We start from the raw sequence: 70,294 nt of genomic DNA on the forward strand, positions 1-70,294 counted from the left end.
GGAGCTGGGAGGCCTCCATCCGCCATCCTCCTGGGCTTTCCAGGATTCACCGATGTGCCTGCCTATGTATTTCTTTCTGGGGTGGGGGGAGGGGGGAGCTGGAAGGCCTCCATCCCCCATCCTCCTGGGCTTTCCAGGATTCACCCATGTGCCTGCCTATGTATTTCTGTCTGGCGTGGGGGGAGCGGGGAGCTGGAAGGCCTCCATCCGCCATCCTCCTGGGGTTTCCAGGATTCACCCATGTACCTGCCTATGTATTTCTTTCTGGGGCGGGGGGAGGGGGGAGCTGGAAGTCCTCCATCCTCCATCCTACAGGGCTTTCCAGGATTCACCCATGTGCCTGCCTATGTATTTCTTTCTGGGGTGGGGGGGGGGGAGCTGGAACGCCTCCATCCCCTATCCTCCTGGGCTTTCCAGGATTGACCCATGTGCATGCCTATGTATTTCTTTCTGGGGTGGGGTGGGGGGATCGGGAAGGCCTCCATCCGCCATCCTCCTGGGCTTTCCAGGAGTCACCCATGTGCCTGCCTATGTATTTCTTGCTGGGGAGTGGGGGGGGAGCGGGAAGGCCTCCATCCCCCATCGTCCATGGCTTTCCAGGATTCACCCATGTGCCTGCCTATGTATTTCTTTCTGGGGTGGGGGAGGGAACGGGAAGGCCTCCATCCGCCATCCTCCTGGGCTTTCCAGGATTCACCCATGTGCCTGCCTATGTATTTCTTTCTGGGGCGGGGGGAGGGGGGAGCTGGAAGGCCTCCATCCCCCATCCTCCTGGGCTTTCCATGATTCACCCATATGCCTGGCTATGTATTTCTTTCTGGGGCGGGGGGAGCGGGGAGCTGGAAGGCCTCCATCCGCCATCCTCCTGGGCTTTCCAGGATTCACCCATGTACCTGCCTATGTATTTCTTTCTGGGGTGGGGGGAGGGGGGAGCTGGAAGGCCTCCATCCCCCATCCTCCTGGGCTTTCCAGGATTGACCGATGTGCATGCCTATGTATTTTTTTCTGGGGCTGGGGGGGGGGTTGCGGGAAGGCCTCCGTCCCCCATCCTCCTGGGCTTTCCAGGATTCACCCATGTGCCTGCCTATGTATTTCTTTCTGGGGCGGGGGGGGGGGGAGCGGGAAGACCTCCATCCCCCATCCTCCTGGGCTTTCCAGGATTCACCCATGTGCCTGCCTATGTATTTCTTTCTGGGGCGGGGGGAGGGGGGAGCTGGAAGGCCTCCATCCCCCATCCTCCTGGGCTTTCCAGGATTCACCCATGTGCCTGCCTATGTATTTCTTTCTGGGGCGGGGGGGGGGAGCCTGAAGGCCTCCATCCGCCATCCTCCTGGGCTTTCCACGATTCACCCATGTGCCTGCCTATGTATTTCTTTCTAGGGCGGGGGGAGCGGGGAGCTGGAAGGCCTCCATCTGCCATCCTCCTGGGCTTTCCAGGATTCACCAATGTTCCTGCCTATGTATTTCTTTCTGGGGCGGGGGGGGGGGAGCGGGAAGGCCTCCATCCCCCAGCCTCCTGGGCTTTCCAGGATTCACCGATGTGCCTGCCTATGTATTTGTTTTTGGGGCGGGGGTGGGAGGGGGATATCCTCCATCCCCCATCCTCCTGGGCTTTCCAGGATTGACCTATGCGCCTGCCTATGTATTTATTTCTGGGGTGGGGGGGGGGAGCGGGAAGGCCTCCATCCCCTATCCTCGTCGGCTTTCCAGGATTCACCCATGTGCAAGCCTATGCATTTCTTTCTGGCGCGGGGGGGGGGGGAGCGGGAAGTCCTCCATCCCCCATCCTCCTGGGCTTTCCAGGATTCACCCATGTGCCTGCCTATGTATTTCTTTCTGGGGTGGGGGGAGCGGGGAGCTAGAAGGCCTCCATCCGCCATCCTCCTGGGCTTTCCAGGATTCACCCATGTACCTGCCTATGTATTTCTTTCTGGGGCCGGGGGAGGGGGGAGCTGGAAGGCCTCCATCCTCCATCCTACAGGGCTTTCCAGGATTCACCCATGTGCCTGCCTATGCATTTCTTTCTGGGGCAGGGGGCGGAGCTGGAACGCCTCCATCCCCCATCCTCCTGGGCTTTCCAGGATTGACCCATGTGTATGCCTATGTATTTCTTTCTGGGGCGGGGGGGGGGGGGGATCGGGAAGGCCTCCATCCGCCATCCTCCTGGGCTTTCCAGGATTCACCCATGTGCCTGCCTATGTATTTCTTTCTGGGGAGGGGGGGGGAGCGGGAAGGCCTCCATCCCCCATCGTCCAGGGCTTTTCAGGATTCACCCATGTGCCTGCCTATGTATTTCTTAATGGGGCGGGGGGATGGGGGAGCTGGAAGGCCTCCATCCGCCATCCTCCTGGGCTTTCCACGATTCACCCATGTGCCTGCCTATGTATTTCTTTCTGGGGCGGCGGGAGCGGGGAGCTGGAAGGCGTCCATCAGCCATCCTCCTGGGCTTTCCAGGATTCACCAATGTGCCTGCCTATGTATTTCTTTCTGGGGCGGGGGGGGGGGGAGCGGGAAGGCCTCCATCCCCCAGCCTCCTGGGCTTTCCAAGATTCACCCATGTGCCTGACTATGTATTTGTTTTTGTGGCGGGGGGGGGGGAGCGGGAAGGCCTCTATCCCCCATCCTCCTGGGCTTTCCAGGATTCACCCACGTGCCTGCCTATGTATTTCTTTCTGGGGTGGGGGGGGGGGAGCGGGAAGGCCTCCATCCCCTATCCTCGTCGGGTTTCCAGGATTCACCCATTTGCATGCCTATGTATTTCTTTGTGGGGCGGGGGGGGGGGAGCGGGAAGTCCTCCATCCCCCATCCTCCTGGCCTTTCGAGGATGCACCCATGTGCCTGCCTATGTATTTCTTTCTGGGGCGGGGGGAGGGGGGGAGCTGGAAGGCCTCCATCCCCCATCCTCCTGGGCTTTCCAGGATTCACCCATGTGCCTGCCTATGTATTTCTTTCTGGGGTGGGGGGAGCGGGGAGCTAGAAGGCCTCCATCCGCCATCCTCCTGGGCTTTCCAGGATTCACCCATGTACCTGCCTATGTATTTCTTTCTGGGGCGGGGGGAGGGGGGAGCTGGAAGGCCTCCATCCTCCATCCTACAGGGCTTTCCAGGATTCACCCATGTGCCTGCCTATGTATTTCTTTCTGGGGCGGGGGGGGGGAGCTGGAACGCCTCCATCCCCCATCCTCCTGGGCTTTCCAGGATTGACCCATGTGCATGCCTATGTATTTTTTTCTGGGGCGGGGGGGGGGGATCGGGAAGGCCTCCATCCGCCATCCTCCTGGGCTTTCCAGGATTCACCCATGTGCCTGCCTATGTATTTCTTTCTGGGGAGGGGGGGGGGAGCGGGAAGGCCTCCGTCCCCCATCGTCCAGGGCTTTCCAGGATTCACCCATGTGCCTGCCTAAGTATTTCTTTCTGGGGTGGGGGGGGGAGCGGGAAGGCCTCCATCCCCCATCCTCCTGGGCTTTCCAGGATTCACCCATGTGCCTGCCTATGTATTTCTTTCTGGGGCGGGGGGAGGGGGGGAGCTGGAAGGCCTCCATCCCCCATCCTCCTGGGCTTTCCAGAATTCAGCCATATGCCTGCCTATGTATTTCTTTCTGGGGCGGGGGGAGCGGGGAGCTGGAAGGCCTCCATCCGGCATCCTCCTGGGCTTTCCACGATTCACCCATGTGCCTGCCTATGTATTTCTTTCTGGGGCGGCGGGAGCGGGGAGTTGGAAGGCGTCCATCAGCCATCCTCCTGGGCTTTCCAGGATTCACCAATGTGCCTGCCTATGTATTTCTTTCTGGGGCGGGGGGGGGGGGAGCGGGAAGGCCTCCATCCCCCAGCCTCCTGGGCTTTCCAAGATTCACCCATGTGCCTGACTATGTATTTGTTTTTGTGGCGGGGGGGGGGGGAGCGGGAAGGCCTCTATCCCCTATCCTCCTGGGCTTTCCAGGATTGACCCACGTGCCTGCCTATGTATTTCTTTCTGGGGTGGGGGGGGGGAGCGGGAAGGCCTCCATCCCCTATCCTCGTCGGGTTTCCAGGATTCACCCATTTGCATGCCTATGTATTTCTTTGTGGGGCGGGGGGGGGGGAGCGGGAAGTCCTCCATCCACCATCCTCCTGGCCTTTCGAGGATGCACCCATGTGCCTGCCTATGTATTTCTTTCTGGGGCGGGGGGAGGGGGGGAGCTGGAAGGCCTCCATCCCCCATCCTCCTGGGCTTTCCAGGATTCACCCATGTGCCTGCCTATGTATTTCTTTCTGGGGTGGGGGGAGCGGGGAGCTAGAAGGCCTCCATCCGCCATCCTCCTGGGCTTTCCAGGATTCACCCATGTACCTGCCTATGTATTTCTTTCTGGGGCGGGGGGAGGGGGGAGCGGGAAGGCCTCCATCCCCCATCCTCCTGGGCTTTCCAGGATTGACCCATGTGCATGCCTATGTATTTTTTTCTGGGGCGGGGGGGGGGGATCGGGAAGGCCTCCATCCGCCATCCTCCTGGGCTTTCCAGGATTCACCCATGTGCCTGCCTATGTATTTCTTTCTGGGGAGGGGGGGGGGAGCGGGAAGGCCTCCGTCCCCCATCGTCCAGGGCTTTCCAGGATTCACCCATGTGCCTGCCTAAGTATTTCTTTCTGGGGTGGGGGGGGGAGCGGGAAGGCCTCCATCCCCCATCCTCCTGGGCTTTCCAGGATTCACCCATGTGCCTGCCTATGTATTTCTTTCTGGGGGGGGGAGGGGGGGAGCTGGAAGGCCTCCATCCCCCATCCTCCTGGGCTTTCCAGAATTCAGCCATATGCCTGCCTATGTATTTCTTTCTGGGGCGGGGGGAGCGGGGAGCTGGAAGGCCTCCATCCGGCATCCTCCTGGGCTTTCCAGGATTCACCCATGTACCTGCCTATGTATTTCTTTCTGGGGCGGGGGGAGGGGGGGAGCTGGAAGGCCTCCATCCCCCATCCTCCTGGGCTTTCCAGAATTCAGCCATATGCTTGCCTATGTATTTCTTTCTGGGGCGGGGGGAGCGGGGAGCTGGAAGGCCTCCATCCGGCATCCTCCTGGGCTTTCCAGGATTCACCCATGTACCTGCCTATGTATTTCTTTCTGGGGCGGGGGGAGGGGGGAGCTGGAAGGCCTCCATCCCCCATCCTTCTGGGCTTTCCAGGATTGACCGATGTGCATGCCTATGTATTTCTTTCTGGGGCGGGGGGGGGGAGCGGGAAGGCCTCCATCCCCCATCCTCCTGGGCTTTCCAGGATTCACCCATGTGCCTGCCTATGTATTTCTTTCTGGGGCGGGGGGGGGGAGCGGGAAGACCTCCATCCCCCATCCTCCTGGGCTTTCCAGGATTCACCCATGTGCCTGCCTATGTATTTCTTTCTTGGGCGGGGGGAGGGGGTAGCTGGAAGGCCTCCATCCCCCATCCTCCTGGGCTTTCCAGGATTCACCCATGTGCCTGCCTATGTATTTCTTTCTGGGGCGGGGGGGGGGGAGCGGGAAGGCCTCCATCCCCCATCCTCCTGGGCTTTCCAGGATTCACCCATGTGCCTGTCTATGTATTTCTTCCTGGGGCGGGGGGGGGGGGAGCGGGAAGGCCTCCATCCCCCATCCCCCTGGGCTTTCCAGGATTGACCCATGTGCCTGCCTATGTATTTCTTTCTGGGGCGGGGGGGGGGGGGAGCGGGAAGGCCTCCATCCCCCATCCTCCTGGGCTTTCCAGGATTCACCCATGTGCCTGCCTATGTATTTCTCTCTGGGGCGGGGGGAGGGGGGAGCTGGAAGGCTTCCATCCGCCATCCTCCTGGGCTTTCCAGGATTCACCCATGTGCCTGCCTATGTATTTCTTTCTGGGGCAGGGGGAGCGGGGAGCTGGAAGGCCTCCATCCGCCATCCTCCTGGGCTTTCCACGATTCACCCATGTGCATGCCCATGTATTTCTTTCTGGGGCGGGGGGGGGGGAGCGGGAAGGCCTCCATCCCCTATCCTCCTGGGCTTTCCACGATTCACCCATCTGCATGCCTATGTATTTCTTTCTGGGGCGGGGGGGGGGGGGAGCGGGAAGGCCTCCATGTACCATCTTCCTCGGCTTTCCAGGATACACCCATGTGCCTGCCTATGTATTTCTTTTTGGGGCGGGGGGGGGGAGCGGGAAGGCCTCCATCCCCCATCCTCCTGGGCTTTCCAGGATTCACCCATGTGCCTGCCTATGTATATCCTTCTGGGGCGGGGGGAGCGGGGAGCTGGAAGGCCTCCATCCCCCATCCTCCTGGGCTTTCCAGGATTGACCCATGTGCCTGCGTATGTATTTCTTTCTGGGGCGGGGGGGGGAGCGGGAAGGCCTCCATCCCCCATCGTCCAGGGCTTTCCAGGATTCACCCATGTGCCTGCCTATGTATTTCTTTCTGGGGCGGGGGGATGGGGGAGCTGGAAGGCCTCCATCCCCCATCCTCCTGGGCTTTCCAAGATCCTGCCTATGTATTTCTTTCTGGGGCGGGGGGGGGGGAGCGGGAAGGCCTCCATCCCCCAGCCTCCTGGGCTTTCCAGGATTCACCCATGTGCCTGCCTATGTATTTGTTTTTGGGGCGGGGGGGGGGAGCGGGAAGGCCTCTATCCCCCATCCTCCTGGGCTTTCCAGGATTGACCCACGTGCCAGCCTATGTATTTCTTTCTGGGGCGGGGGGGGGGGGGAGCAGGAAGGCCTCCATCCCCCATCCTCCTGGGCTTTCCAGGATTCACCAATTTTCCTGCCTATGTATTTCTTTCTGGGGCGGGGGGGGGGGGGGAGCGGGAAGACCTCCATCCCCCATCCTCCTGGGCTTTCCAGGATTCACCTATGTGCCTCCCTATGTATTTCTTTCTGGTGCGGGGGGAGGGAGGAGCTGGAAGGCCTCCATCCCCCATCCTCCTGGGCTTTCCAGGATTCACCCATGTGCCTGCCTATGTATTTCTTTCTGGGGCGGGGGGGGGGGGAGCGGGAAGACCTCCATCCCCGATCCTCCTGGGTCTTCCAGGATTCACCCATGTGCCTGCCTATGTATTTCTTTCTGGGGCGGGGGGAGCAGGGAGCTGGAAGGCCTCCATCCGCCATCCTCCTGGGCTTTCCAGGATTCACCGATGTGCCTGCCTATGTATTTCTTTCTGGGGCGGGGGGAGGGGGGAGCTGGAAGGCCTCCATCCCCCATCCTCCTGGGCTTTCCAGGATTCACCCATGTGCCTGCCTATGTATTTCTGTCTGGCGTGGGGGGAGCGGGGAGCTAGAAGGCCTCCATCCGCCATCCTCCTGGGCTTTCCAGGATTCACCCATGTACCTGCCTATGTATTTCTTTCTGGGGCGGGGGGAGGGGGGAGCTGGAAGTCCTCCATCCTCCATCCTACAGGGCTTTCCAGGATTCACCCATGTGCCTGCCTATGTATTTCTTTCTGGGGCGGGGGGGGGGGAGCTGGAACGCCTCCATCCCCTATCCTCCTGGGCTTTCCAGGATTGACCCATGTGCATGCCTATGTATTTCTTTCTGGGGTGGGGTGGGGGGATCGGGAAGGCCTCCATCCGCCATCCTCCTGGGCTTTCCAGGAGTCACCCATGTGCCTGCCTATGTATTTCTTGCTGGGGAGTGGGGGGGGAGCGGGAAGGCCTCCATCCCCCATCGTCCATGGCTTTCCAGGATTCACCCATGTGCCTGCCTATGTATTTCTTTCTGGGGTGGGGGAGGGAGCGGGAAGGCCTCCATCCCCCATCCTCCTGGGCTTTCCAGGATTCACCCATGTGCCTGCCTAAGTATTTCTTTCTGGGGCGGGGGGAGGGGGGGAGCTGGAAGGCCTCCATCCCCCATCCTCCTGGGCTTTCCATGATTCACCCATATGCCTGCCTATGTATTTCTTTCTGGGGCGGGGGGAGCGGGGAGCTGGAAGGCCTCCATCCGCCATCCTCCTGGGCTTTCCAGGATTCACCCATGTACCTGCCTATGTATTTCTTTCTGGGGTGGGGGGAGGGGGGAGCTGGAAGGCCTCCATCCCCCATCCTCCTGGGCTTTCCAGGATTGACCGATGTGCATGCCTATGTCTTTCTTTCTGGGGCGGGGGGGGGGGAGCGGGAAGGCCTCCGTCCCCCATCCTCCTGGGCTTTCCAGGATTCACCTATGTGCCTGCCTATGTATTTCTTTCTGGGGCGGGGGGGGGAGCGGGAAGACCTCCATCCCCCATCCTCCTGGGCTTTCCAGGATTCACCCATGTGCCTGACTATGTATTTCTTTCTGGGGCGGGGGGAGGGGGGAGCTGGAAGGCCTCCATCCCCCATCCTCCTGGGCTTTCCAGGATTCACCGATGTGCCTGCCTATGTATTTCTTTCTGGGGCGGGGGGGGGGGGAGCGGGAAGGCCTCCATCCCCCAGCCTCCTGGGCTTTCCAGGATTCACCCATGTGCCTGCCTATGTATTTGTTTTTGGGGCGGGGGGGGGGAGCGGGAAGGCCTCTATCCCCCATCCTCCTGGGCTTTCCAGGATTGACCCACGTGCCTGCCTATGTATTTCTTTCTGGGGTGGGGGGGGGGAGAGGGAAGGCCTCCATCCCCTATCCTCCTCGGGTTTCCAGGATTCACCCATTTGCATGCCTATGTATTTCTTTCTGGGGCGGGGGGGGGGGGAGCGGGAAGTCCTCCATCCCCCATCCTCCTGGCCTTTCGAGGATGCACCCATGTGCCTGCCTATGTATTTCTTTCTGGGGCGGGGGGAGGGGGGGAGCTGGAAGGCCTCCATCCCCCATCCTCCTGGGCTTTCCAGGATTCACCCATGTACCTGCCTATGTATTTCTTTCTGGGGCGGGGGGAGGGGGGAGCTGGAAGGCCTCCATCCCCCATTCTCCTGGGCTTTCCAGGATTGACCGATGTGCATGCCTATGTATTTCTTTCTGGGGTGGGGGGGGGAGCAGGAAGGCCTCCATCCCCCATCCTCCTGGGCTTTCCAGGATTCACCCATTTTCCTACCTATGTATTTCTTTCTGGGGCGGGGGGGGGGGAGCGGGAAGACCTCCATCCCCCATCCTCCTGGGCTTTCCAGGATTTACCCATGTGCCTCCCTATGTATTTCTTTCTGGGGCGGGGGGAGGGAGGAGCTGGAAGGCCTCCATCCTCCATCCTCCTGGGCTTTCCAGGATTCACCCATGTGCCTGCCTATGTATTTCTTTCTGGGGCGGGGGGGGGAGCGGGAAGACCTCCATCCCCGATCCTCCTGGGCTTTCCAGGATTCACCCATGTGCCTGCCTATGTATTTCTTTCTGGGGCGGGGGGAGCAGGGAGCTGGGAGGCCTCCATCCGCCATCCTCCTGGGCTTTCCAGGATTCACCGATGTGCCTGCCTATGTATTTCTTTCTGGGGCGGGGGGAGGGGGGAGCTGGAAGGCCTCCATCCCCCATCCTCCTGGGCTTTCCAGGATTCACCCATGTGCCTGCCTATGTATTTCTGTCTGGCGTGGGGGGAGCGGGGAGCTGGAAGGCCTCCATCCGCCATCCTCCTGGGGTTTCCAGGATTCACCCATGTACCTGCCTATGTATTTCTTTCTGGGGCGGGGGGAGGGGGGAGCTGGAAGTCCTCCATCCTCCATCCTACAGGGCTTTCCAGGATTCACCCATGTGCCTGCCTATGTATTTCTTTCTGGGGCGGGGGGGGGGGAGCTGGAACGCCTCCATCCCCTATCCTCCTGGGCCTTCCAGGATTGACCCATGTGCATGCCTATGTATTTCTTTCTGGGGTGGGGTGGGGGGATCGGGAAGGCCTCCATCCGCCATCCTCCTGGGCTTTCCAGGAGTCACCCATGTGCCTGCCTATGTATTTCTTGCTGGGGAGTGGGGGGGGAGCGGGAAGGCCTCCATCCCCCATCGTCCATGGCTTTCCAGGATTCACCCATGTGCCTGCCTATGTATTTCTTTCTGGGGTGGGGGAGGGAACGGGAAGGCCTCCATCCGCCATCCTCCTGGGCTTTCCAGGATTCACCCATGTGCCTGCCTATGTATTTCTTTCTGGGGCGGGGGGAGGGGGGGAGCTGGAAGGCCTCCATCCCCCATCCTCCTGGGCTTTCCATGATTCACCCATATGCCTGGCTATGTATTTCTTTCTGGGGCGGGGGGAGCGGGGAGCTGGAAGGCCTTCATCCGCCATCCTCCTGGGCTTTCCAGGATTCACCCATGTACCTGCCTATGTATTTCTTTCTGGGGTGGGGGGAGGGGGGAGCTGGAAGGCCTCCATCCCCCATCCTCCTGGGCTTTCCAGGATTGACCGATGTGCATGCCTATGTATTTTTTTCTGGGGCTGGGGGGGGGGTTGCGGGAAGGCCTCCGTCCCCCATCCTCCTGGGCTTTCCAGGATTCACCCATGTGCCTGCCTATGTATTTCTTTCTGGGGCGGGGGGGGGGGAGCGGGAAGACCTCCATCCCCCATCCTCCTGGGCTTTCCAGGATTCACCCATGTGCCTGCCTATGTATTTCTTTCTGGGGCGGGGGGAGGGGGGAGCTGGAAGGCCTCCATCCCCCTGGGCTTTCCAGGATTCACCCATGTGTCTGCCTATGTATTTCTTTCTGGGGCGGGGGGGGGGGGAGCCTGAAGGCCTCCATCCGCCATCCTCCTGGGCTTTCCACGATTCACCCATGTTCCTGCCTATGTATTTCTTTCTGGGGCGGGGGGGGGGGAGCGGGAAGGCCTCCATCCCCCAGCCTCCTGGGCTTTCCAGGATTCACCGATGTGCCTGCCTATGTATTTGTTTTTGGGGCGGGGGGGGGAGGGGGATATCCTCTATCCCCCATCCTCCTGGGCTTTCCAGGATTGACCTATGCGCCTGCCTATGTATTTATTTCTGGGGTGGGGGGGGGGAGCGGGAAGGCCTCCATCCCCTATCCTCGTCGGCTTTCCAGGATTCACCCATGTGCAAGCCTATGCATTTCTTTCTGGCGCGGGGAGGGGGGAGCGGGAAGTCCTCCATCCCCCATCCTCCTGGGCTTTCCAGGATTCACCCATGTGCCTGCCTATGTATTTCTTTCTGGGGTGGGGGGAGCGGGGAGCTAGAAGGCCTCCATCCGCCATCCTCCTGGGCTTTCCAGGATTCACCCATGTACCTGCCTATGTATTTCTTTCTGGGGCCGGGGGAGGGGGGAGCTGGAAGGCCTCCATCCTCCATCCTACAGGGCTTTCCAGGATTCACCCATGTGCCTGCCTATGCATTTCTTTCTGGGGCAGGGGGCGGAGCTGGAACGCCTCCATCCCCCATCCTCCTGGGCTTTCCAGGATTGACCCATGTGCATGCCTATGTATTTCTTTCTGGGGCGGGGGGGGGGGGATCGGGAAGGCCTCCATCCGCCATCCTCCTGGGCTTTCCAGGATTCACCCATGTGCCTGCCTATGTATTTCTTTCTGGGGAGGGGGGGGGAGCGGGAAGGCCTCCATCCCCCATCGTCCAGGGCTTTTCAGGATTCACCCATGTGCCTGCCTATGTATTTCTTAATGGGGCGGGGGGATGGGGGAGCTGGAAGGCCTCCATCCGCCATCCTCCTGGGCTTTCCACGATTCACCCATGTGCCTGCCTATGTATTTCTTTCTGGGGCGGCGGGAGGGGGGAGCTGGAAGGCGTCCATCAGCCATCCTCCTGGGCTTTCCAGGATTCACCAATGTGCCTGCCTATGTATTTCTTTCTGGGGCGGGGGGGGGGGAGCGGGAAGGCCTCCATCCCCCAGCCTCCTGGGCTTTCCAAGATTCACCCATGTGCCTGACTATGTATTTGTTTTTGTGGCGGGGGGGGGGGAGCGGGAAGGCCTCTATCCCCCATCCTCCTGGGCTTTCCAGGATTGACCCACGTGCCTGCCTATGTATTTCTTTCTGGGGTGGGGGGGGGGGAGCGGGAAGGCCTCCATCCCCTATCCTCGTCGGGTTTCCAGGATTCACCCATTTGCATGCCTATGTATTTCTTTGTGGGGCGGGGGGGGGGGAGCGGGAAGTCCTCCATCCCCCATCCTCCTGGCCTTTCGAGGATGCACCCATGTGCCTGCCTATGTATTTCTTTCTGGGGCGGGGGGAGGGGGGGAGCTGGAAGGCCTCCATCCCCCATCCTCTTGGGCTTTCCAGGATTCACCCATGTGCCTGCCTATGTATTTCTTTCTGGGGTGGGGGGAGCGGGGAGCTAGAAGGCCTCCATCCGCCATCCTCCTGGGCTTTCCAGGATTCACCCATGTACCTGCCTATGTATTTCTTTCTGGGGCGGGGGGAGGGGGGAGCTGGAAGGCCTCCATCCTCCATCCTACAGGGCTTTCCAGGATTCACCCATGTGCCTGCCTATGTATTTCTTTCTGGGGCGGGGGGGGGAGCTGGAACGCCTCCATCCCCCATCCTCCTGGGCTTTCCAGGATTGACCCATGTGCATGCCTATGTATTTTTTTCTGGGGCGGGGATCGGGAAGGCCTCCATCCGCCATCCTCCTGGGCTTTCCAGGATTCACCCATGTGCCTGCCTATGTATTTCTTTCTGGGGAGGGGGGGGGGAGCGGGAAGGCCTCCGTCCCCCATCGTCCAGGGCTTTCCAGGATTCACCCATGTGCCTGCCTAAGTATTTCTTTCTGGGGTGGGGGGGGGAGCGGGAAGGCCTCCATCCCCCATCCTCCTGGGCTTTCCAGGATTCACCCATGTGCCTGCCTATGTATTTCTTTCTGGGGCGGGGGGAGGGGGGGAGCTGGAAGGCCTCCATCCCCCATCCTCCTGGGCTTTCCAGAATTCAGCCATATGCCTGCCTATGTCTTTCTTTCTGGGGCGGGGGGAGCGGGGAGCTGGAAGGCCTCCATCCGGCATCCTCCTGGGCTTTCCAGGATTCACCCATGTACCTGCCTATGTATTTCTTTCTGGGGCGGGGGGAGGGGGGGAGCTGGAAGGCCTCCATCCCCCATCCTTCTGGGCTTTCCAGAATTCAGCCATATGCCTGCCTATGTATTTCTTTCTGGGGCGGGGGGAGCGGGGAGCTGGAAGGCCTCCATCCGGCATCCTCCTGGGCTTTCCAGGATTCACCCATGTACCTGCCTATGTATTTCTTTCTGGGGCGGGGGGAGGGGGGAGCTGGAAGGCCTCCATCCCCCATCCTTCTGGGCTTTCCAGGATTGACCGATGTGCATGCCTATGTATTTCTTTCTGGGGCGGGGGGGGGGGGAGCGGGAAGGCCTCCATCCCCCATCCTCCTGGGCTTTCCAGGATTCACCCATGTGCCTGCCTATGTATTTCTTTCTGGGGCGGGGGGGGGGAGCGGGAAGACCTCCATCCCCCATCCTCCTGGGCTTTCCAGGATTCACCCATGTGCCTGCCTATGTATTTCTTTCTTGGGCGGGGGGAGGGGGTAGCTGGAAGGCCTCCATCCCCCATCCTCCTGGGCTTTCCAGGATTCACCCATGTGCCTGCCTATGTATTTCTTTCTGGGTCGGGGGGGGGAGCGGGAAGGCCTCCGTCCCCCATCCTCCTGGGCTTTCCAGGATTCACCTATGTGCCTGCCTATGTATTTCTTTCTGGGGCGGGGGGGGGAGCGGGAAGACCTCCATCCCCCATCCTCCTGGGCTTTCCAGGATTCACCCATGTGCCTGCCTATGTATTTCTTTCTGGGGCGGGGGGAGGGGGGAGCTGGAAGGCCTCCATCCCCCATCCTCCTGGGCTTTCCAGGATTCACCGATGTGCCTGCCTATGTATTTCTTTCTGGGGCGGGGGGGGGGGGGAGCGGGAAGGCCTCCATCCCCCAGCCTCCTGGGCTTTCCAGGATTCACCCATGTGCCTGCCTATGTATTTGTTTTTGGGGCGGGGGGGGGGGAGCGGGAAGGCCTCTATCCCCCATCCTCCTGGGCTTTCCAGGATTGACCCACGTGCCTGCCTATGTATTTCTTTCTGGGGTGGGGGGGGGGAGAGGGAAGGCCTCCATCCCCTATCCTCCTCGGGTTTCCAGGATTCACCCATTTGCATGCCTATGTATTTCTTTCTGGGGCGGGGGGGGGGGAGCGGGAAGTCCTCCATCCCCCATCCTCCTGGCCTTTCGAGGATGCACCCATGTGCCTGCCTATGTATTTCTTTCTGGGGCGGGGGGAGGGGGGGAGCTGGAAGGCCTCCATCCCCCATCCTCCTGGGCTTTCCAGGATTCACCCATGTACCTGCCTATGTATTTCTTTCTGGGGCGGGGGGAGGGGGGAGCTGGAAGGCCTCCATCCCCCATTCTCCTGGGCTTTCCAGGATTGACCGATGTGCATGCCTATGTATTTCTTTCTGGGGTGGGGGGGGGGAGCAGGAAGGCCTCCATCCCCCATCCTCCTGGGCTTTCCAGGATTCACCCATTTTCCTACCTATGTATTTCTTTCTGGGGCGGGGGGGGGGAGCGGGAAGACCTCCATCCCCCATCCTCCTGGGCTTTCCAGGATTTACCCATGTGCCTCCCTATGTATTTCTTTCTGGGGCGGGGGGAGGGAGGAGCTGGAAGGCCTCCATCCCCCATCCTCCTGGGCTTTCCAGGATTCACCCATGTGCCTGCCTATGTATTTCTTTCTGGGGCGGGGGGGGGGAGCGGGAAGACCTCCATCCCCGATCCTCCTGGGCTTTCCAGGATTCACCCATGTGCCTGCCTATGTATTTCTTTCTGGGGCGGGGGGAGCAGGGAGCTGGGAGGCCTCCATCCGCCATCCTCCTGGGCTTTCCAGGATTCACCGATGTGCCTGCCTATGTATTTCTTTCTGGGGCGGGGGGAGGGGGGAGCTGGAAGGCCTCCATCCCCCATCCTCCTGGGCTTTCCAGGATTCACCCATGTGCCTGCCTATGTATTTCTGTCTGGCGTGGGGGGAGCGGGGAGCTGGAAGGCCTCCATCCGCCATCCTCCTGGGGTTTCCAGGATTCACCCATGTACCTGCCTATGTATTTCTTTCTGGGGCGGGGGGAGGGGGGAGCTGGAAGTCCTCCATCCTCCATCCTACAGGGCTTTCCAGGATTCACCCATGTGCCTGCCTATGTATTTCTTTCTGGGGCGGGGGGGGGGGGAGCTGGAACGCCTCCATCCCCTATCCTCCTGGGCTTTCCAGGATTGACCCATGTGCATGCCTATGTATTTCTTTCTGGGGTGGGGTGGGGGGATCGGGAAGCCCTCCATCCGCCATCCTCCTGGGCTTTCCAGGAGTCACCCATGTGCCTGCCTATGTATTTCTTGCTGGGGAGTGGGGGGGGAGCGGGAAGGCCTCCATCCCCCATCGTCCATGGCTTTCCAGGATTCACCCATGTGCCTGCCTATGTATTTCTTTCTGGGGTGGGGGAGGGAACGGGAAGGCCTCCATCCGCCATCCTCCTGGGCTTTCCAGGATTCACCCATGTGCCTGCCTATGTATTTCTTTCTGGGGCGGGGGGAGGGGGGGAGCTGGAAGGCCTCCATCCCCCATCCTCCTGGGCTTTCCATGATTCACCCATATGCCTGGCTATGTATTTCTTTCTGGGGCGGGGGGAGCGGGGAGCTGGAAGGCCTTCATCCGCCATCCTCCTGGGCTTTCCAGGATTCACCCATGTACCTGCCTATGTATTTCTTTCTGGGGTGGGGGGAGGGGGGAGCTGGAAGGCCTCCATCCCCCATCCTCCTGGGCTTTCCAGGATTGACCGATGTGCATGCCTATGTATTTTTTTCTGGGGCTGGGGGGGGGGGTTGCGGGAAGGCCTCCGTCCCCCATCCTCCTGGGCTTTCCAGGATTCACCCATGTGCCTGCCTATGTATTTCTTTCTGGGGCGGGGGGGGGGGAGCGGGAAGACCTCCATCCCCCATCCTCTTGGGCTTTCCAGGATTCACCCATGTGCCTGCCTATGTATTTCTTTCTGGGGCGGGGGGAGGGGGGAGCTGGAAGGCCTCCATCCCCCATCCTCCTGGGCTTTCCAGGATTCACCCATGTGCCTGCCTATGTATTTCTTTCTGGGGCGGGGGGGGGGGGGAGCCTGAAGGCCTCCATCCGCCATCCTCCTGGGCTTTCCACGATTCACCCATGTTCCTGCCTATGTATTTCTTTCTGGGGCGGGGGGGGGGGGGAGCGGGAAGGCCTCCATCCCCCAGCCTCCTGGGCTTTCCAGGATTCACATATGTGCCTGCCTATGTATTTGTTTTTGGGGCGGGGGGGGGAGGGGGATATCCTCTATCCCCCATCCTCCTGGGCTTTCCAGGATTGACCTATGCGCCTGCCTATGTATTTATTTCTGGGGTGGGGGGGGGGAGCGGGAAGGCCTCCATCCCCTATCCTCGTCGGCTTTCCAGGATTCACCCATGTGCAAGCCTATGCATTTCTTTCTGGCGCGGGGGGGGGGAGCGGGAAGTCCTCCATCCCCCATCCTCCTGGGCTTTCCAGGATTCACCGATGTGCCTGCCTATGTATTTCTTTCTGGGGTGGGGGGAGCGGGGAGCTAGAAGGCCTCCATCCGCCATCCTCCTGGGCTTTCCAGGATTCACCCATGTACCTGCCTATGTATTTCTTTCTGGGGCCGGGGGAGGGGGGAGCTGGAAGGCCTCCATCCTCCATCCTACAGGGCTTTCCAGGATTCACCCATGTGCCTGCCTATGCATTTCTTTCTGGGGCAGGGGGCGGAGCTGGAACGCCTCCATCCCCCATCCTCCTGGGCTTTCCAGGATTGACCCATGTGCATGCCTATGTATTTCTTTCTGGGGTGGGGGGGGGGATCGGGAAGGCCTCCATCCGCCATCCTCCTGGGCTTTCCAGGATTCACCCATGTGCCTGCCTATGTATTTCTTTCTGGGGAGGGGGGGGGAGCGGGAAGGCCTCCATCCCCCATCGTCCAGGGCTTTTCAGGATTCACCCATGTGCCTGCCTATGTATTTCTTAATGGGGCGGGGGGATGGGGGAGCTGGAAGGCCTCCATCCGCCATCCTCCTGGGCTTTCCACGATTCACCCATGTGCCTGCCTATGTATTTCTTTCTGGGGCGGCGGGAGCGGGGAGCTGGAAGGCGTCCATCAGCCATCCTCCTGGGCTTTCCAGGATTCACCAATGTGCCTGCCTATGTATTTCTTTCTGGGGCGGGGGGGGGGGGAGCGGGAAGGCCTCCATCCCCCAGCCTCCTGGGCTTTCCAAGATTCACCCATGTGCCTGACTATGTATTTGTTTTTGTGGCGGGGGGGGGGGAGCGGGAAGGCCTCTATCCCCCATCCTCCTGGGCTTTCCAGGATTGACCCACGTGCCTGCCTATGTATTTCTTTCTGGGGTGGGGGGGGGGGAGCGGGAAGGCCTCCATCCCCTATCCTCGTCGGGTTCCCAGGATTCACCCATTTGCATGCCTATGTATTTCTTTGTGGGGCGGGGGGGGGGGAGCGGGAAGTCCTCCATCCCCCATCCTCCTGGCCTTTCGAGGATGCACCCATGTGCCTGCCTATGTATTTCTTTCTGGGGCGGGGGTAGGGGGGGAGCTGGAAGGCCTCCATCCCCCATCCTCCTGGGCTTTCCAGGATTCACCCATGTGCCTGCCTATGTATTTCTTTCTGGGGTGGGGGGAGCGGGGAGCTAGAAGGCCTCCATCCGCCATCCTCCTGGGCTTTCCAGGATTCACCCATGTACCTGCCTATGTATTTCTTTCTGGGGCGGGGGGAGGGGGGAGCTGGAAGGCCTCCATCCTCCATCCTACAGGGCTTTCCAGGATTCACCCATGTGCCTGCCTATGTATTTCTTTCTGGGGCGGGGGGGGGAGCTGGAACGCCTCCATCCCCCATCCTCCTGGGCTTTCCAGGATTGACCCATGTGCATGCCTATGTATTTTTTTCTGGGGCGGGGATCGGGAAGGCCTCCATCCGCCATCCTCCTGGGCTTTCCAGGATTCACCCATGTACCTGCCTATGTATTTCTTTCTGGGGAGGGGGGGGGGAGCGGGAAGGCCTCCGTCCCCCATCGTCCAGGGCTTTCCAGGATTCACTCATGTGCCTGCCTAAGTATTTCTTTCTGGGGTGGGGGGGGGAGCGGGAAGGCCTCCATCCCCCATCCTCCTGGGCTTTCCAGGATTCACCCATGTGCCTGCCTATGTATTTCTTTCTGGGGCGGGGGGAGGGGGGGAGCTGGAAGGCCTCCATCCCCCATCCTCCTGGGCTTTCCAGAATTCAGCCATATGCCTGCCTATGTATTTCTTTCTGGGGCGGGGGGAGCGGGGAGCTGGAAGGCCTCCATCCGGCATCCTCCTGGGCTTTCCAGGATTCACCCATGTACCTGCCTATGTATTTCTTTCTGGGGCGGGGGGAGGGGGGGAGCTGGAAGGCCTCCATCCCCCATCCTCCTGGGCTTTCCAGAATTCAGCCATATGCCTGCCTATGTATTTCTTTCTGGGGCGGGGGGAGCGGGGAGCTGGAAGGCCTCCATCCGGCATCCTCCTGGGCTTTCCAGGATTCACCCATGTACCTGCCTATGTATTTCTTTCTGGGGCGGGGGGAGGGGGGAGCTGGAAGGCCTCCATCCCCCATCCTTCTGGGCTTTCCAGGATTGACCGATGTGCATGCCTATGTATTTCTTTCTGGGGCGGGGGGGGGGGGGAGCGGGAAGGCCTCCATCCCCCATCCTCCTGGGCTTTCCAGGATTCACCCATGTGCCTTCCTATGTATTTCTTTCTGGGGCGGGGGGGGGGAGCGGGAAGACCTCCATCCCCCATCCTCCTGGGCTTTCCAGGATTCACCCATGTGCCTGCCTATGTATTTCTTTCTTGGGCGGGGGGAGGGGGTAGATGGAAGGCCTCCATCCCCCATCCTCCTGGGCTTTCCAGGATTCACCCATGTGCCTGCCTATGTATTTCTTTCTGGGGCGGGGGGGGGGGAGCGGGAAGGCCTCCATCCCCCATCCTCCTGGGCTTTCCAGGATTCACCCATGTGCCTGCCTATGTATTTCTTTCTCGGGCGGGGGGAGCAGGGAGCTGGAATGCCTCCATCCGCCATCCTCCTGGGCTTTCCAGGATTCACCGATGTGCCTGCCTATGTATTTCTTTCTGGGGCGGGGGGGGGGGGAGCGGGAAGGCCTCCATCCCCCATCCTCCTGGGCTTTCCAGGATTCACCAATTTTCCTGCCTATGTATTTCTTTCTGGGGCGGGGGGGGGGGGAGCTGGAAGGCCTCCATCCCCCATCCTCCTGGGCTTTCCAGGATTGACCCATGTGCCTGCCTATGTATTTCTTTCTGGGGCGGGGGGGGGGGGAGCGGGAAGGCCTCCATCCCCCATCCTCCTGGGCTTTCCAGGATTCACCCATGTGGATGCCAATGTATTTCTTTCTGGGGCGGGGGGGGGGGAGCGGGAAGGCCTCCATCCCCCATCCTCCTGGGCTTTCCAGGATTCACCCATGTACCTGCCTATGTATTTCTTTCTGGGGCGGGGGGAGGGGGGAGCTGGAAGGCTTCCATCCGCCATCCTCCTGGGCTTTCCACGATTCACCCATGTGCATGCCTATTTATTTCTTTCTGGGGCGGGGGGGGGGAAGCGGGAAGGCCTCCATCCCCTATCTTCCTGGGCTTTCCACGATTCACCCATGTGCATGCCTATGTATTTCTTTCGGGGGTGGGTGGGGGAGCGGGAAGGCCTCCATCCCCCATCCTCCTGGGCTTTCCAGGATTCACCCATGTGCCTGCCTATGTATTTCTTTCTGGGGCGGGGGGGGGGGAGCGGGAAGGCCTCCATCCCCCATCCTCCAGGGCTTTCCAGGATTCACCCATGTGCCTGCCTATGTATTTCTTTCTGGGGAGTGGGATGGGGGAGCTGGAAGGCCTCCATCTGCCATCCTCCTGGGCTTTCCAGGATTGACCCATGTGCCTGCCTATGTATTTCTTTCTGGGGTGGGGGGGGGGAGTGGGACGGCCTCCATCCCCCATCCTCCTGGGCTTTCCAGGATTCACCCATGTGCATGCCAATGTATTTCTTTCTCGGGCGGGGGGAGGGGGGAGCTGGAAGGCCTCCATCTGCCATCCCCTGGGCTTTCCGCGATTCACCAATGTGCCTGCCTATGTATTTCCTTCTGGGGCGGGGGGAGGGGGGACCTGGAAGGCCTCCATCTGCCATCCTCCTGGGCTTTCCAGGATTCACCCATGTGCCTGCCTATGTATTTCTTTCTGGGGCGGGGGGGGGGGAGTGGGAAGGCCTCCATCCCCCATCCTCCTGGGCTTTCCAGGATTCACCCATCTGCCTGCCTATGTATTTCCTTCTGGGGCGGGGGGAGCGGGGAGCTGGAAGGCCTCCATCCCCCATCCTCCTGGGCTTTCCACGATTCACCCATGTGCATGCCTATGTATTTCTTTCTGGGGCGGGGGGAGGGGGGAGCTGGAATGCTTCCATCCGCCATCCTCCTGGGCTTTCCAGGATTCACCCATGTGCCTGCCTATGTATTTCTTTCTGGGGAGGGGGGAGCTGGAAGGCCTCCATCCGCCATCCTCCTGGGATTTCCAGGATTGACCGATGTGCATGCCTATGTATTTCTTTTTGGGGCGGGGGGGGGGGAGCGGGAAGGCCTCTATCCCCCATCCTCCTAGGCTTTCCAGGATTCACCCATGTGCCTGCCTATGTATTACTTTCTGGGGCGGGGGGGGGGGGGAGCGGGAAGGCCTCCATCCCCCATCCTCCTGGGCTTTCCAGGATTGACCCATGTGCCTGCGTATGTATTTCTTTCTGGGGTGGGGGGGGGAGCGGGAAGGCCTCCATCCCCCATCCTCCTGGGCTTTCCAGGATTCACCCATGTACCTGCCTATGTATTTCTTTCTGGGGTGGGGGGGGGTGGGAGCAGGAAGACCTCCATCCCACATCCTTCTGGGCTGTCCAGGATTCACCCATGTGCCTGCCTATGTATTTCTTTCTGGGGAGGGGGATGGGGGAGCTGGAAGGCCTCCATCTGCCATCCTCCTGGGCTTTCCACGATTTACCAATGTGCCTGCCTATGTATTTCTTTCTGGGGCGGGGGGAGGGGGGAGCTAGAAGGCCTCCATCCCCCATCCTCCTGGGCTTTCCAGGATTCACCCATGTGCCTGCCAATGTATTTCTTTCTGGGGCGGGGGGGGGGGGAGCGGGAAGGCCTCCATCCCCCAGCCTCCTGGGCTTTCCAGGATTCACCGATGTGCCTGCCTATGTATTTGTTTTTGGGGCGGGGGGGGGAGTGGGAAGTCCTCCATCCCCCATCCTCCTGGGCTTTCCAGGATTGACCTATGTGCCTGCCTATGTATTTATTTCTGGGGTGGGGGGGGGGAGCGGGAAGGCCTCCATCCCCTATCCTCGTCGGCTTTCCAGGATTCACCCATGTGCAAGCCTATGTATTTCTTTCTGGGGCGGGGGGGGGGGAGCGGGAAGTCCTCCATCCCCCATCCTCCTGGGCTTTCCAGGATTCACCCATGTGCCTGCCTATGTATTTCTTTCTGGGGTGGGGGGAGCGGGGAGCTATAAGGCCTCCATCCGCCATCCTCCTGGGCTTTCCAGGATTCACCCATGTACCTGCCTATGTACTTCTTTCTGGGGCCGGGGGAGGGGGGAGCTGGAAGACCTCCATCCTCCATCCTACAGGGCTTTCCAGGATTCACCCATGTGCCTGCCTTTGTATTTCTTTCTGGGGCAGGGGGGGGGAGCTGGAACGCCTCCATCCCCCATCCTCCTGGGCTTTCCAGGATTGACCCATGTGCATGTCTATGTATTTCTTTCTGGGGTGGGGGGGGGGGATCGGGAAGGCCTCCATCCGCCATCCTCCTGGGCTTTCCAGGATTCACCCATGTGCCTGCCTATGTATTTCTTTCTGGGGAGGGGGGGGGGAGTGGGAAGGCCTCCATCCCCCATCGTCCAGGGCTTTCCAGGATTGACCCATGTGCCTGCCTATGTATTTCTTTCTGGGGCGGGGGGATGGGGGAGCTGGAAGGCCTCCATCCGCCATCCTCCTGGGCTTTCCACGATTCACCCATGTTCCTGACTATGTATTTCTTTCTGGGGCGGGGGGGGGGGAGCGGGACGGCCTCCATCCCCCATCCACCTGGGCTTTCCAGGATTGACCGACGTGCCTGCCTATGTATTTCTTTCTGGGGTGGGGGGGGGGGTGCGGGAAGGCCTCCATCCCCTATCCTCGTCGGGTTTCCAGGATTCACCCATTTGCATGCCTATGTATTTCTTTCTGGGGCGGGGGGGGGAGCGGGAAGTCCTCCATCCCCCATCCTCCTGGCCTTTCGAGGATGCACCTATGTGCCTGCCTATCTATTTCTTTCTGGGGCGGGGGGAGGGGGGAGCTGGAATGCCTCCATCCGCCATCCTCCTGGGCTTTCCAGGATTCACCGATGTGCCTGCCTATGTATTTCTTTCTGGGGTGGGGGGAGCAGGGAGCTGGAATGCCTCCATCCGCCATCCTCCTGGGCTTTCCAGGATTCACCGATGTGCCTGCCTATGTATTTCTTTCTGGGGCGGGGGGGGGGGGAGCGGGAAGGCCTCCATCCCCCATCCTCCTGGGCTTTCCAGGATTCACCAATTTTCCTGCCTATGTATTTCTTTCTGGGGCGGGGGGGGGGGAGCTGGAAGGCCTCCATCCCCCATCCTCCTGGGTTTTCCAGGATTGACCCATGTGCCTGCCTATGTATTTCTTTCTGGTGTGGGGGGGGGGAGCGGGAAGGCCTCCATCCCCCATCCTCCTGGGCTTTCCAGGATTCACCCATGTGGATGCCTATGTATTTCTTTCTGGGGCGGGGGGGGGGGGAGCGGGAAGTCCTCCATCCCCCATCCTCCTGGGCTTTCCAGGATTCACCCATGTACCTGCCTATTTATTTCTTCTGGGGCAGGGGGGGGGGAGCTGGAAGGCCTCCATCCCCCATCCTCCTGGGCTTTCCAGGATTGACCGATGTGCATGCCTATGCATTTCTTTCTGGGGCGGGTGGGGGGGGAGCGGAAAGGGCTCTATCTGCCATCCTCCTGGGCTTTCCAGGATTCACCCATGTGCCTGTCTATGTATTTCTTCCTGGGGCGGGGGGGGGGGGGGAGCGGGAAGGCCTCCATCCACCATCCCCCTGGGCTTTCCAGGATTGACCCATGTGCCTGCCTATGTATTTCTTTCTGGGGCGGGGGGGGGGAGCGGGAAGGCCTCCATCCCCCATCCTCCTGGGCTTTCCAGGATTCACCCATGTGCCTGCCTATGTATTTCTTTCTGGGGCGGGGGGAGGGGGGAGCTGGAAGGCTTCCATCCGCCATCCTCCTGGGCTTTCCAGGATTCACCCATGTGCCTGCCTATGTATTTCTTTCTGGGGCAGGGGGAGCGGGGAGCTGGAAGGCCTCCATCCGCCATCCTCCTGGGCTTTCCACGATTCACCCATGTGCATGCCTATGTATTTCTTTCTGGGGCGGGGGGGGGGGGAGCGGGAAGGCCTCCATCCCCTATCCTCCTGGGCTTTCCAGGATTCACCCATGTGCCTGCCTATGTATTTCTTTCTGGGGCGGGGGGGGGGGAGCGGGAAGGCCTCCATGTACCATCTTCCTGGGCTTTCCAGGATTCACCCATGTACCTGCCTATGTATTTCTTCTGGGGCAGGGGGGGGGGAGCTGGAAGGCCTCCATCCCCCATCCTTCTGGGCTTTCCAGGATTGACCGATGTGCATGCCTATGCATTTCTTTCTGGGGCGGGTGGGGGGGGGAGCGGAAAGGCCTCTATCTGCCATCCTCCTGGGCTTTCCAGGATTCCCCCATGTGCCTGTCTATGTATTTCTTCCTGGGGCGGGGGGGGGGGGGAGCGGGAAGGCCTCCATCCCCCATCCCCCTGGGCTTTCCAGGATTGACCCATGTGCCTGCCTATGTATTTCTTTCTGGGGCGGGGGGGGGGGAGCGGGAAGGCCTCCATCCCCCATCCTCCTGGGCTTTCCAGGATTCACCCATGTGCCTGCCTATGTATTTCTTTCTGGGGCGGGGGGAGGGGGGAGCTGGAAGGCTTCCATCCGCCATCCTCCTGGGCTTTCCAGGATTCACCCATGTGCCTGCCTATGTATTTCTTTCTGGGGCAGGGGGAGCGGGGAGCTGGAAGGCCTCCATCCGCCATCCTCCTGGGCTTTCCACGATTCACCCACGTGCATGCCTATGTATTTCTTTCTGGGGCGGGGGGGGGGGGAGCGGGAAGGCCTCCATCCCCTATCCTCCTGGGCTTTCCACGATTCACCCATGTGCATGCCTATGTGTTTCTTTCTGGGGCGGGGGGGGGGGAGCGGGAAGGCCTCCATGTACCATCTTCCTGGGCTTTCCAGGATACACCCATGTGCCTGCCTATGTATTTCGTTGTGGGGCGGGGGGGGGGGGAGCGGGAAGGCCTCCATCCCCCATCCTCCTGGGCTTTCCAGGATTCACCCATGTGCCTGCCTATGTATATCCTTATGGGGCGGGGGGAGCGGGGAGCTGGAAGGCCTCCATCCCCCATCCTCCTGGGCTTTCCAGGATTGACCCATGTGCCTGCCTATGTATTTCTTTCTGGTGTGGGGGGGGGGGAGCGGGAAGGCGTCCATCCCCCATCCTCCTGGGCTTTCCAGGATTCACCCATGTGGATGCCTATGTATTTCTTTCTGGGGCGGGGGGGGGGGAGCGGGAAGTCCTCCATCCGCCATCCTCCTGGGCTTTCCAGGATTCACCGATGTGCCTGCCTATGTATTTCTTTCTGGGGCGGGGGGGGGGGGAGCGGGACGGCCTCCATCCCCCATCCTCCTGGGCTTTCCAGGATTCACCAATTTTCCTGCCTATGTATTTCTTTCTGGGGCGGGGGGGGGGGGAGCTGGAAGGCCTCCATCCCCCATCCTCCTGGGTTTTCCAGGATTGACCCATGTGCCTGCCTATGTATTTCTTTCTGGTGTGGGGGGGGGGAGCGGGAAGGCGTCCATCCCCCATCCTCCTGGGCTTTCCAGGATTCACCCATGTGGATGCCTATGTATTTCTTTCTGGGGCGGGGGGGGGGGGAGCGGGAAGTCCTCCATCCCCCATCCTCCTGGGCTTTCCAGGATTCACCCATGTACCTGCCTATGTATTTCTTCTGGGGCAGGGGGGGGGGGAGCTGGAAGGCCTCCATCCCCCATCCTCCTGGGCTTTCCAGGATTGACCGATGTGCATGCCTATGCATTTCTTTCTGGGGCGGGTGGGGGGGGAGCGGAAAGGCCTCTATCTGCCATCCTCCTGGGCTTTCCAGGATTCACCCATGTGCCTGTCTATGTATTTCTTCCTGGGGCGGGGGGGGGGGAGCGGGAAGGCCTCCATCCCCCATCCCCCTGGGCTTTCCAGGATTGACCCATGTGCCTGCCTATGTATTTCTTTCTGGGGCGGGGGGGGGGGAGCGGGAAGGCCTCCATCCCCCATCCTCCTGTGCTTTCCAGGATTCACCCATGTGCCTGCCTACGTATTTCTTTCTGGGGCGGGGGGAGGGGGGAGCTGGAAGGCTTCCATCCGCCATCCTCCTGGGCTTTCCAGGATTCACCCATGTGCCTGCCTATGTATTTCGTTCTGGGGGGGGGGGGGAGCGGGGAGCTGGAAGGCCTCCATCCGCCATCCTCCTGGGCTTTCCACGATTCACCCATGTGCATGCCTATGTATTTCTTTCTGGGGCGGGGGGGGGGGGAGCGGGAAGGCCTCCATCCCCTATCCTCCTGGGCTTTCCACGATTCACCCATGTGCATGCCTATGTATTTCTTTCTGGGGCGGGGGGGGGGGGGAGCGGGAAGGCCTCCATGTACCATCTTCCTGGGCTTTCCAGGATACACCCATGTGCCTGCCTATGTATTTCTTTGTGGGGCGGGGGGGGGGGAGCGGGAAGGCCTCCATCCCCCATCCTCCTGGGCTTTCCAGGATTCACCCATGTGCCTGCCTATGTATATCCTTCTGGGGCGGGGGGAGCGGGGAGCTGGAAGGCCTCCATCCCCCATCCTCCTGGGCTTTCCAGGATTGACCCATGTGCCTGCGTATGTATTTCTTTCTGGGTCGGGGGGGGGAGCGGGAAGGCCTCCATCCCCCATCGTCCAGGGCTTTCCAGGATTCACCCATGTGCCTGCCTATGTATTTCTTTCTGGGGCGGGGGGATGGGGGAGCTGGAAGGCCTCCATCCCCCATCCTCCTGGGCTTTCCAGGATCCTGCCTATGTATTTCTTTCTGGGGCGGGGGGGGGGGAGCGGGAAGGCCTCCATCCCCCAGCCTCCTGGGCTTTCCAGGATTCACCCATGTGCCTGCCTATGTATTTGTTTTTGGGGCGGGGGGGGGGAGCGGGAAGGCCTCTATCCCCCATCCTCCTGGGCTTTCCAGGATTGACCCACGTGCCTGCCTATGTATTTCTTTCTGGGGCGGGGGGGGGGGAGCAGGAAGGACTCCATCCCCCATCCTCCTGGGCTTTCCAGGATTCACCAATTTTCCTGCCTATGTATTTCTTTCTGGGGCGGGGGGGGGGGGAGCGGGAAGACCTCCATCCCCCATCCTCCTGGGCTTTCCAGGATTCACCCATGTGCCTCCCTATGTATTTCTTTCTGGGGCGGGGGGAGGGAGGAGCTGGAAGGCCTCCATCCCCCATCCTCCTGGGCTTTCCAGGATTCACCCATGTACCTGCCTATGTATTTCTTTCTGGGGCGGGGGGGGGGGAGCGGGAAGACCTCCATCCCCGATCCTCCTGGGCCTTCCAAGATTCACCCATGTGCCTGCCTATGTATTTCTTTCTGGGGCGGGGGGAGCAGGGAGCTGGAAGGCCTCCATCCGCCATCCTCCTGGGCTTTCCAGGATTCACCGATGTGCCTGCCTATGTATTTCTTTCTGGGGCGGGGGGAGGGGGGAGCTGGAAGGCCTCCATCCCCCATCCTCCTGGGCTTTCCAGGATTCACCCATGTGCCTGCCTATGTATTTCTGTCTGGCGTGGGGGGAGCGGGGAGCTAGAAGGCCTCCATCCGCCATCCTCCTGGGCTTTCCAGGATTCACCCATGTACCTGCCTATGTATTTCTTTCTGGGGCGGGGGGAGGGGGGAGCTGGAAGTCCTCCATCCTCCATCCTACAGGGCTTTCCAGGATTCACCCATGTGCCTGCCTATGTATTTCTTTCTGGGGCGGGGGGGGGGGGAGCTGGAACGCCTCCATCCCCTATCCTCCTGGGCTTTCCAGGATTGACCCATGTGCATGCCTATGTATTTCTTTCTGGGGTGGGGTGGGGGGATCGGGAAGGCCTCCATCCGCCATCCTCCTGGGCTTTCCAGGAGTCACCCATGTGCCTGCCTATGTATTTCTTGCTGGGGAGTGGGGGGGGAGCGGGAAGGCCTCCGTCCCCCATCCTCCTGGGCTTTCCAGGATTCACCTATGTGCCTGCCTATGTATTTCTTTCTGGGGCGGGGGGGGGGGAGCGGGAAGACCTCCATCCCCCATCCTCCTGGGCTTTCCAGGATTCACCCATGTGCCTGCCTATGTATTTCTTTCTGGGGCGGGGGGAGGGGGGAGCTGGAAGGCCTCCATCCCCCATCCTCCTGGGCTTTCCAGGATTCACCGATGTGCCTGCCTATGTATTTCTTTCTGGGGCGGGGGGGGGGGGAGCGGGAAGGCCTCCATCCCCCAGCCTCCTGGGCTTTCCAGGATTCACCCATGTGCCTGCCTATGTATTTGTTTTTGGGGCGGGGGGGGGGAGCGGGAAGGCCTCTATCCCCCATCCTCCTGGGCTTTCCAGGATTGACCCACGTGCCTGCCTATGTATTTCTTTCTAGGGTGGGGGGGGGGGAGCGGGAAGGCCTCCATCCCCTATCCTCCTCGGGTTTCCAGGATTCACCCATTTGCATGCCTATGTATTTCTTTCTGGGGCGGGGGGGGGGGAGCGGGAAGTCCTCCATCCCCCATCCTCCTGGCCTTTCGAGGATGCACCCATGTGCCTGCCTATGTATTTCTTTCTGGGGCGGGGGGAGGGGGGGAGCTGGAAGGCCTCCATCCCCCATCCTCCTGGGCTTTCCAGGATTCACCCATGTACCTGCCTATGTATATCTTTCTGGGGCGGGGGGAGGGGGGAGCTGGAAGGCCTCCATCCCCCATCCTCCTGGGCTTTCCAGGATTGACCGATGTGCATGCCTATGTATTTCTTTCTGGGGTGGGGGGGGGGGAGCAGGAAGGCCTCCATCCCCCATCCTCCTGGGCTTTCCAGGATTCACCCATTTTCCTGCCTATGTATTTCTTTCTGGGGCGGGGGGGGGGGGGAGCGGGAAGACCTCCATCCCCCATCCTCCTGGGCTTTCCAGGATTCACCCATGTGCCTCCCTATGTATTTCTTTCTGGTGCGGGGGGAGGGAGGAGCTGGAAGGCCTCCATCCCCCATCCTCCTGGGCTTTCCAGGATTCACCCATGTGCCTGCCTATGTATTTCTTTCTGGAGCGGGGGGGGGGAGCGGGAAGACCTCCATCCCCGATCCTCCTGGGCTTTCCAGGATTCACCCGTGTGCCTGCCTATGTATTTCTTTCTGGGGCGGGGGGAGCAGGGAGCTGGGAGGCCTCCATCCGCCATCCTCCTGGGCTTTCCAGGATTCACCGATGTGCCTGCCTATGTATTTCTTTCTGGGGCGGGGGGAGGGGGGAGCTGGAAGGCCTCCATCCCCCATCCTCCTGGGCTTTCCAGGATTCACCCATGTGCCTGCCTATGTATTTCTGTCTGGCGTGGGGGGAGCGGGGAGCTAGAAGGCCTCCATCCGCCATCCTCCTGGGGTTTCCAGGATTCACCCATGTACCTGCCTATGTATTTCTTTCTGGGGCGGGGGGAGGGGGGAGCTGGAAGTCCTCCATCCTCCATCCTACAGGGCTTTCCAGGATTCACCCATGTGCCTGCCTATGTATTTCTTTCTGGGGCGGGGGGGGGGGGAGCTGGAACGCCTCCATCCCCTATCCTCCTGGGCTTTCCAGGATTGACCCATGTGCATGCCTATGTATTTCTTTCTGGGGTGGGGTGGGGGGATCTGGAAGGCCTCCATCCGCCATCCTCCTGGGCTTTCCAGGAGTCACCCATGTGCCTGCCTATGTATTTCTTGCTGGGGAGTGGGGGGGGAGCGGGAAGGCCTCCATCCCCCATCGTCCATGGCTTTCCAGGATTCACCCATGTGCCTGCCTATGTATTTCTTTCTGGGGTGGGGGAGGGAACGGGAAGGCCTCCATCCGCCATCCTCCTGGGCTTTCCAGGATTCACCCATGTGCCTGCCTATGTATTTCTTTCTGGGGCGGGGGGAGGGGGGGAGCTGGAAGGCCTCCATCCCCCATCCTCCTGGGCTTTCCATGATTCACCCATATGCCTGGCTATGTATTTCTTTCTGGGGCGGGGGGAGCAGGGAGCTGGAAGGCCTCCATCCGCCATCCTCCTGGGCTTTCCAGGATTCACCCATGTACCTGCCTATGTATTTCTTTCTGGGGTGGGGGGAGGGGGGAGCTGGAAGGCCTCCATCCCCCATCCTCCTGGGCTTTCCAGGATTGACCGATGTGCATGCCTATGTATTTTTTTCTGGGGCGGGGGGGGGGGAGCGGGAAGGCCTCCGTCCCCCATCCTCCTGGGCTTTCCAGGATTCACCCATGTACCTGCCTATGTATTTCTTTCTGGGGCGGGGGGGGGGGGAGCGGGAAGACCTCCATCCCCCATCCTCCTGGGCTTTCCAGGATTCACCCATGTGCCTGCCTATGTATTTCTTTCTGGGGCGGGGGGAGGGGGGAGCTGGAAGGCCTCCATCCCCCATCCTCCTGGGCTTTCCAGGATTCACCCATGTGCCTGCCTATGTATTTCTTTCTGGGGCGGGGGGGGGGGAGCGGGAAGGCCTCCATCCCCCATCCTCCTGGGCTTTCCAGGATTCACCCATGTGCCTGCCTATGTATTTCTTTCTGGGGCGGGGGGAGCAGGGAGCTGGAATGCCTCCATCCGCCATCCTCCTGGGCTTTCCAGGATTCACCGATGTGCCTGCCTATGTATTTCTTTCTGGGGCGGGGGGAGGGGGGAGCTAGAAGGCCTCCATCCCCCATCCTCCTGGGCTTTCCAGGATTCACCCATGTGCCTGTCTATGTATTTCTTTCTGGGGCGGGGGGATGGGGGAGCCTGAAGGCCTCCATCCGCCATCCTCCTGGGCTTTCCACGATTCACCCATGTGCCTGCCTATGTATTTCTTTCTAGGGCGGGGGGAGCGGGGAGCTGGAAGGCCTCCATCTGCCATCCTCCTGGGCTTTCCAGGATTCACCAATGTTCCTGCCTATGTATTTCTGTCTGGGGCGGGGGGGGGGGGGAGCGGGAAGGCCTCCATCCCCCAGCCTCCTGGGCTTTCCAGGATTCACCGATGTGCCTGCCTATGTATTTGTTTTTGGGGCGGGGGGGGGAGGGGGATATCCTCTATCCCCCATCCTCCTGGGCTTTCCAGGATTGACCTATGCGCCTGCCTATGTATTTATTTCTGGGGTGGGGGGGGGGGAGCGGGAAGGCCTCCATCCCCTATCCTCGTCGGCTTTCCAGGATTCACCCATGTGCAAGCCTATGCATTTCTTTCTGGCGCGGGGGGGGGGGGGGAGCGGGAAGTCCTCCATCCCCCATCCTCCTGGGCTTTCCAGGATTCACCCATTTGCCTGCCTATGTATTTCTTTCTGGGGTGGGGGGAGCGGGGAGCTAGAAGGCCTCCATCCGCCATCCTCCTGGGCTTTCCAGGATTCACCCATGTACCTGCCTATGTATTTCTTTCTGGGGCCGGGGGAGGGGGGAGCTGGAAGGCCTCCATCCTCCATCCTACAGGGCTTTCCAGGATTCACCCATGTGCCTGCCTATGCATTTCTTTCTGGGGCAGGGGGGGGAGCTGGAACGCCTCCATCCCCCATCCTCCTGGGCTTTCCAGGATTGACCCATGTGCATGCCTATGTATTTCTTTCTGGGGCGGGGGGGGGGGGATCGGGAAGGCCTCCATCCGCCATCCTCCTGGGCTTTCCAGGATTCACCCATGTGCCTGCCTATGTATTTCTTTCTGGGGAGGGGGGGGGAGCGGGAAGGCCTCCATCCCCCATCGTCCAGGGCTTTTCAGGATTCACCCATGTGCCTGCCTATGTATTTCTTAATGGGGCGGGGGGATGGGTGAGCTGGAAGGCCTCCATCCGCCATCCTCCTGGGCTTTCCACGATTCACCCATGTGCCTGCCTATGTATTTCTTTCTGGGGCGGCGGGAGCGGGGAGTTGGAAGGCGTCCATCAGCCATCCTCCTGGGCTTTCCAGGATTCACCAATGTGCCTGCCTATGTATTTCTTTCTGGGGCGGGGGGGGGGGGAGCGGGAAGGCCTCCATCCCCCAGCCTCCTGGGCTTTCCAAGATTCACCCATGTGCCTGACTATGTATTTGTTTTTGTGGCGGGGGGGGGGGGAGCGGGAAGGCCTCTATCCCCTATCCTCCTGGGCTTTCCAGGATTGACCCACGTGCCTGCCTATGTATTTCTTTCTGGGGTGGGGGGGGGGAGCGGGAAGGCCTCTATCCCCTATCCTCGTCGGGTTTCCAGGATTCACCCATTTGCATGCCTATGTATTTCTTTGTGGGGCGGGGGGGGGGAGCGGGAAGTCCTCCATCCACCATCCTCCTGGCCTTTCGAGGATGCACCCATGTGCCTGCCTATGTATTTCTTTCTGGGGCGGGGGGAGGGGGGGAGCTGGAAGGCCTCCATCCCCCATCCTCCTGGGCTTTCCAGGATTCACCCATGTGCCTGCCTATGTATTTCTTTCTGGGGTGGGGGGAGCGGGGAGCTAGAAGGCCTCCATCCGCCATCCTCCTGGCTTTCCAGGATTCACCCATGTACCTGCCTATGTATTTCTTTCTGGGGCGGGGGGAGGGGGGAGCTGGAAGGCCTCCATCCTCCATCCTACAGGGCTTTCCAGGATTCACCCATGTGCCTGCCTATGTATTTCTTTCTGGGGCGGGGGGGGGGAGCTGGAAGGCCTCCATCCCCCATCCTCCTGGGCTTTCCAGGATTGACCCATGTGCATGCCTATGTATTTTTTTCTGGGGCGGGGGGGGGGGATCGGGAAGGCCTCCATCCGCCATCCTCCTGGGCTTTCCAGGATTCACCCATGTGCCTGCCTATGTATTTCTTTCTGGGGAGGGGGGGGGGAGCGGGAAGGCCTCCGTCCCCCATCGTCCAGGGCTTTCCAGGATTCACCCATGTGCCTGCCTAAGTATTTCTTTCTGGGGTGGGGGGGGGAGCGGGAAGGCCTCCATCCCCCATCCTCCTGGGCTTTCCAGGATTCACCCATGTGCCTGCCTATGTATTTCTTTCTGGGGCGGGGGGAGGGGGGGAGCTGGAAGGCCTCCATCCCCCATCCTCCTGGGCTTTCCAGAATTCAGCCATATGCCTGCCTATGTATTTCTTTCTGGGGCGGGGGGAGCGGGGAGCTGGAAGGCCTCCATCCGGCATCCTCCTGGGCTTTCCAGGATTCACCCATGTACCTGCCTATGTATTTCTTTCTGGGGCGGGGGGAGGGGGGGAGCTGGAAGGCCTCCATCCCCCATCCTCCTGGGCTTTCCAGAATTCAGCCATATGCTTGCCTATGTATTTCTTTCTGGGGCGGGGGGAGCGGGGAGCTGGAAGGCCTCCATCCGGCATCCTCCTGGGCTTTCCAGGATTCACCCATGTACCTGCCTATGTATTTCTTTCTGGGGCGGGGGGAGGGGGGAGCTGGAAGGCCTCCATCCCCCATCCTTCTGGGCTTTCCAGGATTGACCGATGTGCATGCCTATGTATTTCTTTCTGGGGCGGGGGGGGGGAGCGGGAAGGCCTCCATCCCCCATCCTCCTGGGCTTTCCAGGATTCACCCATGTGCCTGCCTATGTATTTCTTTCTGGGGCGGGGGGGGGGGAGCGGGAAGACCTCCATCCCCCATCCTCCTGGGCTTTCCAGGATTCACCCATGTGCCTGCCTATGTATTTCTTTCTTGGGCGGGGGGAGGGGGTAGCTGGAAGGCCTCCATCCCCCATCCTCCTGGGCTTTCCAGGATTCACCCATGTGCCTGCCTATGTATTTCTTTCTGGGGCGGGGGGGGGGGAGCGGGAAGGCCTCCATCCCCCATCCTCCTGGGCTTTCCAGGATTCACCCATGTGCCTGCCTATGTATTTCTTTCTGGGGCGGAGGGGGGGGGAGCGGGAAGGCCTCCATCCCCCATCCTCCTGGGCTTTCCAGGATTCACCCATGTGCCTGCCTATGTATTTCTTTCTGGGGTGGGGGGAGCAGGGAGCTGGAATGCCTCCATCCGCCATCCTCCTGGGCTTTCCAGGATTCACCGATGTGCCTGCCTATGTATTTCTTTCTGGGGCGGGGGGGGGGGGAGCGGGAAGGCCTCCATCCCCCATCCTCCTGGGCTTTCCAGGATTCACCAATTTTCCTGCCTATGTATTTCTTTCTGGGGCGGGGGGGGGGGGAGCTGGAAGGCCTCCATCCCCCATCCTCCTGGGTTTTCCAGGATTGACCCATGTGCCTGCCTATGTATTTCTTTCTGGTGTGGGGGGGGGAGCGGGAAGGCCTCCATCCCCCATCCTCCTGGGCTTTCCAGGATTCACCCATGTGGATGCCTATGTATTTCTTTCTGGGGCGGGGGGGGGGAGCGGGAAGTCCTCCATCCCCCATCCTCCTGGGCTTTCCAGGATTCACCCATGTACCTGCCTATGTATTTCTTCTGGGGCAGGGGGGGGGGAGCTGGAAGGCCTCCATCCCCCATCCTCCTGGGCTTTCCAGGATTGACCGATGTGCATGCCTATGCATTTCTTTCTGGGGCGGGTGGGGGGGGAGCGGAAAGGCCTCTATCTGCCATCCTCCTGGGCTTTCCAGGATTCACCCATGTGCCTGTCTATGTATTTCTTCCTGGGGCGGGGGGGGGGGGAGCGGGAAGGCCTCCATCCCCCATCCCCCTGGGCTTTCCAGGATTGACCCATGTGCCTGCCTATGTATTTCTTTCTGGGGCGGGGGGGGGGGGGGAGCGGGAAGGCCTCCATCCCCCATCCTCCTGGGCTTTCCAGGATTCACCCATGTGCCTGCCTATGTATTTCTTTCTGGGGCGGGGGGAGGGGGGAGCTGGAAGGCTTCCATCCGCCATCCTCCTGGGCTTTCCAGGATTCACCCATGTGCCTGCCTATGTATTTCTTTCTGGGGCAGGGGGAGCGGGGAGCTGGAAGGCCTCCATCCGCCATCCTCCTGGGCTTTCCACGATTCACCCATGTGCATGCCCATGTATTTCTTTCTGGGGCGGGGGGGGGGGGGGAGCGGGAAGGCCTCCATCCCCTATCCTCCTGGGCTTTCCACGATTCACCCATCTGCATGCCTATGTATTTCTTTCTGGGGCGGGGGGGGGGGGGAGCGGGAAGGCCTCCATGTACCATCTTCCTGGGCTTTCCAGGATACACCCATGTGCCTGCCTATGTATTTCTTTGTGGGGCGGGGGGGGGGGAGCGGGAAGGCCTCCATCCCCCATCCTCCTGGGCTTTCCAGGATTCACCCATGTACCTGCCTATGTATATCCTTCTGGGGCGGGGGGAGCGGGGAGCTGGAAGGCCTCCATCCCCCATCCTCCTGGGCTTTCCAGGATTGACCCATGTGCCTGCGTATGTATTTCTTTCTGGGGCGGGGGGGGGAGCGGGAAGGCCTCCATCCCCCATCGTCCAGGGCTTTCCAGGATTCACCCATGTGCCTGCCTATGTATTTCTTTCTGGGGCGGGGGGATGGGGGAGCTGGAAGGCCTCCATCCCCCATCCTCCTGGGCTTTCCAGGATCCTGCCTATGTATTTCTTTCTGGGGCGGGGGGGGGGGGAGCGGGAAGGCCTCCATCCCCCAGCCTCCTGGGCTTTCCAGGATTCACCCATGTGCCTGCCTATGTATTTGTTTTTGGGGCGGGGGGGGGGAGCGGGAAGGCCTCTATCCCCCATCCTCCTGGGCTTTCCAGGATTGACCCACGTGCCTGCCTATGTATTTCTTTCTGGGGCGGGGGGGGGGGAGCAGGAAGGCCTCCATCCCCCATCCTCCTGGGCTTTCCAGGATTCACCAATTTTCCTGCCTATGTATTTCTTTCTGGGGCGGGGGGGGGGGGGAGCGGGAAGACCTCCATCCCCCATCCTCCTGGGCTTTCCAGGATTCACCTATGTGCCTCCCTATGTATTTCTTTCTGGTGCGGGGGGAGGGAGGAGCTGGAAGGCCTCCATCCCCCATCCTCCTGGGCTTTCCAGGATTCACCCATGTGCCTGCCTATGTATTTCTTTCTGGGGCGGGGGGGGGGGGAGCGGGAAGACCTCCATCCCCGATCCTCCTGGGTCTTCCAGGATTCACCCATGTGCCTGCCTATGTATTTCTTTCTGGGGCGGGGGGAGCAGGGAGCTGGAAGGCCTCCATCCGCCATCCTCCTGGGCTTTCCAGGATTCACCGATGTGCCTGCCTATGTATTTCTTTCTGGGGCGGGGGGAGGGGGGAGCTGGAAGGCCTCCATCCGCCATCCTCCTGGGCTTTCCACGATTCACCCATGTGCCTGCCTATGTATTTCTTTCTGGGGCGGCGGGAGCGGGGAGTTGGAAGGCGTCCATCAGCCATCCTCCTGGGCTTTCCAGGATTCACCAATGTGCCTGCCTATGTATTTCTTTCTGGGGCGGGGGGGGGGGGGAGCGGGAAGGCCTCCATCCCCCAGCCTCCTGGGCTTTCCAAGATTCACCCATGTGCCTGACTATGTATTTGTTTTTGTGGCGGGGGGGGGGGGGAGCGGGAAGGCCTCTATCCCCTATCCTCCTGGGCTTTCCAGGATTGACCCACGTGCCTGCCTATGTATTTCTTTCTGGGGTGGGGGGGGGGATGCGGGAAGGCCTCTATCCCCTATCCTCGTCGGGTTTCCAGGATTCACCCATTTGCATGCCTATGTATTTCTTTGTGGGGCGGGGGGGGGGAGCGGGAAGTCCTCCATCCACCATCCTCCTGGCCTTTCGAGGATGCACCCATGTGCCTGCCTATGTATTTCTTTCTGGGGCGGGGGGAGGGGGGGAGCTGGAAGGCCTCCATCCCCCATCCTCCTGGGCTTTCCAGGATTCACCCATGTGCCTGCCTATGTATTTCTTTCTGGGGTGGGGGGAGCGGGGAGCTAGAAGGCCTCCATCCGCCATCCTCCTGGGCTTTCCAGGATTCACCCATGTACCTGCCTATGTATTTCTTTCTGGGGCGGGGGGAGGGGGGAGCTGGAAGGCCTCCATCCTCCATCCTACAGGGCTTTCCAGGATTCACCCATGTGCCTGCCTATGTATTTCTTTCTGGGGCGGGGGGGGGGGGGAGCTGGAAGGCCTCCATCCCCCATCCTCCTGGGCTTTCCAGGATTGACCCATGTGCATGCCTATGTATTTTTTTCTGGGGTGGGGGGGGGGGATCGGGAAGGCCTCCATCCGCCATCCTCCTGGGCTTTCCAGGATTCACCCATGTGCCTGCCTATGTATTTCTTTCTGGGGAGGGGGGGGGAGCGGGAAGGCCTCCGTCCCCCATCGTCCAGGGCTTTCCAGGATTCACCCATGTGCCTGCCTAAGTATTTCTTTCTGGGGTGGGGGGGGGAGCGGGAAGGCCTCCATCCCCCATCCTCCTGGGCTTTCCAGGATTCACCCATGTGCCTGCCTATGTATTTCTTTCTGGGGCGGGGGGAGGGGGGGAGCTGGAAGGCCTCCATCCCCCATCCTCCTGGGCTTTCCAGAATTCAGCCATATGCCTGCCTATGTATTTCTTTCTGGGGCGGGGGGAGCGGGGAGCTGGAAGGCCTCCATCCGGCATCCTCCTGGGCTTTCCAGGATTCACCCATGTACCTGCCTATGTATTTCTTTCTGGGGCGGGGGGAGGGGGGGAGCTGGAAGGCCTCCATCCCCCATCCTCCTGGGCTTTCCAGAATTCAGCCATATGCTTGCCTATGTATTTCTTTCTGGGGCGGGGGGAGCGGGGAGCTGGAAGGCCTCCATCCGGCATCCTCCTGGGCTTTCCAGGATTCACCCATGTACCTGCCTATGTATTTCTTTCTGGGGCGGGGGGAGGGGGGAGCTGGAAGGCCTCCATCCCCCATCCTTCTGGGCTTTCCAGGATTGACCGATGTGCATGCCTATGTATTTCTTTCTGGGGCGGGGGGGGGGAGCGGGAAGGCCTCCATCCCCCATCCTCCTGGGCTTTCCAGGATTCACCCATGTGCCTGCCTATGTATTTCTTTCTGGGGCGGGGGGGGGGAGCGGGAAGACCTCCATCCCCCATCCTCCTGGGCTTTCCAGGATTCACCCATGTGCCTGCCTATGTATTTCTTTCTTGGGCGGGGGGAGGGGGTAGCTGGAAGGCCTCCATCCCCCATCCTCCTGGGCTTTCCAGGATTCACCCATGTGCCTGCCTATGTATTTCTTTCTGGGGCGGGGGGGGGGAGCGGGAAGGCCTCCATCCCCCATCCTCCTGGGCTTTCCAGGATTCACCCATGTGCCTGCCTATGTATTTCTTTCTGGGGCGGAGGGGGGGGAGCGGGAAGGCCTCCATCCCCCATCCTCCTGGGCTTTCCAGGATTCACCCATGTGCCTGCCTATGTATTTCTTTCTGGGGTGGGGGGAGCAGGGAGCTGGAATGCCTCCATCCGCCATGCTCCTGGGCTTTCCAGGATTCACCGATGTGCCTGCCTATGTATTTCTTTCTGGGGCGGGGGGGGGGGGGAGCGGGAAGGCCTCCATCCCCCATCCTCCTGGGCTTTCCAGGATTCACCAATTTTCCTGCCTATGTATTTCTTTCTGGGGCGGGGGGGGGGGGAGCTGGAAGGCCTCCATCCCCCATCCTCCTGGGTTTTCCAGGATTGACCCATGTGCCTGCCTATGTATTTCTTTCTGGTGTGGGGGGGGGAGCGGGAAGGCCTCCATCCCCCATCCTCCTGGGCTTTCCAGGATTCACCCATGTGGATGCCTATGTATTTCTTTCTGGGGCGGGGGGGGGGGAGCGGGAAGTCCTCCATCCCCCATCCTCCTGGGCTTTCCAGGATTCACCCATGTACCTGCCTATGTATTTCTTCTGGGGCAGGGGGGGGGGGAGCTGGAAGGCCTCCATCCCCCATCCTCCTGGGCTTTCCAGGATTGACCGATGTGCATGCCTATGCATTTCTTTCTGGGGCGGGTGGGGGGGGAGCGGAAAGGCCTCTATCTGCCATCCTCCTGGGCTTTCCAGGATTCACCCATGTGCCTGTCTATGTATTTCTTCCTGGGGCGGGGGGGGGGGGGAGCGGGAAGGCCTCCATCCCCCATCCCCCTGGGCTTTCCAGGATTGACCCATGTGCCTGCCTATGTATTTCTTTCTGGGGCGGGGGGGGGGGGGAGCGGGAAGGCCTCCATCCCCCATCCTCCTGGGCTTTCCAGGATTCACCCATGTGCCTGCCTATGTATTTCTTTCTGGGGCGGGGGGAGGGGGGAGCTGGAAGGCTTCCATCCGCCATCCTCCTGGGCTTTCCAGGATTCACCCATGTGCCTGCCTATGTATTTCTTTCTGGGGCAGGGGGAGCGGGGAGCTGGAAGGCCTCCATCCGCCATCCTCCTGGGCTTTCCACGATTCACCCATGTGCATGCCCATGTATTTCTTTCTGGGGTGGGGGGGGGGGAGCGGGAAGGCCTCCATCCCCTATACTCCTGGGCTTTCCACGATTCACCCATCTGCATGCCTATGTATTTCTTTCTGGGGCGGGGGGGGGGGAGCGGGAAGGCCTCCATGTACCATCTTCCTGGGCTTTCCAGGATACACCCATGTGCCTGCCTATGTATTTCTTTGTGGGGCGGGGGGGGGGGGAGCGGGAAGGCCTCCATCCCCCATCCTCCTGGGCTTTCCAGGATTCACCCATGTACCTGCCTATGTATATCCTTCTGGGGCGGGGGGAGCGGGGAGCTGGAAGGCCTCCATCCCCCATCCTCCTGGGCTTTCCAGGATTGACCCATGTGCCTGCGTATGTATTTCTTTCTGGGGCGGGGGGGGGAGCGGGAAGGCCTCCATCCCCCATCGTCCAGGGCTTTCCAGGATTCACCCATGTGCCTGCCTATGTATTTCTTTCTGGGGCGGGGGGATGGGGGAGCTGGAAGGCCTCCATCCCCCATCCTCCTGGGCTTTCCAGGATCCTGCCTATGTATTTCTTTCTGGGGCGGGGGGGGGGGAGCGGGAAGGCCTCCATCCCCCAGCCTCCTGGGCTTTCCAGGATTCACCCATGTGCCTGCCTATGTATTTGTTTTTGGGGCGGGGGGGGGGAGCGGGAAGGGCTCTATCCCCCATCCTCCTGGGCTTTCCAGGATTGACCCACGTGCCTGCCTATGTATTTCTTTCTGGGGCGGGGGGGGGGGAGCAGGAAGGCCTCCATCCCCCATCCTCCTGGGCTTTCCAGGATTCACCAATTTTCCTGCCTATGTATTTCTTTCTGGGGCGGGGGGGGGGGAGCGGGAAGACCTCCATCCCCCATCCTCCTGGGCTTTCCAGGATTCACCTATGTGCCTCCCTATGTATTTCTTTCTGGTGCGGGGGGAGGGAGGAGCTGGAAGGCCTCCATCCCCCATCCTCCTGGGCTTTCCAGGATTCACCCATGTGCCTGCCTATGTATTTCTTTCTGGGGCGGGGGGGGGGGGAGCGGGAAGACCTCCATCCCCGATCCTCCTGGGTCTTCCAGGATTCACCCATGTGCCTGCCTATGTATTTCTTTCTGGGGCGGGGGGAGCAGGGAGCTGGAAGGCCTCCATCCGCCATCCTCCTGGGCTTTCCAGGATTCACCGATGTGCCTGCCTATGTATTTCTTTCTGGGGCGGGGGGAGGGGGGAGCTGGAAGGCCTCCATCCCCCATCCTCCTGGGCTTTCCAGGATTCACCCATGTGCCTGCCTATGTATTTCTGTCTGGCGTGGGGGGAGCGGGGAGGTAGAAGGCCTCCATCCGCCATCCTCCTGGGCTTTCCAGGATTCACCCATGTACCTGCCTATGTATTTCTTTCTGGGGCGGGGGGAGGGGGGAGCTGGAAGTCCTCCATCCTCCATCCTACAGGGCTTTCCAGTATTCACCCATGTGCCTGCCTATGTATTTCTTTCTGGGGCGGGGGGGGGGGGAGCTGGAACGCCTCCATCCCCTATCCTCCTGGGCTTTCCAGGATTGACCCATGTGCATGCCTATGTATTTCTTTCTGGGGTGGGGTGGGGGGATCGGGAAGGCCTCCATCCGCCATCCTCCTGGGCTTTCCAGGAGTCACCCATGTGCCTGCCTATGTATTTCTTGCTGGGGAGGGGGGGGAGCGGGAAGGCCTCCATCCCCCATCGTCCATGGCTTTCCAGGATTCACCCATGTGCCTGCCTATGTATTTCTTTCTGGGGTGGGGGAGGGAGCGGGAAGGCCTCCATCCCCCATCCTCCTGGGCTTTCCAGGATTCACCCATGTGCCTGCCTAAGTATTTCTTTCTGGGGCGGGGGGAGGGGGGGAGCTGGAAGGCCTCCATCCCCCATCCTCCTGGGCTTTCCATGATTCACCCATATGCCTGCCTATGTATTTCTTTCTGGGGCGGGGGGAGCGGGGAGCTGGAAGGCCTCCATCCGCCATCCTCCTGGGCTTTCCAGGATTCACCCATGTACCTGCCTATGTATTTCTTTCTGGGGTGGGGGGAGGGGGGAGCTGGAAGGCCTCCATCCCCCATCCTCCTGGGCTTTCCAGGATTGACCGATGTGCATGCCTATGTCTTTCTTTCTGGGGCGGGGGGGGGGGGAGCGGGAAGGCCTCCGTCCCCTATCCTCCTGGGCTTTCCAGGATTCACCTATGTGCCTGCCTATGTATTTCTTTCTGGGGCGGGGGGGGGGAGCGGGAAGACCTCCATCCCCCATCCTCCTGGGCTTTCCAGGATTCACCCATGTGCCTGCCTATGTATTTCTTTCTGGGGCGGGGGGAGGGGGGAGCTGGAAGGCCTCCATCCCCCATCCTCCTGGGCTTTCCAGGATTCACCGATGTGCCTGCCTATGTATTTCTTTCTGGGGCGGGGGGGGGGGGGGGAGCGGGAAGGCCTCCATCCCCCAGCCTCCTGGGCTTTCCAGGATTCACCCATGTGCCTGCCTATGTATTTGTTTTTGGGGCGGGGGGGGGAGCGGGAAGGCCTCTATCCCCCATCCTCCTGGGCTTTCCAGGATTGACCCACGTGCCTGCCTATGTATTTCTTTCTGGGGTGGGGGGGGGGAGCGGGAAGGCCTCCATCCCCTATCCTCCTCGGGTTTCCAGGATTCACCCATTTGCATGCCTATGTATTTCTTTCTGGGGCGGGGGGGGGGGGGAGCGGGAAGTCCTCCATCCCCCATCCTCCTGGCCTTTCGAGGATGCACCCATGTGCCTGCCTATGTATTTCTTTCTGGGGCGGGGGGAGGGGGGGAGCTGGAAGGCCTCCATCCCCCATCCTCCTGGGCTTTCAAGGATTCACCCATGTACCTGCCTATGTATTTCTTTCTGGGGCGGGGGGAGGGGGGAGCTGGAAGGCCTCCATCCCCCATTCTCCTGGGCTTTCCAGGATTGACCGATGTGCATGCCTATGTATTTCTTTCTGGGGTGGGGGGGGGGAGCAGGAAGGCCTCCATCCCCCATCCTCCTGGGCTTTCCAGGATTCACCCATTTTCCTACCTATGTATTTCTTTCTGGGGCGGGGGGGGGGAGCGGGAAGACCTCCATCCCCCATCCTCCTGGGCTTTCCAGGATTTACCCATGTGCCTCCCTATGTATTTCTTTCTGGGGCGGGGGGAGGGAGGAGCTGGAAGGCCTCCATCCCCCATCCTCCTGGGCTTTCCAGGATTCACCCATGTGCCTGCCTATGTATTTCTTTCTGGGGCGGGGGGGGGGAGCGGGAAGACCTCCATCCCCGATCCTCCTGGGCTTTCCAGGATTCACCCATGTGCCTGCCTATGTATTTCTTTCTGGGGCGGGGGGAGCAGGGAGCTGGGAGGCCTCCATCCGCCATCCTCCTGGGCTTTCCAGGATTCACCGATGTGCCTGCCTATGTATTTCTTTCTGGGGCGGGGGGAGGGGGGAGCTGGAAGGCCTCCATCCCCCATCCTCCTGGGCTTTCCAGGATTCACCCATGTGCCTGCCTATGTATTTCTGTCTGGCGTGGGGGGAGCGGGGAGCTGGAAGGCCTCCATCCGCCATCCTCCTGGGGTTTCCAGGATTCACCCATGTGCCTGCCTATGTATTTCTTTCTGGGGCGGGGGGAGGGGGGAGTTGGAAGTCCTCCATCCTCCATCCTACAGGGCTTTCCAGGATTCACCCATGTGCCTGCCTATGTATTTCTTTCTGGGGCGGGGGGGGGGGAGCTGGAACGCCTCCATCCCCTATCCTCCTGGGCTTTCCAGGATTCACCCATGTGCATGCCTATGTATTTCTTTCTGGGGTGGGGTGGGGGGATCGGGAAGGCCTCCATCCGCCATCCTCCTGGGCTTTCCAGGAGTCACCCATGTGCCTGCCTATGTATTTCTTTCTGGGGTGGGGGAGGGAACGGGAAGGCCTCCATCCGCCATCCTCCTGGGCTTTCCAGGATTCACCCATGTGCCTGCCTATGTATTTCTTTCTGGGGCGGGGCGAGGGGGGGAGCTGGAAGGCCTCCATCCCCCATCCTCCTGGGCTTTCCATGATTCACCCATATGCCTGGCTATGTATTTCTTTCTGGGGCGGGGGGAGCGGGGAGCTGGAAGGCCTCCATCCGCCATCCTCCTGGGCTTTCCAGGATTCACCCATGTACCTGCCTATGTATTTCTTTCTGGGGTGGGGGGAGGGGGGAGCTGGAAGGCCTCCATCCCCCATCCTCCTGGGCTTTCCAGGATTGACCGATGTGCATGCCTATGTATTTTTTTCTGGGGCTGGGGGGGGGGAGCGGGAAGGCCTCCGTCCCCCATCCTCCTGGGCTTTCCAGGATTCACCCATGTGCCTGCCTATGTATTTCTTTCTGGGGCGGGGGGGGGGGGAGCGGGAAGACCTCCATCCCCCATCCTCCTGGGCTTTCCAGGATTCACCCATGTGCCTGCCTATGTATTTCTTTCTGGGGCGGGGGGAGGGGGGAGCTGGAAGGCCTCCATCCCCCATCCTCCTGGGCTTTCCAGGATTCACCCATGTGCCTGCCTATGTATTTCTTTCTGGGGCGGGGGGGGGGGGAGCCTGAAGGCTTCCATCCGCCATCCTCCTGGGCTTTCCACGATTCACCCATGTGCCTGCCTATGTATTTCTTTCTAGGGCGGGGGGAGCGGGGAGCTAGAAGGCCTCCATCTGCCATCCTCCTGGGCTTTCCAGGATTCACCAATGTTCCTGCCTATGTATTTCTTTCTGGGGCGGGGGGGGGGGAGCGGGAAGGCCTCCATCCCCCAGCCTCCTGGGCTTTCCAGGATTCACCGATGTGCCTGCCTATGTATTTGTTTTTGGGGCGGGGGGGGGAGGGGGATATCCTCTATCCCCCATCCTCCTGGGCTTTCCAGGATTGACCTATGCGCCTGCCTATGTATTTATTTCTGGGGTGGGGGGGGGGAGCGGGAAGGCCTCCATCCCCTATCCTCGTCGGCTTTCCAGGATTCACCCATGTGCAAGCCTATGCATTTCTTTCTGGCGCGGGGGGGGGGGGGGGAGCGGGAAGTCCTCCATCCCCCATCCTCCTGGGCTTTCCAGGATTCACCCATGTGCCTGCCTATGTATTTCTTTCTGGGGTGGGGGGAGCGGGGAGCTAGAAGGCCTCCATCCGCCATCCTCCTGGGCTTTCCAGGATTCACCCATGTACCTGCCTATGTATTTCTTTCTGGGGCTGGGGGAGGGGGGAGCTGGAAGGCCTCCATCCTCCATCCTACAGGGCTTTCCAGGATTCACCCATGTGCCTGCCTATGCATTTCTTTCTGGGGCAGGGGGCGGAGCTGGAACGCCTCCATCCCCCATCCTCCTGGGCTTTCCAGGATTGACCCATGTGCATGCCTATGTATTTCTTTCTCGGGCGGGGGGGGGGGGGGATCGGGAAGGCCTCCATCCGCCATCCTCCTGGGCTTTCCAGGATTCACCCATGTGCCTGCCTATGTATTTCTTTCTGGGGAGGGGGGGGGAGCGGGAAGGCCTCCATCCCCCATCGTCCAGGGCTTTTCAGGATTCACCCATGTGCCTGCCTATGTATTTCTTAATGGGGCGGGGGGATGGGGGAGCTGGAAGGCCTCCATCCGCCATCCTCCTGGGCTTTCCACGATTCACCCATGTGCCTGCCTATGTATTTCTTTCTGGGGCGGCGGGAGCGGGGAGCTGGAAGGCGTCCATCAGCCATCCTCCTGGGCTTTCCAGGATTCACCAATGTGCCTGCCTATGTATTTCTTTCTGGGGCGGGGGGGGGGGGGAGCGGGAAGGCCTCCATCCCCCAGCCTCCTGGGCTTTCCAAGATTCACCCATGTGCCTGACTATGTATTTGTTTTTGTGGCGGGGGGGGGGGGAGCGGGAAGGCCTCTATCCCCCATCCTCCTGGGCTTTCCAGGATTGACCCACGTGCCTGCCTATGTATTTCTTTCTGGGGTGGGGGTGGGGGGAGCGGGAAGGCCTCCATCCCCTATCCTCGTCGGGTTTCCAGGATTCACCCATTTGCATGCCTATGTATTTCTTTGTGGGGCGGGGGGGGGGAGCGGGAAGTCCTCCATCCCCCATCCTCCTGGCCTTTCGAGGATGCACCCATGTGCCTGCCTATGTATTTCTTTCTGGGGCGGGGGGAGGGGGGGAGCTGGAAGGCCTCCATCCCCCATCCTCCTGGGCTTTCCAGGATTCACCCATGTGCCTGCCTATGTATTTCTTTCTGGCGTGGGGGGAGCGGGGAGCTAGAAGGCCTCCATCCGCCATCCTCCTGGGCTTTCCAGGATTCACCCATGTACCTGCCTATGTATTTCTTTCTGGGGCGGGGGGAGGGGGGAGCTGGAAGGCCTCCATCCTCCATCCTACAGGGCTTTCCAGGATTCACCCATGTGCCTGCCTATGTATTTCTTTCTGGGGCGGGGGGGGGAGCTGGAACGCCTCCATCCCCCATCCTCCTGGGCTTTCCAGGATTGACCCATGTGCATGCCTTTGTATTTTTTTCTGGGGCGGGGGGGGGGGGGATCGGGAAGGCCTCCATCCGCCATCCTCCTGGGCTTTCCAGGATTCACCCATGTGCCTGCCTATGTATTTCTTTCTGGGGAGGGGGGGGGAGCGGGAAGGCCTCCGTCCCCCATCGTCCAGGGCTTTCCAGGATTCACCCATGTGCCTGCCTAAGTATTTCTTTCTGGGGTGGGGGGGGGAGCGGGAAGGCCTCCATCCCCCATCCTCCTGGGCTTTCCAGGATTCACCCATGTGCCTGCCTATGTATTTCTTTCTGGGGCGGGGGGAGGGGGGGAGCTGGAAGGCCTCCATCCCCCATCCTCCTGGGCTTTCCAGAATTCAGCCATATGCCTGCCTATGTATTTCTTTCTGGGGCGGGGGGAGCGGGGAGCTGGAAGGCCTCCATCCGGCATCCTCCTGGGCTTTCCAGGATTCACCCATGTACATGCCTATGTATTTCTTTCTGGGGCGGGGGGAGGGGGGGAGCTGGAAGGCCTCCATCCCCCATCCTCCTGGGCTTTCCAGAATTCAGCCATATGCCTGCCTATGTATTTCTTTCTGGGGCGGGGGGAGCGGGGAGCTGGAAGGCCTCCATCCGGCATCCTCCTGGGCTTTCCAGGATTCACCCATGTACCTGCCTATGTATTTCTTTCTGGGGCGGGGGGAGGGGGGAGCTGGAAGGCCTCCATCCCCCATCCTTCTGGGCTTTCCAGGATTGACCGATGTGCATGCCTATGTATTTCTTTCTGGGGCGGGGGGGGGGGGAGCGGGAAGGCCTCCATCCCCCATCCTCCTGGGCTTTCCAGGATTCACCCATGTGCCTGCCTATGTATTTCTTTCTGGGGCGGGGGGGGGGGAGCGGGAAGACCTCCATCCCCCATCCTCCTGGGCTTTCCAGGATTCACCCATGTGCCTGCCTATGTATTTCTTTCTTGGGCGGGGGGAGGGGGTAGCTGGAAGGCCTCCATCCCCCATCCTCCTGGGCTTTCCAGGATTCACCCATGTGCCTGCCTATGTATTTCTTTCTGGGGCGGGGGGGGGGAGCGGGAAGGCCTCCATCCCCCATCCTCCTGGGCTTTCCAGGATTCACCCATGTGCCTGCCTATGTATTTCTTTCTCGGGCGGGGGGAGCAGGGAGCTGGAATGCCTCCATCCGCCATCCTCCTGGGCTTTCCAGGATTCACCGATGTGCCTGCCTATGTATTTCTTTCTGGGGCGGGGGGGGGGGGGAGCGGGAAGGCCTCCATCCCCCATCCTCCTGGGCTTTCCAGGATTCACCAATTTTCCTGCCTATGTATTTCTTTCTGGGGCGGGGGGGGGGGAGCTGGAAGGCCTCCATCCCCCATCCTCCTGGGCTTTCCAGGATTGACCCATGTGCCTGCCTATGTATTTCTTTCTGGTGTGGTTGGGGAGCGGGAAGGCCTCCATCCCCCATCCTCCTGGGCTTTCCAGGATTCACCCATGTGGATGCCAATGTATTTCTTTCTGGGGCGGGGGGGGGGGAGCGGGAAGTCCTCCATCCCCCATCCTCCTGGGCTTTCCAGGATTCACCCATGTACCTGCCTATGTATTTCTTCTGGGGCAGGGGGGGGGGAGCTGGAAGGCCTCCATCCCCCATCCTCCTGGGCTTTCCAGGATTGACCGATGTGCATGCCTATGTATTTCTTTCTGGGGCGGGGGGGGGGGGAGCGGAAAGGACTCCATCTGCCATCCTCCTGGGCTTTCCAGGATTCACCCATGTGCCTGTCTATGTATTTCTTCCTGGGGCGGGGGGGGGGGAGCGGGAAGGCCTCCATCCCCCATCCCCCTGGGCTTTCCAGGATTGACCCATGTGCCTGCCTATGTATTTCTTTCTGGGGCGGGGGGGGGGGAGCGGGAAGGCCTCCATCCCCCATCCTCCTGGGCTTTCCAGGATTCACCGATGTGCCTGCCTATGTATTTCTTTCTGGGGCGGGGGGAGGGGGGAGCTGGAAGGCTTCCATCCGCCATCCTCCTGGGCTTTCCACGATTCACCCATGTGCATGCCTATTTATTTCTTTCTGGGGCGGGGGGGGGGAAGCGGGAAGGCCTCCATCCCCTATCTTCCTGGGCTTTCCACGATTCACCCATGTGCATGCCTATGTATTTCTTTCTGGGGTGGGTGGGGGAGCGGGAAGGCCTCCATCCCCCATCCTCCTGGGCTTTCCAGGATTCACCCATGTGCCTGCCTATGTATTTCTTTCTGGGGCGGGGGGGGGGGGAGCGGGAAGGCCTCCATCCCCCATCCTCCTGGGCTTTCCAGGATTCACCCATGTGCCTGCCTATGTATTTCTTTCTGGGGAGTGGGATGGGGGAGCTGGAAGGCCTCCATCTGCCATCCTCCTGGGCTTTCCACGATTCACCCATGTGCCTGCCTATGTATTTCATTCTGGGGCGGGGGGAGCGGGGAGCTGGAAGGCCTCCATCTGCCATCCTCCTGGGATTTCCGCGATTCACCCATGTGCCTGCCTATGTATTTCTTTCTGGGGTGGGGGGGGGGGAGCGGTAAGGCCTCCATCTGCCATCCTCCTGGGCTTTCCAGGATTGACCCATGTGCCTGCCTATGTATTTCTTTCTGGGGTGGGGGGGGGGAGTGGGACGGCCTCCATCCCCCATCCTCCTGGGCTTTCCAGGATTCACCCATGTGCATGCCAATGTATTTCTTTCTCGGGCGGGGGGAGGGGGGAGCTGGAAGGCCTCCATCTGCCATCCCCTGGGCTTTCCGCGATTCACCAATGTGCCTGCCTATGTATTTCCTTCTGGGGCGGGGGGAGGGGGGACCTGGAAGGCCTCCATCTGCCATCCTCCTGGGCTTTCCAGGATTCACCCATGTGCCTGCCTATGTATTTCTTTCTGGGGCGGGGGGGGGGGGAGTGGGAAGGCCTCCATCCCCCATCCTCCTGGGCTTTCCAGGATTCACCCATGTGCCTGCCTATGTATTTCCTTCTGGGGCGGGGGGAGCGGGGAGCTGGAAGGCCTCCATCCCCCATCCTCCTGGGCTTTCCACGATTCACCCATGTGCATGCCTATGTATTTCTTTCTGGGGCGGGGGGAGGGGGGAGCTGGAATGCTTCCATCCGCCATCCTCCTGGGCTTTCCAGGATTCACCCATGTGCCTGCCTATGTATTTCTTTCTGGGGAGGGGGGAGCTGGAAGGCCTCCATCCCCCATCCTCCTGGGCTTTCCAGGATTGACCGATGTGCATGCCTATGTCTTTCTTTCTGGGGCGGGGGGGGGGGAGCGGGAAGGCCTCCGTCCCCCATCCTCCTGGGCTTTCCAGGATTCACCTATGTGCCTGCCTATGTATTTCTTTCTGGGGCGGGGGGGGGGGAGCGGGAAGACCTCCATCCCCCATCCTCCTGGGCTTTCCAGGATTCACCCATGTGCCTGCCTATGTATTTCTTTCTGGGGCGGGGGGAGGGGGGAGCTGGAAGGCCTCCATCCCCCATCCTCCTGGGCTTTCCAGGATTCACCGATGTGCCTGCCTATGTATTTCTTTCTGGGGCGGGGGGGGGGGGAGCGGGAAGGCCTCCATCCCCCAGCCTCCTGGGCTTTCCAGGATTCACCCATGTGCCTGCCTATGTATTTGTTTTTGGGGCGGGGGGGGGGAGCGGGAAGGCCTCTATCCCCCATCCTCCTGGGCTTTCCAGGATTGACCCACGTGCCTGCCTATGTATTTCTTTCTGGGGTGGGGGGGGGGAGCGGGAAGGCCTCCATCCCCTATCCTCCTCGGGTTTCCAGGATTCACCCATTTGCATGCCTATGTATTTCTTTCTGGGGCGGGGGGGGGGGAGCGGGAAGTCCTCCATCCCCCATCCTCCTGGCCTTTCGAGGATGCACCCATGTGCCTGCCTATGTATTTCTTTCTGGGGCGGGGGGAGGGGGGGAGCTGGAAGGCCTCCATCCCCCATCCTCCTGGGCTTTCCAGGATTCACCCATGTACCTGCCTATGTATTTCTTTCTGGGGCGGGGGGAGGGGGGAGCTGGAAGGCCTCCATCCCCCATTCTCCTGGGCTTTCCAGGATTGACCGATGTGCATGCCTATGTATTTCATTCTGGGGTGGGGGGGGGGGAGCAGGAAGGCCTCCATCCCCCATCCTCCTGGGCTTTCCAGGATTCACCCATTTTCCTACCTATGTATTTCTTTCTGGGGCGGGGGGGGGGGAGCGGGAAGGCCTACATCCCCCATCCTCCTGGGCTTTCCAGGATTGACCCATGTGCCTGCCTATGTATTTCTTTCTGGTGTGGGGGGGGGAGCGGGAAGGCCTCCATCCCCCATCCTCCTGGGCTTTCCAGGATTCACCCATGTGGATGCCTATGTATTTCTTTCTGGGGCGGGGGGGGGGGGAGCGGGAAGTCCTCCATCCCCCATCCTCCTGGGCTTTCCAGGATTCACCCATGTACCTGCCTATGTATTTCTTCTGGGGCAGGGGGGGGGGGAGCTGGAAGGCCTCCATCCCCCATCCTCCTGGGCTTTCCAGGATTGACCGATGTGCATGCCTATGCATTTCTTTCTGGGGCGGGTGGGGGGGGAGCGGAAAGGCCTCTATCTGCCATCCTCCTGGGCTTTCCAGGATTCACCCATGTGCCTGTCTATGTATTTCTTCCTGGGGCGGGGGGGGGGGGAGCGGGAAGGCCTCCATCCCCCATCCCCCTGGGCTTTCCAGGATTGACCCATGTGCCTGCCTATGTATTTCTTTCTGGGGCGGGGGGGGGGGAGCGGGAAGGCCTCCATCCCCCATCCTCCTGGGCTTTCCAGGATTCACCCATGTGCCTGCCTATGTATTTCTTTCTGGGGCGGGGGGAGGGGGGAGCTGGAAGGCTTCCATCCGCCATCCTCCTGGGCTTTCCAGGATTCACCCATGTGCCTGCCTATGTATTTCTTTCTGGGGCAGGGGGAGCGGGGAGCTGGAAGGCCTCCATCCGCCATCCTCCTGGGCTTTCCACGATTCACCCATGTGCATGCCCATGTATTTCTTTCTGGGGCGGGGGGGGGGGAGCGGGAAGGCCTCCATCCCCTATACTCCTGGGCTTTCCACGATTCACCCATCTGCATGCCTATGTATTTCTTTCTGGGGCGGGGGGGGGGGAGCGGGAAGGCCTCCATGTACCATCTTCCTGGGCTTTCCAGGATACACCCATGTGCCTGCCTATGTATTTCTTTGTGGGGCGGGGGGGGGGGAGCGGGAAGGCCTCCATCCCCCATCCTCCTGGGCTTTCCAGGATTCACCCATGTACCTGCCTATGTATATCCTTCTGGGGCGGGGGGAGCGGGGAGCTGGAAGGCCTCCATCCCCCATCCTCCTGGGCTTTCCAGGATTGACCCATGTGCCTGCGTATGTATTTCTTTCTGGGGCGGGGGGGGGAGCGGGAAGGCCTCCATCCCCCATCGTCCAGGGCTTTCCAGGATTCACCCATGTGCCTGCCTATGTATTTCTTTCTGGGGCGGGGGGATGGGGGAGCTGGAAGGCCTCCATCCCCCATCCTCCTGGGCTTTCCAGGATCCTGCCTATGTATTTCTTTCTGGGGCGGGGGGGGGGGGAGCGGGAAGGCCTCCATCCCCCAGCCTCCTGGGCTTTCCAGGATTCACCCATGTGCCTGCCTATGTATTTGTTTTTGGGGCGGGGGGGGGGGAGCGGGAAGGGCTCTATCCCCCATCCTCCTGGGCTTTCCAGGATTGACCCACGTGCCTGCCTATGTATTTCTTTCTGGGGCGGGGGGGGGGGAGCAGGAAGGCCTCCATCCCCCATCCTCCTGGGCTTTCCAGGATTCACCAATTTTCCTGCCTATGTATTTCTTTCTGGGGCGGGGGGGGGGGAGCGGGAAGACCTCCATCCCCCATCCTCCTGGGCTTTCCAGGATTCACCTATGTGCCTCCCTATGTATTTCTTTCTGGTGCGGGGGGAGGGAGGAGCTGGAAGGCCTCCATCCCCCATCCTCCTGGGCTTTCCAGGATTCACCCATGTGCCTGCCTATGTATTTCTTTCTGGGGCGGGGGGGGGGGGGGAGCGGGAAGACCTCCATCCCCGATCCTCCTGGGTCTTCCAGGATTCACCCATGTGCCTGCCTATGTATTTCTTTCTGGGGCGGGGGGAGCAGGGAGCTGGAAGGCCTCCATCCGCCATCCTCCTGGGCTTTCCAGGATTCACCGATGTGCCTGCCTATGTATTTCTTTCTGGGGCGGGGGGAGGGGGGAGCTGGAAGGCCTCCATCCCCCATCCTCCTGGGCTTTCCAGGATTCACCCATGTGCCTGCCTATGTATTTCTGTCTGGCGTGGGGGGAGCGGGGAGGTAGAAGGCCTCCATCCGCCATCCTCCTGGGCTTTCCAGGATTCACCCATGTACCTGCCTATGTATTTCTTTCTGGGGCGGGGGGAGGGGGGAGCTGGAAGTCCTCCATCCTCCATCCTACAGGGCTTTCCAGGATTCACCCATGTGCCTGCCTATGTATTTCTTTCTGGGGCGGGGGGGGGGGGGAGCTGGAACGCCTCCATCCCCTATCCTCCTGGGCTTTCCAGGATTGACCCATGTGCATGCCTATGTATTTCTTTCTGGGGTGGGGTGGGGGGATCGGGAAGGCCTCCATCCGCCATCCTCCTGGGCTTTCCAGGAGTCACCCATGTGCCTGCCTATGTATTTCTTGCTGGGGAGGGGGGGGGAGCGGGAAGGCCTCCATCCCCCATCGTCCATGGCTTTCCAGGATTCACCCATGTGCCTGCCTATGTATTTCTTTCTGGGGTGGGGGAGGGAGCGGGAAGGCCTCCATCCCCCATCCTCCTGGGCTTTCCAGGATTCACCCATGTGCCTGCCTAAGTATTTCTTTCTGGGGCGGGGGGAGGGGGGGAGCTGGAAGGCCTCCATCCCCCATCCTCCTGGGCTTTCCAGGATCCTGCCTATGTATTTCTTTCTGGGGCGGGGGGGGGGGAGCGGGAAGGCCTCCATCCCCCAGCCTCCTGGGCTTTCCAGGATTCACCCATGTGCCTGCCTATGTATTTGTTTTTGGGGCGGGGGGGGGGAGCGGGAAGGGCTCTATCCCCCATCCTCCTGGGCTTTCCAGGATTGACCCACGTGCCTGCCTATGTATTTCTTTCTGGGGCGGGGGGGGGGGAGCAGGAAGGCCTCCATCCCCCATCCTCCTGGGCTTTCCAGGATTCACCAATTTTCCTGCCTATGTATTTCTTTCTGGGGCGGGGGGGGGGAGCGGGAAGACCTCCATCCCCCATCCTCCTGGGCTTTCCAGGATTCACCTATGTGCCTCCCTATGTATTTCTTTCTGGTGCGGGGGGAGGGAGGAGCTGGAAGGCCTCCATCCCCCATCCTCCTGGGCTTTCCAGGATTCACCCATGTGCCTGCCTATGTATTTCTTTCTGGGGCGGGGGGGGGGGGGGAGCGGGAAGACCTCCATCCCCGATCCTCCTGGGTCTTCCAGGATTCACCCATGTGCCTGCCTATGTATTTCTTTCTGGGGCGGGGGGAGCAGGGAGCTGGAAGGCCTCCATCCGCCATCCTCCTGGGCTTTCCAGGATTCACCGATGTGCCTGCCTATGTATTTCTTTCTGGGGCGGGGGGAGGGGGGAGCTGGAAGGCCTCCATCCCCCATCCTCCTGGGCTTTCCAGGATTCACCCATGTGCCTGCCTATGTATTTCTGTCTGGCGTGGGGGGAGCGGGGAGGTAGAAGGCCTCCATCCGCCATCCTCCTGGGCTTTCCAGGATTCACCCATGTACCTGCCTATGTATTTCTTTCTGGGGCGGGGGGAGGGGGGAGCTGGAAGTCCTCCATCCTCCATCCTACAGGGCTTTCCAGGATTCACCCATGTGCCTGCCTATGTATTTCTTTCTGGGGCGGGGGGGGGGGGGAGCTGGAACGCCTCCATCCCCTATCCTCCTGGGCTTTCCAGGATTGACCCATGTGCATGCCTATGTATTTCTTTCTGGGGTGGGGTGGGGGGATCGGGAAGGCCTCCATCCGCCATCCTCCTGGGCTTTCCAGGAGTCACCCATGTGCCTGCCTATGTATTTCTTGCTGGGGAGGGGGGGGGAGCGGGAAGGCCTCCATCCCCCATCGTCCATGGCTTTCCAGGATTCACCCATGTGCCTGCCTATGTATTTCTTTCTGGGGTGGGGGAGGGAGCGGGAAGGCCTCCATCCCCCATCCTCCTGGGCTTTCCAGGATTCACCCATGTGCCTGCCTAAGTATTTCTTTCTGGGGCGGGGGGAGGGGGGGAGCTGGAAGGCCTCCATCCCCCATCCTCCTGGGCTTTCCATGATTCACCCATATGCCTGCCTATGTATTTCTTTCTGGGGCGGGGGGAGCGGGGAGCTGGAAGGCCTCCATCCGCCATCCTCCTGGGCTTTCCAGGATTCACCCATGTACCTGCCTATGTATTTCTTTCTGGGGTGGGGGGAGGGGGGAGCTGGAAGGCCTCCATCCCCCATCCTCCTGGGCTTTCCAGGATTGACCGATGTGCATGCCTATGTCTTTCTTTCTGGGGCGGGGGGGGGGGGGAGCGGGAAGGCCTCCGTCCCCTATCCTCCTGGGCTTTCCAGGATTCACCTATGTGCCTGCCTATGTATTTCTTTCTGGGGCGGGGGGGGGGAGCGGGAAGACCTCCATCCCCCATCCTCCTGGGCTTTCCAGGATTCACCCATTTGCCTGCCTATGTATTTCTTTCTGGGGCGGGGGGAGGGGGGACCTGGAAGGCCTCCATCCCCCATCCTCCTGGGCTTTCCAGGATTCACCGATGTGCCTGCCTATGTATTTCTTTCTGGGGCGGGGGGGGGGGGGAGCGGGAAGGCCTCCATCCCCCAGCCTCCTGGGCTTTCCAGGATTCACCCATGTGCCTGCCTATGTATTTGTTTTTGGGGCGGGGGGGGGGAGCGGGAAGGCCTCTATCCCCCATCCTCCTGGGCTTTCCAGGATTGACCCACGTGCCTGCCTATGTATTTCTTTCTGGGGTGGGGGGGGGGAGCGGGAAGGCCTCCATCCCCTATCCTCCTCGGGTTTCCAGGATTCACCCATTTGCATGCCTATGTATTTCTTTCTGGGGCGGGGGGGGGGGAGCGGGAAGTCCTCCATCCCCCATCCTCCTGGCCTTTCGAGGATGCACCCATGTGCCTGCCTATGTATTTCTTTCTGGGGCGGGGGGAGGGGGGGAGCTGGAAGGCCTCCATCCCCCATCCTCCTGGGCTTTCCAGGATTCACCCATGTACCTGCCTATGTATTTCTTTCTGGGGAGGGGGGTGGGGGGAGCTGGAAGGCCTCCATCCCCCATTCTCCTGGGCTTTCCAGGATTGACCGATGTGCATGCCTATGTATTTCTTTCTGGGGTGGGGGGGGGGAGCAGGAAGGCCTCCATCCCCCATCCTCCTGGGCTTTCCAGGATTCACCCATTTTCCTACCTATGTATTTCTTTCTGGGGCGGGGGGGGGGAGCGGGAAGACCTCCATCCCCCATCCTCCTGGGCTTTCCAGGATTTACCCATGTGCCTCCCTATGTATTTCTTTCTGGGGCGGGGGGAGGGAGGAGCTGGAAGGCCTCCATCCCCCATCCTCCTGGGCTTTCCAGGATTCACCCATGTGCCTGCCTATGTATTTCTTTCTGGGGCGGGGGGGGGGAGCGGGAAGACCTCCATCCCCGATCCTCCTGGGCTTTCCAGGATTCACCCATGTGCCTGCCTATGTATTTCTTTCTGGGGCGGGGGGAGCAGGGAGCTGGGAGGCCTCCATCCGCCATCCTCCTGGGCTTTCCAGGATTCACCGATGTGCCTGCCTATGTATTTCTTTCTGGGGCGGGGGGAGGGGGGAGCTGGAAGGCCTCCATCCCCCATCCTCCTGGGCTTTCCAGGATTCACCCATGTGCCTGCCTATGTATTTCTGTCTGGCGTGGGGGGAGCGGGGAGCTGGAAGGCCTCCATCCGCCATCCTCCTGGGGTTTCCAGGATTCACCCATGTGCCTGCCTATGTATTTCTTTCTGGGGCGGGGGGAGGGGGGAGTTGGAAGTCCTCCATCCTCCATCCTACAGGGCTTTCCAGGATTCACCCATGTGCCTGCCTATGTATTTCTTTCTGGGGCGGGGGGGGGGGAGCTGGAACGCCTCCATCCCCTATCCTCCTGGGCTTTCCAGGATTCACCCATGTGCATGCCTATGTATTTCTTTCTGGGGTGGGGTGGGGTGATCGGGAAGGCCTCCATCCGCCATCCTCCTGGGCTTTCCAGGAGTCACCCATGTGCCTGCCTATGTATTTCTTTCTGGGGTGGGGGAGGGAACGGGAAGGCCTCCATCCGCCATCCTCCTGGGCTTTCCAGGATTCACCCATGTGCCTGCCTATGTATTTCTTTCTGGGGCGGGGGGAGGGGGGGAGCTGGAAGGCCTCCATCCCCCATCCTCCTGGGCTTTCCATGATTCACCCATATGCCTGGCTATGTATTTCTTTCTGGGGCGGGGGGAGCGGGGAGCTGGAAGGCCTCCATCCGCCATCCTCCTGGGCTTTCCAGGATTCACCCATGTACCTGCCTATGTATTTCTTTCTGGGGTGGGGGGAGGGGGGAGCTGGAAGGCCTCCATCCCCCATCCTCCTGGGCTTTCCAGGATTGACCGATGTGCATGCCTATGTATTTTTTTCTGGGGCTGGGGGGGGGGAGCGGGAAGGCCTCCGTCCCCCATCCTCCTGGGCTTTCCAGGATTCACCCATGTGCCTGCCTATGTATTTCTTTCTGGGGCGGGGGGGGGGGGGAGCGGGAAGACCTCCATCCCCCATCCTCCTGGGCTTTCCAGGATTCACCCATGTGCCTGCCTATGTATTTCTTTCTGGGGCGGGGGGAGGGGGGAGCTGGAAGGCCTCCATCCCCCATCCTCCTGGGCTTTCCAGGATTCACCCATGTGCCTGCCTATGTATTTCTTTCTGGGGCGGGGGGGGGGGGGAGCCTGAAGGCTTCCATCCGCCATCCTCCTGGGCTTTCCACGATTCACCCATGTGCCTGCCTATGTATTTCTTTCTAGGGCGGGGGGAGCGGGGAGCTAGAAGGCCTCCATCTGCCATCCTCCTGGGCTTTCCAGGATTCACCAATGTTCCTGCCTATGTATTTCTTTCTGGGGCGGGGGGGGGGGAGCGGGAAGGCCTCCATCCCCCAGCCTCCTGGGCTTTCCAGGATTCACCGATGTGCCTGCCTATGTATTTGTTTTTGGGGCGGGGGGGGGAGGGGGATATCCTCTATCCCCCATCCTCCTGGGCTTTCCAGGATTGACCTATGCGCCTGCCTATGTATTTATTTCTGGGGTGGGGGGGGGGAGCGGGAAGGCCTCCATCCCCTATCCTCGTCGGCTTTCCAGGATTCACCCATGTGCAAGCCTATGCATTTCTTTCTGGCGCGGGGGGGGGGGGGGAGCGGGAAGTCCTCCATCCCCCATCCTCCTGGGCTTTCCAGGATTCACCCATGTGCCTGCCTATGTATTTCTTTCTGGGGTGGGGGGAGCGGGGAGCTAGAAGGCCTCCATCCGCCATCCTCCTGGGCTTTCCAGGATTCACCCATGTACCTGCCTATGTATTTCTTTCTGGGGCTGGGGGAGGGGGGAGCTGGAAGGCCTCCATCCTCCATCCTACAGGGCTTTCCAGGATTCACCCATGTGCCTGCCTATGCATTTCTTTCTGGGGCAGGGGGCGGAGCTGGAACGCCTCCATCCCCCATCCTCCTGGGCTTTCCAGGATTGACCCATGTGCATGCCTATGTATTTCTTTCTCGGGCGGGGGGGGGGGGATCGGGAAGGCCTCCATCCGCCATCCTCCTGGGCTTTCCAGGATTCACCCATGTGCCTGCCTATGTATTTCTTTCTGGGGAGGGGGGGGGAGCGGGAAGGCCTCCATCCCCCATCGTCCAGGGCTTTTCAGGATTCACCCATGTGCCTGCCTATGTATTTCTTAATGGGGCGGGGGGATGGGGGAGCTGGAAGGCCTCCATCCGCCATCCTCCTGGGCTTTCCACGATTCACCCATGTGCCTGCCTATGTATTTCTTTCTGGGGCGGCGGGAGCGGGGAGCTGGAAGGCGTCCATCAGCCATCCTCCTGGGCTTTCCAGGATTCACCAATGTGCCTGCCTATGTATTTCTTTCTGGGGCGGGGGGGGGGGGAGCGGGAAGGCCTCCATCCCCCAGCCTCCTGGGCTTTCCAAGATTCACCCATGTGCCTGACTATGTATTTGTTTTTGTGGCGGGGGGGGGGGGAGCGGGAAGGCCTCTATCCCCCATCCTCCTGGGCTTTCCAGGATTGACCCACGTGCCTGCCTATGTATTTCTTTCTGGGGTGGGGGTGGGGGGAGCGGGAAGGCCTCCATCCCCTATCCTCGTCGGGTTTCCAGGATTCACCCATTTGCATGCCTATGTATTTCTTTGTGGGGCGGGGGGGGGGAGCGGGAAGTCCTCCATCCCCCATCCTCCTGGCCTTTCGAGGATGCACCCATGTGCCTGCCTATGTATTTCTTTCTGGGGCGGGGGGAGGGGGGGAGCTGGAAGGCCTCCATCCCCCATCCTCCTGGGCTTTCCAGGATTCACCCATGTGCCTGCCTATGTATTTCTTTCTGGCGTGGGGGGAGCGGGGAGCTAGAAGGCCTCCATCCGCCATCCTCCTGGGCTTTCCAGGATTCACCCATGTACCTGCCTATGTATTTCTTTCTGGGGCGGGGGGAGGGGGGAGCTGGAAGGCCTCCATCCTCCATCCTACAGGGCTTTCCAGGATTCACCCATGTGCCTGCCTATGTATTTCTTTCTGGGGCGGGGGGGGGAGCTGGAACGCCTCCATCCCCCATCCTCCTGGGCTTTCCAGGATTGACCCATGTGCATGCCTATGTATTTTTTTCTGGGGCGGGGGGGGGGGGATCGGGAAGGCCTCCATCCGCCATCCTCCTGGGCTTTCCAGGATTCACCCATGTGCCTGCCTATGTATTTCTTTCTGGGGAGGGGGGGGGAGCGGGAAGGCCTCCGTCCCCCATCGTCCAGGGCTTTCCAGGATTCACCCATGTGCCTGCCTAAGTATTTCTTTCTGGGGTGGGGGGGGGAGCGGGAAGGCCTCCATCCCCCATCCTCCTGGGCTTTCCAGGATTCACCCATGTGCCTGCCTATGTATTTCTTTCTGGGGCGGGGGGAGGGGGGGAGCTGGAAGGCCTCCATCCCCCATCCTCCTGGGCTTTCCAGAATTCAGCCATATGCCTGCCTATGTATTTCTTTCTGGGGCGGGGGGAGCGGGGAGCTGGAAGGCCTCCATCCGGCATCCTCCTGGGCTTTCCAGGATTCACCCATGTACATGCCTATGTATTTCTTTCTGGGGCGGGGGGAGGGGGGGAGCTGGAAGGCCTCCATCCCCCATCCTCCTGGGCTTTCCAGAATTCAGCCATATGCCTGCCTATGTATTTCTTTCTGGGGCGGGGGGAGCGGGGAGCTGGAAGGCCTCCATCCGGCATCCTCCTGGGCTTTCCAGGATTCACCCATGTACCTGCCTATGTATTTCTTTCTGGGGCGGGGGGAGGGGGGAGCTGGAAGGCCTCCATCCCCCATCCTTCTGGGCTTTCCAGGATTGACCGATGTGCATGCCTATGTATTTCTTTCTGGGGCGGGGGGGGGGGGAGCGGGAAGGCCTCCATCCCCCATCCTCCTGGGCTTTCCAGGATTCACCCATGTGCCTGCCTATGTATTTCTTTCTGGGGCGGGGGGGGGGGAGCGGGAAGACCTCCATCCCCCATCCTCCTGGGCTTTCCAGGATTCACCCATGTGCCTGCCTATGTATTTCTTTCTTGGGCGGGGGGAGGGGGTAGCTGGAAGGCCTCCATCCCCCATCCTCCTGGGCTTTCCAGGATTCACCCATGTGCCTGCCTATGTATTTCTTTCTGGGGCGGGGGGGGGGGGAGCGGGAAGGCCTCCATCCCCCATCCTCCTGGGCTTTCCAGGATTCACCCATGTGCCTGCCTATGTATTTCTTTCTCGGGCGGGGGGAGCAGGGAGCTGGAATGCCTCCATCCGCCATCCTCCTGGGCTTTCCAGGATTCACCGATGTGCCTGCCTATGTAATTCTTTCTGGGGCGGGGGGGGGGGGAGCGGGAAGGCCTCCATCCCCCATCCTCCTGGGCTTTCCAGGATTCACCAATTTTCCTGCCTATGTATTTCTTTCTGGGGCGGGGGGGGGGGGAGCTGGAAGGCCTCCATCCCCCATCCTCCTGGGCTTTCCAGGATTGACCCATGTGCCTGCCTATGTATTTCTTTCTGGTGTGGTTGGGGAGCGGGAAGGCCTCCATCCCCCATCCTCCTGGGCTTTCCAGGATTCACCCATGTGGATGCCAATGTATTTCTTTCTGGGGCGGGGGGGGGGGAGCGGGAAGTCCTCCATCCCCCATCCTCCTGGGCTTTCCAGGATTCACCCATGTACCTGCCTATGTATTTCTTCTGGGGCAGGGGGGGGGGGGAGCTGGAAGGCCTCCATCCCCCATCCTCCTGGGCTTTCCAGGATTGACCGATGTGCATGCCTATGTATTTCTTTCTGGGGCGGGGGGGGGGGAGCGGAAAGGACTCCATCTGCCATCCTCCTGGGCTTTCCAGGATTCACCCATGTGCCTGTCTATGTATTTCTTCCTGGGGCGGGGGGGGGGAGCGGGAAGGCCTCCATCCCCCATCCCCCTGGGCTTTCCAGGATTGACCCATGTGCCTGCCTATGTATTTCTTTCTGGGGCGGGGGGGGGGGAGCGGGAAGGCCTCCATCCCCCATCCTCCTGGGCTTTCCAGGATTCACCGATGTGCCTGCCTATGTATTTCTTTCTGGGGCGGGGGGAGGGGGGAGCTGGAAGGCTTCCATCCGCCATCCTCCTGGGCTTTCCACGATTCACCCATGTGCATGCCTATTTATTTCTTTCTGGGGCGGGGGGGGGGAAGCGGGAAGGCCTCCATCCCCTATCTTCCTGGGCTTTCCACGATTCACCCATGTGCATGCCTATGTATTTCTTTCTGGGGTGGGTGGGGGAGCGGGAAGGCCTCCATCCCCCATCCTCCTGGGCTTTCCAGGATTCACCCATGTGCCTGCCTATGTATTTCTTTCTGGGGCGGGGGGGGGGGAGCGGGAAGGCCTCCATCCCCCATCCTCCTGGGCTTTCCAGGATTCACCCATGTGCCTGCCTATGTATTTCTTTCTGGGGAGTGGGATGGGGGAGCTGGAAGGCCTCCATCTGCCATCCTCCTGGGCTTTCCACGATTCACCCATGTGCCTGCCTATGTATTTCATTCTGGGGCGGGGGGAGCGGGGAGCTGGAAGGCCTCCATCTGCCATCCTCCTGGGATTTCCGCGATTCACCCATGTGCCTGCCTATGTATTTCTTTCTGGGGTGGGGGGGGGGGAGCGGTAAGGCCTCCATCTGCCATCCTCCTGGGCTTTCCAGGATTGACCCATGTGCCTGCCTATGTATTTCTTTCTGGGGTGGGGGGGGGGAGTGGGACGGCCTCCATCCCCCATCCTCCTGGGCTTTCCAGGATTCACCCATGTGCATGCCAATGTATTTCTTTCTCGGGCGGGGGGAGGGGGGAGCTGGAAGGCCTCCATCTGCCATCCCCTGGGCTTTCCGCGATTCACCAATGTGCCTGCCTATGTATTTCCTTCTGGGGCGGGGGGAGGGGGGACCTGGAAGGCCTCCATCTGCCATCCTCCTGGGCTTTCCAGGATTCACCCATGTGCCTGCCTATGTATTTCTTTCTGGGGCGGGGGGGGGGGGAGTGGGAAGGCCTCCATCCCCCATCCTCCTGGGCTTTCCAGGATTCACCCATGTGCCTGCCTATGTATTTCCTTCTGGGGCGGGGGGAGCGGGGAGCTGGAAGGCCTCCATCCCCCATCCTCCTGGGCTTTCCACGATTCACCCATGTGCATGCCTATGTATTTCTTTCTGGGGCGGGGGGAGGGGGGAGCTGGAATGCTTCCATCCGCCATCCTCCTGGGCTTTCCAGGATTCACCCATGTGCCTGCCTATGTATTTCTTTCTGGGGAGGGGGGAGCTGGAAGGCCTCCATCCCCCATCCTCCTGGGCTTTCCAGGATTGACCGATGTGCATGCCTATGTCTTTCTTTCTGGGGCGGGGGGGGGGGAGCGGGAAGGCCTCCGTCCCCCATCCTCCTGGGCTTTCCAGGATTCACCTATGTGCCTGCCTATGTATTTCTTTCTGGGGCGGGGGGGGGGGAGCGGGAAGACCTCCATCCCCCATCCTCCTGGGCTTTCCAGGATTCACCCATGTGCCTGCCTATGTATTTCTTTCTGGGGCGGGGGGAGGGGGGAGCTGGAAGGCCTCCATCCCCCATCCTCCTGGGCTTTCCAGGATTCACCGATGTGCCTGCCTATGTATTTCTTTCTGGGGCGGGGGGGGGGGGAGCGGGAAGGCCTCCATCCCCCAGCCTCCTGGGCTTTCCAGGATTCACCCATGTGCCTGCCTATGTATTTGTTTTTGGGGCGGGGGGGGGGAGCGGGAAGGCCTCTATCCCCCATCCTCCTGGGCTTTCCAGGATTGACCCACGTGCCTGCCTATGTATTTCTTTCTGGGGTGGGGGGGGGAGCGGGAAGGCCTCCATCCCCTATCCTCCTCGGGTTTCCAGGATTCACCCATTTGCATGCCTATGTATTTCTTTCTGGGGCGGGGGGGGGGGAGCGGGAAGTCCTCCATCCCCCATCCTCCTGGCCTTTCGAGGATGCACCCATGTGCCTGCCTATGTATTTCTTTCTGGGGCGGGGGGAGGGGGGGAGCTGGAAGGCCTCCATCCCCCATCCTCCTGGGCTTTCCAGGATTCACCCATGTACCTGCCTATGTATTTCTTTCTGGGGCGGGGGGAGGGGGGAGCTGGAAGGCCTCCATCCCCCATTCTCCTGGGCTTTCCAGGATTGACCGATGTGCATGCCTATGTATTTCATTCTGGGGTGGGGGGGGGGGAGCAGGAAGGCCTCCATCCCCCATCCTCCTGGGCTTTCCAGGATTCACCCATTTTCCTACCTATGTATTTCTTTCTGGGGCGGGGGGGGGGGAGCGGGAAGACCTCCATCCCCCATCCTCCTGGGCTTTCCAGGATTTACCCATGTGCCTCCCTATGTATTTCTTTCTGGGGCGGGGGGAGGGAGGAGCTGGAAGGCCTCCATCCCCCATCCTCCTGGGCTTTCCAGGATTCACCCATGTGCCTGTCTATGTATTTCTTTCTGGGGCGGGGGGGGGGAGCGGGAAGACCTCCATCCCCGATCCTCCTGGGCTTTCCAGGATTCACCCATGTGCCTGCCTATGTATTTCTTTCTGGGGCGGGGGGAGCAGGGAGCTGGGAGGCCTCCATCCGCCATCCTCCTGGGCTTTCCAGGATTCACCGATGTGCCTGCCTATGTATTTCTTTCTGGGGCGGGGGGAGGGGGGAGCTGGAAGGCCTCCATCCCCCATCCTCCTGGGCTTTCCAGGATTCACCCATGTGCCTGCCTATGTATTTCTGTCTGGCGTGGGGGGAGCGGTGAGCTGGAAGGCCTCCATCCGCCATCCTCCTGGGGTTTCCAGGATTCACCCATGTACCTGCCTATGTATTTCTTTCTGGGGCGGGGGGAGGGGGGAGTTGGAAGTCCTCCATCCTCCATCCTACAGGGCTTTCCAGGATTCACCCATGTGCCTGCCTATGTATTTCTTTCTGGGGCGGGGGGGGGGGAGCTGGAACGCCTCCATCCCCTATCCTCCTGGGCTTTCCAGGATTCACCCATGTGCATGCCTATGTATTTCTTTCTGGGGTGGGGTGGGGGGATCGGGAAGGCCTCCATCCGCCATCCTCCTGGGCTTTCCAGGAGTCACCCATGTGCCTGCCTATGTATTTCTTGCTGGGGAGTGGGGGGGGAGCGGGAAGGCCTCCATCCCCCATCGTCCATGGCTTTCCAGGATTCACCCATATGCCTGCCTATGTATTTCTTTCTGGGGTGGGGGAGGGAACGGGAAGGCCTCCATCCGCCATCCTCCTGGGCTTTCCAGGATTCACCCATGTGCCTGCCTATGTATTTCTTTCTGGGGCGGGGGGAGGGGGGGCGCTGGAAGGCCTCCATCCCCCATCCTCCTGGGCTTTCCATGATTCACCCATATGCCTGGCTATGTATTTCTTTCTGGGGCGGGGGGAGCGGGGAGCTGGAAGGCCTCCATCCGCCATCCTCCTGGGCTTTCCAGGATTCACCCATGTACCTGCCTATGTATTTCTTTCTGGGGTGGGGGGAGGGGGGAGCTGGAAGGCCTCCATCCCCCATCCTCCTGGGCTTTCCAGGATTGACCGATGTGCATGCCTATGTATTTTTTTCTGGGGCTGTGGGGGGGGAGCGGGAAGGCCTCCGTCCCCCATCCTCCTGGGCTTTCCAGGATTCACCCATGTGCCTGCCTATGTATTTCTTTCTGGGGCGGGGGGGGGGGAGCGGGAAGACCTCCATCCCCCATCCTCCTGGGCTTTCCAGGATTCACCCATGTGCCTGCCTATGTATTTCTTTCTGGGGCGGGGGGAGGGGGGAGCTGGAAGGCCTCCATCCCCCATCCTCCTGGGCTTTCCAGGATTCACCCATGTGCCTGCCTATGTATTTCTTTCTGGGGCGGGGGGGGGGGGAGCCTGAAGGCTTCCATCCGCCATCCTCCTGGGCTTTCCAGGATTCACCCATGTGCCTGCCTATGTATTTCTTTCTAGGGCGGGGGGAGCGGGGAGCTGGAAGGCCTCCATCTGCCATCCTCCTGGGCTTTCCAGGATTCACCAATGTTCCTGCCTATGTATTTCTTTCTGGGGCAGGGGGGGGGGAGCGGGAAGGCCTCCATCCCCCAGCCTCCTGGGCTTTCCAGGATTCACCGATGTGCCTGCCTATGTATTTGTTTTTGGGGCGGGGGGGGGAGGGGGATATCCTCTATCCCCCATCCTCCTGGGCTTTCCAGGATTGACCTATGCGCCTGCCTATGTATTTATTTCTGGGGTGGGGGGGGGGAGCGGGAAGGCCTCCATCCCCTATCCTCGTCGGCTTTCCAGGATTCACCCATGTGCAAGCCTATGCATTTCTTTCTGGCGCGGGGGGGGGGGGAGCGGGAAGTCCTCCATCCCCCATCCTCCTGGGCTTTCCAGGATTCACCCATGTGCCTGCCTATGTATTTCTTTCTGGGGTGGGGGGAGCGGGGACCTAGAAGACCTCCATCCGCCATCCTCCTCGGCTTTCCAGGATTCACCCATGTACCTGCCTATGTATTTCTTTCTGGGGCCGGGGGAGGGGGGAGCTGGAAGGCCTCCATCCTCCATCCTACAGGGCTTTCCAGGATTCACCCATGTGCCTGCCTATGCATTTCTTTCTGGGGCAGGGGGCGGAGCTGGAACGCCTCCATCCCCCATCCTCCTGGGCTTTCCAGGATTGACCCATGTGCATGCCTATGTATTTCTTTCTGGGGCGGGGGGGGGGGGATCGGGAAGGCCTCCATCCGCCATCCTCCTGGGCTTTCCAGGATTCACCCATGTGCCTGCCTATGTATTTCTTTCTGGGGAGGGGGGGGGAGCGGGAAGGCCTCCATCCCCCATCGTCCAGGGCTTTTCAGGATTCACCCATGTGCCTGCCTATGTATTTCTTAATGGGGCGGGGGGATGGGGGAGCTGGAAGGCCTCCATCCGCCATCCTCCTGGGCTTTCCACGATTCACCCATGTGCCTGCCTATGTATTTCTTTCTGGGGCGGCGGGAGCGGGGAGCTGGAAGGCGTCCATCAGCCATCCTCCTGGGCTTTCCAGGATTCACCAATGTGCCTGCCTATGTATTTCTTTCTGGGGCGGGGGGGGGGGGGGAGCGGGAAGGCCTCCATCCCCCAGCCTCCTGGGCTTTCCAAGATTCACCCATGTGCCTGACTATGTATTTGTTTTTGTGGCGGGGGGGGGGAGCGGGAAGGCCTCTATCCCCCATCCTCCTGGGCTTTCCAGGATTGACCCACGTGCCTGCCTATGTATTTCTTTCTGGGGTGGTGGTGGGGGGAGCGGGAAGGCCTCCATCCCCTATCCTCGTCGGGTTTCCAGGATTCACCCATTTGCATGCCTATGTATTTCTTTGTGGGGCGGGGGGGGGGAGCGGGAAGTCCTCCATCCCCCATCCTCCTGGCCTTTCGAGGATGCACCCATGTGCCTGCCTATGTATTTCTTTCTGGGGCGGGGGGAGGGGGGGAGCTGGAAGGCCTCCATCCCCCATCCTCCTGGGCTTTCCAGGATTCACCCATGTGCCTGCCTATGTATTTCTTTCTGGCGTGGGGGGAGCGGGGAGCTAGAAGGCCTCCATCCGCCATCCTCCTGGGCTTTCCAGGATTCACCCATGTACCTGCCTATGTATTTCTTTCTGGGGCGGGGGGAGGGGGGAGCTGGAAGGCCTCCATCCTCCATCCTACAGGGCTTTCCAGGATTCACCCATGTGCCTGCCTATGTATTTCTTTCTGGGGCGGGGGGGGGAGCTGGAACGCCTCCATCCCCCATCCTCCTGGGCTTTCCAGGATTGACCCATGTGCATGCCTATGTATTTTTTTCTGGGGCGGGGGGGGGATCGGGAAGGCCTCCATCCGCCATCCTCCTGGGCTTTCCAGGATTCACCCATGTGCCTGCCTATGTATTTCTTTCTGGGGAGGGGGGGGGGGAGCGGGAAGGCCTCCGTCCCCCATCGTCCAGGGCTTTCCAGGATTCACCCATGTGCCTGCCTAAGTATTTCTTTCTGGGGTGGGGGGGGGAGCGGGAAGGCCTCCATCCCCCATCCTCCTGGGCTTTCCAGGATTCACCCATGTGCCTGCCTATGTATTTCTTTCTGGGGCGGGGGGAGGGGGGGAGCTGGAAGGCCTCCATCCCCCATCCTCCTGGGCTTTCCAGAATTCAGCCATATGCCTGCCTATGTATTTCTTTCTGGGGCGGGGGGAGCGGGGAGCTGGAAGGCCTCCATCCGGCATCCTCCTGGGCTTTCCAGGATTCACCCATGTACCTGCCTATGTATTTCTTTCTGGGGCGGGGGGAGGGGGGGAGCTGGAAGGCCTCCATCCCCCATCCTCCTGGGCTTTCCAGAATTCAGCCATATGCCTGCCTATGTATTTCTTTCTGGGGCGGGGGGAGCGGGGAGCTGGAAGGCCTCCATCCGGCATCCTCCTGGGCTTTCCAGGATTCACCCATGTACCTGCCTATGTATTTCTTTCTGGGGCGGGGGGAGGGGGGAGCTGGAAGGCCTCCATCCCCCATCCTTCTGGGCTTTCCAGGATTGACCGATGTGCATGCCTATGTATTTCTTTCTGGGGCGGGGGGGGGGGAGCGGGAAGGCCTCCATCCCCCATCCTCCTGGGCTTTCCAGGATTCACCCATGTGCCTGCCTATGTATTTCTTTCTGGGGCGGGGGGGGGGAGCGGGAAGACCTCCATCCCCCATCCTCCTGGGCTTTCCAGGATTCACCCATGTGCCTGCCTATGTATTTCTTTCTTGGGCGGGGGGAGGGGGTAGCTGGAAGGCCTCCATCCCCCATCCTCCTGGGCTTTCCAGGATTCACCCATGTGCCTGCCTATGTATTTCTTTCTGGGGCGGGGGGGGGGAGCGGGAAGGCCTCCATCCCCCATCCTCCTGGGCTTTCCAGGATTCACCCATGTGCCTGCCTATGTATTTCTTTCTGGGGCTGGGGGGGGGGGAGCGGGAAGGCCTCCATCCCCCATCCTCCTGGGCTTTCCAGGATTCACCAATTTTCCTGCCTATGTATTTCTTTCTGGGGCGGGGGGGGGGGGGGAGCTGGAAGGCCTCCATCCCCCATCCTCCTGGGCTTTCCAGGATTGACCCATGTGCCTGCCTATGTATTTCTTTCTGGTGTGGTTGGGGAGCGGGAAGGCCTCCATCCCCCATCCTCCTGGGCTTTCCAGGATTCACCCATGTGGATGCCAATGTATTTCTTTCTGGGGCGGGGGGGGGGGGAGCTTGAAGTCCTCCATCCCCCATCCTCCTGGGCTTTCCAGGATTCACCCATGTACCTGCCTATGTATTTCTTCTGGGGCAGGGGGGGGGGGAGCTGGAAGGCCTCCATCCCCCATCCTCCTGGGCTTTCCAGGATTGACCGATGTGCATGCCTATGTATTTCTTTCTGGGGCGGGGGGGGGGAGCGGAAAGGACTCCATCTGCCATCCTCCTGGGCTTTCCAGGATTCACCCATGTGCCTGTCTATGTATTTCTTCCTGGGGCGGGGGGGGGGAGCGGGAAGGCCTCCATCCCCCATCCCCCTGGGCTTTCCAGGATTGACCCATGTGCCTGCCTATGTATTTCTTTCTGGGGCGGGGGGGGGGAGCGGGAAGGCCTCCATCCCCCATCCTCCTGGGCTTTCCAGGATTCACCGATGTGCCTGCCTATGTATTTCTTTCTGGGGCGGGGGGAGGGGGGAGCTGGAAGGCTTCCATCCGCCATCCTCCTGGGCTTTCCACGATTCACCCATGTGCATGCCTATGTATTTCTTTCTGGGGCGGGGGGGGGGAAGCGGGAAGGCCTCCATCCCCTATCTTCCTGGGCTTTCCACGATTCACCCATGTGCATGCCTATGTATTTCTTTCTGGGGTGGGTGGGGGAGCGGGAAGGCCTCCATCCCCCATCCTCCTGGGCTTTCCAGGATTCACCCATGTGCCTGCCTATGTATTTCTTTCTGGGGCGGGGGGGGGGGAGCGGGAAGGCCTCCATCCCCCATCCTCCTGGGCTTTCCAGGATTCACCCATGTGCCTGCCTATGTATTTCTTTCTGGGGAGTGGGATGGGGGAGCTGGAAGGCCTCCATCTGCCATCCTCCTGGGCTTTCCACGATTCACCCATGTGCCTGCCTATGTATTTCATTCTGGGGCGGGGGGAGCGGGGAGCTGGAAGGCCTCCATCTGCCATCCTCCTGGGCTTTCCGCGATTCACCCATGTGCCTGCCTATGTATTTCTTTCTGGGGTGGGGGGGGGGAGCGGTAAGGCCTCCATCTGCCATCCTCCTGGGCTTTCCAGGATTGACCCATGTGCCTGCCTATGTATTTCTTTCTGGGGTGGGGGGGGGGGAGTGGGACGTCCTCCATCCCCCATCCTCCTGGGCTTTCCAGGATTCACCCATGTGCATGCCAATGTATTTCTTTCTCGGGCGGGGGGAGGGGGGAGCTGGAAGGCCTCCATCTGCCATCCCCTGGGCTTTCCGCGATTCACCAATGTGCCTGCCTATGTATTTCCTTCTGGGGCGGGGGGAGGGGGGACCTGGAAGGCCTCCATCTGCCATCCTCCTGGGCTTTCCAGGATTCACCCATGTGCCTGCCTATGTATTTCTTTCTGGGGCGGGGGGGGGGGAGTGGGAAGGCCTCCATCCCCCATCCTCCTGGGCTTTCCAGGATTCACCCATGTGCCTGCCTATGTATTTCCTTCTGTGGCGGGGGGAGCGGGGAGCTGGAAGGCCTCCATCCCCCATCCTCCTGGGCTTTCCACGATTCACCCATGTGCATGCCTATGTATTTCTTTCTGGGGCGGGGGGAGGGGGGAGCTGGAATGCTTCCATCCGCCATCCTCCTGGGCTTTCCAGGATTCACCCATGTGCCTGCCTATGTATTTCTTTCTGGGGAGGGGGGAGCTGGAAGGCCTCCATCCGCCATCCTCCTGGGATTTCCAGGATTGACCGATGTGCATGCCTATGTCTTTCTGGGGCGGGGGGGGGGAGCGGGAAGGCCTCTATCCCCCATCCTCCTAGGCTTTCCAGGATTCACCCATGTGCCTGCCTATGTATTACTTTCTGGGGCGGGGGGGGGGGAGCGGGAAGGCCTCCATTCCCCATCCTCCTGGGCTTTCCAGGATTGACCCATGTGCCTGCGTATGTATTTCTTTCTGGGGTGGGGGGGGGAGCGGGAAGGCCTCCATCCCCCATCCTCCTGGGCTTTCCAGGATTCACCCATGTACCTGCCTATGTATTTCTTTCTGGGGTGGGGGGGGGTGGGAGCAGGAAGACCTCCATCCCACATCCTTCTGGGCTGTCCAGGATTCACCCATGTGCCTGCCTATGTATTTCTTTCTGGGGAGGGGGATGGGGGAGCTGGAAGGCCTCCATCTGCCATCCTCCTGGGCTTTCCACGATTTACCAATGTGCCTGCCTATGTATTTCTTTCTGGGGCGGGGGGAGGGGGGAGCTAGAAGGCCTCCATCCCCCATCCTCCTGGGCTTTCCCGGATTCACCTATATGCCTGCCTATGTATTTCTTTCTGGGGCGGGGGTAGCGGGGAGCTGGAAGGCCTCCATCCCCCATCCTCCTGGGCTTTCCAGGATTGAACGATGTGCATGCCTATGTATTTCTTTCTGGGGCGGGGGGGGGGGAGCGGGAAGGCCTCCGTCCCCCATCCTCCTGGGCTTTCCAGGATTCACCCATGTACCTGCCTATGTATTTCTTTCTGGGGCGGGGGGAGGGGGGAGCTGGAAGGCCTCCATCCCCCATCCTCCTGGGCTTTCCAGGATTGAACGATGTGCATGCCTATGTATTTCTTTCTGGGGCGGGGGGGGGGAGCGGGAAGGCCTCCGTCCCCCATCCTCCTGGGCTTTCCAGGATTCACCCATGTGCCTGCCAATGTATTTCTTTCTGGGGCGGGGGGAGGGGGAGCGGGAAGGCCTCCATCCCCCAGCCTCCTGGGCTTTCCAGGATTCACCGATGTGCCTGCCTATGTATTTGTTTTTGGGGCGGGGGGGGGGAGCGGGAAGTCCTCCATCCCCCATCCTCCTGGGCTTTCCAGGATTGACCTATGTGCCTGCCTATGTATTTATGTCTGGGGTGGGGGGGGGGAGCGGGAAGGCCTCCATCCCCTATCCTCGTCGGCTTTCCAGGATTCACCCATGTGCAAGCCTATGTATTTCTTTCTGGGGCGGGGGGGGGGGAGCGGGAAGTCCTCCATCCCCCATCCTCCTGGGCTTTCCAGGATTCACCCATGTGCCTGCCTATGTATTTCTTTCTGGGGTGGGGGGAGCGGGGAGCTGGAAGACCTCCATCCTCCATCCTACAGGGCTTTCCAGGATTCACCCATGTGCCTGCCTTTGTATTTCTTTCTGGGGCAGGGGGGGGGAGCTGGAACGCCTCCATCCCCCATCCTCCTGGGCTTTCCAGGATTCACCCATGTGCCTGCCTATGTATTTCTTTCTGGGGTGGGGGGAGCGGGGAGCTAGAAGGCCTCCATCCGCCATCCTCCTGGGCTTTCCAGGATTCACCCATGTACCTGCCTATGCATTTCTTTCTGGGGCGGGGGG

This window comes from Heloderma suspectum, chromosome 7, assembly GCF_057233095.1.
Source record: "Heloderma suspectum isolate Gila_16-S chromosome 7, 16-S_ref, whole genome shotgun sequence".
Classification (NCBI taxonomy): domain Eukaryota; kingdom Metazoa; phylum Chordata; class Lepidosauria; order Squamata; family Helodermatidae; genus Heloderma; species Heloderma suspectum.